Consider the following 72089-nt stretch of genomic DNA (forward strand, 5'->3'; position numbering starts at 1 on the left):
AAAGACTCTTAGGTCTGGTCAATGCCCACCCTCCACTGACACTCAGGAACAGAGGAGCCCTGGAGCCCCCGCAACCCTCCTTCTCCTAGCCAGTGTCTCTTCTGCACCATCCCGTCTCAGAAAGGGATCTTGGGAAGTCCTCTTCCTCCTGGGACGCCCGGCCCATCATCACCAACAGACCGCATAGACGGAGTTGCCACTTGGGACTCTGTGTCAACTTCTAGCTCTACCTCTGGGGTCAGAGAACTGCCAAGTCTTCTAACCAACATACATTTGGTGATCAGAAAACACCCTGTGGTGAGAGGAGGTGGGGATCAGTGGCAGAGAGGGACCTGACCTTGTGCACATTTAAGCCAACACGAGCTTTCCAGCTGCTGAGCCGGCAGTGTGATCACGCCCCATTCCACTTTTCTTCCATCAGCAAAACAATGCCAGGCCTGAAGGGAAATGGAGAGTTGTCCTGCCCAGGACGAGCGCAGCCCCTGCTCAGTTTCCTGTTGTTCTCACAATGGCGACCGCAGCCAAGTGGCCCCTTTGGATGCTCCGGGGGAAGCTTGCTCTGGGCTCCGCCAGCTGCCTGAAAAGTACTCGCTCTGTACGGCACCTGCAGAGCCTTGTCATCGGAGAATTTTCTTCGGCCTCAGCCTTGGTGGGTGGGCGAGCATCTGCCTGTAGGGAAGAAGAATTTATTTTCTAAATTCTAGATTTACGAAAGAAAACATTTTGCCTTCAAAGCCCCTGGTGAGCCCTATTGGGTACAGAGCGTGTTGAATTTCATCCACTTCTTACCAGCTCAAGACCAAAAGAGAGAACCAAAGTTGTAAAAATAACCACATCACAGGCTGGAAAAGCCCATAAGCGAGAGACAAGGTCAGTGGTTTTTGAACTGGGTTCCAAGAAACCTAAAGGTGCCTCAAAAAGCCCATGGGGAGAGGGGACTGTGGGGTCTACTGAATATTAGCAGGGCAACTTTGGACAAATGAAGTCCCTTCTGGAAACCTTACTTTCCTCATCTGTGAAATGGAGGTAATGTGCCTACCTTCCTTATGTCATAGAGTTATTGAGAGGATGAAATGGGACACTGTTCTAGGCACATGGTGACAGCTTGATGCACTTGGACGTAGTTTCAACCTGCAGGATGATTTGGTGGAAAGGACAAAGGGCATTTCAGGATAAAGGCTGGCAAAGCAAAGGCCAGCTGGCAGGTGTGTGTGCCATGTGTGGGGAAGGAGGAGACGACCCCAAGTGGCCGGGCAGGGGGTGCTCCCTGGCTTCCAAGTGCTGGCCTCTCTCACTGCTCTCCTCTGCTAAGTCTCTGTTCCAGGACAACAGACTTCTCTTTCCATCTGCCTCAGGGCATTTCCTTCCTGGACCCAAACTGATCAGAGTCAGACAATGAGCTTCTTTATAACATCTTCCACAATTTAGGGTGAAGACATATAGAAAAGAAGTGGTCTTCTTGCTGCTGGAAATATTCAGAAACCCTTGTGACTACAGATTAATTTGCTTCATTAGTTCTAGTAATGGTCATGATAATAAAAAAGAAAAACTTATCACCATCATCATCATCATTACCGCCATCATCATCACCATCACCATCATTATCTTCATCACCATCATCGCCACCATCACCATCATCATCACCATCACCATCATCACCACCATCAACATCATTACCGTCACCACCATCACCATCACCATCATCACCACCATCACCATCATCACCATCACCATCACCACCATCACCATCATCACCATCACCATCATCACCATCATCCTATCACCATCACCATCATCACCACCATCACCATAACCATCATCAACACCATCATCACCATCATCATCATCACCATCACTATCATTGCCATCACCGTCATCACTGTCATTACCACCATCACCATCATCATCATCACCACCAAGGAGAAGTGAGGCCATTGGATGGTTGTAGACAGTAATTTCCCCACATGGATTTAGTGAGTCAGGCTGATGATGTGTCACAGAATGAGACAGTGAAAGGCCCTGCCCTCAGGCAGCTAATTTTCCAGGGGAGGAAGGGACTTGATCCATGTGCATTAGCTTGGTACTTTCACTGTGGGGCCAGTGGAAGTGAAGGGATGAAGTTGGAAGAGGGAAGCCTGGCATTGTTTTGGCTACACCATCTCCAGGAATCACAGATGAGCTTGATCTCACTGACTTCCAGCACTGGGATGACAGCCTGTGTTCAGAGGAAATGTGAAGCTGCCTCCAGACTGTGTACTTGAGACTTGCCTGACCTGGGCCTGGAGAAAAGAAGCGTAGCCAGAATGTAGATGGAGGTCCCAACTCTAACCCACCCCCAGACCTCAAAATATTTGCAAAATTGTTTCAAAACTCTATCTGTAAAAGCTTACGCCCGTAATCCCAGCACTTTGGGAGGCCGAGGTGGGCAGATCGTGAGATAAACAGATTGAGACCATCCTGGCCAACATGGTGAAACCCTGTCTCTATTAAAAATACAGAAATTAGCTGGGCATGGTGGTGCGCACATGTAGTCCCAGCTACTTGGGAGGTTGAGGCAGAAGAACCACTTGAACCCAGGAGGCAGAGGTTGCAGTGAGCCAAGATCGCGCCCCAGCACTCCAGCCTGATGACAGAGCGAGACTCCGTCTCAAAAAATAAAAAATAAATTAAAAAATAACTGAAATGTTAAGTATCGAGTGAGGTGCATATCACACAACCCCATAGGGAGAGGAAGAGGTAGGATGTTGTCAGGCACTAAAAATATCCCGCAGACCCTCCTGACACATCACAATTTTCCAAAGGGTGGACCTGCTGCGCTGATTAGAGCCAGGAAGAGGCATGGGGATGGCGAATGTATATGTTCCATTTCTAGAATTCTGATGCCAGTTTCCTTGTTTAGGGGGGTAAAAGTGTTTAAAATACATAAATCACAAAGAAAAAATGAAAACTGTTAAATTTTGTTGTCAAGGTTGCAACTCCTGCAGCATTAACACCGCAAGGCTTTGGCCAGGCTCAGTGGCTCACGCCTGTAATCCCAACATTTAGGAGGCTGAGGCGAGAGAATCACTTGAGCCTAGGAGTTTGAGACCAGCCTGGGCAACATAGTGAGACCCTTTCCCCTAAAAAAATTTTTTTTAATTAGCTAGACATGGTGATCCATACCAGAGCCTGAGGCAGGAGGACTGCTTGAGCCAAGGAGGTCAAGGCAGCCGTGAGCTATGATGGCACCTCTGCACTCTAGCCTGGAAGACAGAGCCAGGCCCTGCCTCGAAGAAAAAAATAGGTTTCAAGGCTTTGCTATAGAGATTTTCCTGGTGCTTTGCGGAGCCTGTTTGGAGTTTCTGACTGCTGCCATTATGCTCATCACCACCATCACCATCATCATCTTCATCACCATCATTATCCTCTTCATCTTCATCATCACTGGAATCATCACCATCATCATCAGGATCATGGGTGCCATCATTATAATTACTGTGACTCATGTCAACAGGCAGCCCAGAGTGGCTGTGTGGTTCTGAAGCTGCCAGGTGCAGGCCGGCAGCAGCAGACTCTTCTGGGAGGAGCTTCCTAAGACTTGGAAGCTTTTCTCTTCGGCTCCTCTTTACACAATTATGGGTAACCAGGAGCCCAGTATTTTATGCACCAGCTGTAGCGTCACCTCTGTCCCCTAGTTTTACCCAGAGCCTGACCTCACAAGTCAATTACAGCTGTTTTCATTGTGCTCATCAGCTTCCAGCATCCACCCTGGCCCGGCTTTCAACAGAGGGTGGATTCCCATGAACCCTATTCTTTATGACCAGCTGGTTCCGATTAGAGATGAACCAATAAAGCAGGGGGTAATACAGTCGCAGCGTGTTCCTGAATGTATCACTTCTCCATGTGCTTTCATTTACCGGCTGACCAATAAAATCCAGCCCTTCAACAAGGTGGATTCCATACCTCACTTATTTTGCTCATTTTGGTACATGCAGCTTTTTAGAGACTGAAAAAAAAAAAAAAAAAAAAAACAGGGGGGATGACATAGGCTTGGTGAGTGTGTGTGTGAGTTTTGTGGGGGTGTGAGAATGTGTGTGTGCGAATATGTGAGAGTGTGTGCATGTGTGTGAATATGTGTTTGTAAAAGTGTATGAGTGTGAGAGTGTGTGATGTATTGGGTCAGATGAAGCATTGACTTCAGAGCATCTAAGATTTCTATACAAATGCTCCTCGTCAACACCCTTGGTTAAAAGGATTATGAACATAAGAAGAAATATGCAATAAGGCATTTTCCTCTCTCATTTTTATGAGAATGAGAACTATTCCTTTCCTTCCTAAATATTTGTTTTCCACCTGTTTTTTCGTTTCCCTTTAAAGATGGCCATGACTCATCAGTTTCTCTTGCCTTTGTGCTGGATGGAATTGTTGACTATGAAAACGGCAGTAACATTTTAAGTAAGGAAAGTCCCACATTGTAGCTTTGTGGCCTGGGAGGAATTCTGTAGGAGTTCCAAAAAGAAGGAAGACAACCTTCCCATTAGGCCAGCCTGTCAAAAGAGAGCACTTTATTTTTTTAAGGTAGTTCACAGGTGAGTAGAAAGAAATCCTTGCAAAACAGTCAGGAGTTTATCACAACCCTGCAGGGTACAAAGGTGCACACTTGGTGCTTCTGTCTCAGGCTTGGTTCCTCAGTTAATTTCTTCTTCGTCCACATGGACAGCTTGCACTGGGTGCAAACACCAGGCAGATAGAGGCAGCAAAAGTTCATCTTAAACAAGAAAACGGCCAGGCATGGTGGCTCAGGCCTGCCATCCCAGCACTTTGGGAGGCTGAGGTGGGCGGATCACGAGGTCAGGAGTTCGAGACTAACCTGGCCAGATGGTGAAACCCCGTCTCTACTGAAAATACAAAAATTAGCTGGATACAGTGGCAGGCCCCTGTAATCCCAGCTACTCGGGGAGCTGAGGCAGGAGAATCGCTTGAACGCGGGAGGCAGAGGTTGCAGAACCGAGATTGCGCCACTGCACTCCAGCCTGGGTGAGGGTACAAGACTGTCTCAAAAACAAAAAAACAAAAACAGAAACAAAAAAACACACACACAAGAAAATGGTTGGAGAACAGGAGCCCTAGGATGCTTCGGGTACCACTCAGCAGCCCAAGTCCATCTAGATCAGGAGATGGGTGATGGGAGGGATGGTCCCTGGCCCTGCCAATCTCCGGTGCTGTGGCTCCTTGCCTCTGTGGTTCTGTACCACAGGTCTGGCTTGCTCTGCAATGATGCTGTTCACAGCTGAATCCCCACCTAAGCGCTGCGGCTGGCATTCAGCTGGTGCACAATAAATGTGTGTGCCTGAACGTGTCATCAGGGAACGTGCGAGGAGGGTCCTGGGGAGGCTTGCTGAAGGAGGCAGGTTTGAGCCTGGTGGCGTGGATTCCGTTCAGAAGAGAGAAGATGGTTTTAGATGAGTCTTGGAATTGAGTATTGGAATCACAAAAACAGAAGAGTGGAGGCCACCATCCTGGCCTCCTACAAAGCAACTGGCATGGTGCCCTGAAGAGCAGGAGCACTATAAGCCGGAATTTGCCATCCATTCATTCATTCATTCAGAAAATCAGGCCACAATGGTGAGTGACATCCATCCCTGCCCTCCTGGAACTCACCTTCCAGGTGGGAAAGACAGAAAATCAACAAGCAGACAAGACTGTGAGACTGTGGCCAGTGCTTGATGAAACAGAGCACTGCTGGGGTGATCAGAGAAGGCTCTTCTCAAAAATTCATGATGGAGTTAAACCTGAAGGGAAAAATGAAGGAACACCATCCCCATGGAAGAGACAGGAACAGCATTCTGGGGAGAGGCAGCAATGTGTGCGGAGGCCCAGCGTGGGCTCTACTGGCCATGCCCACAGATCAGAGAGGAGCTTGTGTGGCTAGAGCTCAGTGAGGTGAGATTCTAGTGCTGGTTTCTCAGCCTGGGATGTGCACTAGAAATCCAGAAATCCAGGCTGCACCCCCAGAAAGCAGAATCTGGGGGACAGGACTGAGGGGGTCAATGTTTTTTCAAGGGCTGCCAGGGATGCCCATGGGCTGCCAGGGTTGAGCACCCCGGTGCTGGGCTGGGAGCAGGTGAAGTGTGTTAGAACAGGAGAGCAGTGAGCTGGACTGGACACAGATGGTGTCTGTGGAGACAGAGAGAAATGGTGGCATCAAGGGAAGAAGGTCTGGGCAGATGCTCTAATGCTGAGAAACCAAAAGGATAGGCAGGGGGACTGAGGAAGGCTGTCCTACAGAGGGGCATTACTTGAGGTCCGAGGATGTGTAGGATTTAGACGGTTAAGGGAAGGGGAAGGACAGGAACAGTGTTCGAAGCTGAGCACTGCATCCAGAGGCGCAGATGAAGCTGGACACTCAAGGCAGACACAGGAAGCTTGGGTGGCCAAGGGGAGGGTACTGAGGAGGGGACACCATGTGACCAGATTGTGCAGTGCTACAGGCTCATTGGAAACTGTCGAGTTTTCTTCTAGGGACTGTCCACAGACCCAAGACGAGCACTGAGTGCCAGGAGATTATTTAGGTGGATCCCAAGAAGCTTAGTAGGAGTATGAGGACATGTGACAGAGAAGGGAAGGAAGCCACGGTGGGGAGTGCTGACACTCAGGCTTCACCGGGGGCACCTGGACTCAGACCCATCAGAGGCTTCCTAGAGACAGTGGGGAGCACCCCTCAGGTGGTCTGCATGAGTGGTGAGGGAGCTGGGGTATTGATCCTTCAACCCGAGTTGGCGGAGGCTGTTCCTGGGCCATCCACCCCACAGCAAACCTTTCTGCCCCTGAGTGGGTTAGGCATGCTCCCTCAGCCAGAGACACCCATGGGATGGGATCACTGGTGCTGGCAGCAAGAAGCCACCTGCAAATGGACTGAGGCCAGCAGCTGTGATACGAGCCTGGCTGCATGTTAGAGTCACTTGGTGACCTTAAAAAAATAATAACAAAAACATATTAGAGTCACTTGATGAATTTTTCAAAGAATCAAAGCACACACACACACACACACACACACAACACACAACATATATCATGCTCATACATCACATACACACAAACCCCACACACACATAAACATGCATGGACACATACCACACATATCACACACACCACACACATCACACACATCCATCACACACACATATAAACACACATACACACACATAAACACCACACATATCACACCCATACACCATACACACATCACACACACATAAACACACACCACCCACACATCACATACCACACACATACACACACCACACACAAACCACACACACATAAACACCACACACACACACCACACCTGGAGGTTCAGGTTGGTCTGCGAGGCCCAGGCTCAGTATTTTTATGCGTATCCCACGTGATTTCCAGGTAAAAGCAGACAGAGATCCCCTGCCCAAGTAACAGGGAGCACTAAAGGGTTGTAAGCATGACAGTCAACTTGACCTGAAATCTATGTCCCAAAACTGTGCTCAGGCCTCTTGGTCTGGGGTGGTTATGGGTGCTGGGCAGAGGTAGCTCTTCCTGGGGAAGTCAGCACGCACTTTCCTTGGCTTGAACATGATTGTCCGCTAAAATTTAATAACCCAGGCTTTTTCTCCGTTTCTCCTAAACTGAGCAAGTTTTTGCTGGCATGCAACGAAAGAAAAACAATCAAGTACAAATATTCCTCACTTGGAACTTTTCAAAAGAGACAATGTGTAGAGGAAATGTCCAGTTGCTTCCTTTTGCAGAGGGTCACTGCAGCCGCGTGAACTCCTACCTCTGAACTGGTCACACAACGTCCCTCCTTGGCCCGGCAGCTGCATTGTCACTTTTCGGTAGGAGAGTGGAAATCAGGTCAACCTTCCCATTAGGCCAGCCTGTCAAAAGAGAACACTTTATTGTTTCAAGGTAGTTCAAAGGTGGGTGGAAAAAAATCCCTGGAAAAACAGACAGGAGTGCATTGCAGCTCTGCACAGTACAAAGGTGGACACTCGGTGCTTCTGTCTCAGGCTTGGTTCCTGGGTCAATTTCTTCCTCTCCCACATGGAGGGCCCTCACTGGGGGCAAACACCAGCTAAATGGAGCCAGGAAAATATCCCCCACAGAGGGAGTGGGCGGCCCTGCCGACCAGCAGGTGGAACGGAATCCTTGGAGGAGGCATGTTTTCTGTGTCTGCATGAGGAGTGTTTTAATTTCTTCCCATTGCTAGCAGGACAGCGTCATCCACGTGGCTAGGGGTGGGCTTTGGGCTTTCCTTTTTTCTTTTTTTTTCGATATAGGGTCTCACTCCAGTTGCCCAGGCTGGAGTGCAGTGGCACCATCTCACCTCACTGTAGCCTCAAACTCCCAGGCTCAGGTGATTCTCCCAGCTCAGCCTCTCGAGTAGCTGGGACTACCTGAGCACGCCACCACAGCCAGCTAATTTTTTGTATTTTTAGTGGAGACAGAGAGGCAGTCTGCTATGTTGCCCAGACTGATCTCAAACTCCTGGGCTCAAGTGACCCACTCGCCTAGGCCTCCCAAATTGCTGGGTTTACAGGCATGAGCCACCACACCTGGCCCTAGTTTCTTTGAATACCATCACCTGCCATGTGCCAGACAAGAAGTGACACTGGGGACTCAGCCCTGAGTGTCTCATGCAGGAGGATCGGGGAACTCTTTCTGAGGAAGGTGGTGCTTTGGTTGAGGCATTCCGCACTTTTCTGGTTTTATTCTCTTGATGACAAACGCTTAGAAAACAGAGATGGGCAAAAACACCGTAAGAATCTCTCAGAACTATGGTGACCACGTAATTTATTAGCCAAATTGGGACACTTCAGAAGTGAGAGAAGACACTGTGATTAACTGATTAATTACATCAGGAAAAACCGGGCAGGAAGCGGTGCTATTTGGTGCCAAATGGGCCATCTGGGAGCTCTGCTCCTAACACCGCTCCCGGCGGCAATCACCACCAATGTCTGGAGCATGTTCTTCTGGTCATTTTTTTTTTTTTTTTTTTTTGAGACGGAGTCTCACTCTGTCACCCAGGCTGGAGTGCAGTGGCGCGATCTCGGCTCACTGCAAGCTCCGCCTCCCGGGTTCACGCCATTCTCCCGCCTCAGCCTCCGAGTAGCTGGGACTACAGGCGCCCGCCACCGCGCCCGGCTAGTTTTTTGTATTTTTAGTAGAGACGGGGTTTCACCGTGTTAGCCAGGATGGTCTCGATCGCCTGACCTCGTGATCCGCCCGTCTCGGCCTCCCAAAGTGCTGGGATTACAGGCTTGAGCCACCGCGCCCGGCTCTTCTGGTCATTTTTCTACGAAGAAGTACAGGCAATGTTTTCCATGAAGACGGGACCTTGCTCTGCATTCTAACTTTAAGGTGACCAGGGACTTCATGGTCCTAACTGGGAGTGTGAAGAGTGAGAGGGGACAACAGGATGTAAGGCCACCCTCGCTATTTTGAATGTTGTCTTTTTTCCACTTGAAACATCATAGCATCTTTCCATTTTACTAAGTGTTTTCTTTTCCCATAAAAACATTTCTGATAGCTGCCTAGTATTCCAGCATGCAAGCATACCATCTGAGTGGAACATGTTGGTGGTCTCCCATTATTCTGCTGTTCAAACGGTGCTGGGGTGATCATCCCTTGAGCCAGTGCCTGCTGCCAATCCATGATTAGTTCTCCAGGACAAATGCTTAGAATGTAAAGTTTTTAAAATGTAAATTTTAAAATTAAATTGCTAGGCAGAAAGGTATGGGCTCCTTTTTAATACTTCAGCTCTGCTTTGCCCAACCATCCCTTGTGAAAATTAATCCCCCCACCCCGACTGCTGGGTGTAAAGGGACAATGATGGGGTGATCATGTTTTAGATTATTGGACTATTTGATAAGTGAAAAGCGACTGTGTTGAGCATGGAGGGCAAGTGGGAACTCTCAGAAGAAGAGGGGAGGGGCGTTACTCCAAGTAGGTGGAAAGACTCAACCAAGGCCAGGGATAATGGAAAACTGCCCAGTTTGGAGGTTCTGTTTATCATCAGTGTTTTGCATTTTAGAGAACTAGACCACCTTCATTTCTGGGTCCATAAATAGATTGAGAACAAATACAGATTATAAACATATTAACTAATCCTACTTTGACCCTCTTTTCCAAAATAAACATTACTATTAACAATAATGGATCTAACACCTTCCTGTCTGCAGCCATGGAAATAGTAACTGCATTGCCGTAGCTCAAACTCTCTTAAGCTGGTAGCACGAGCTTTTGCTGTCTCCATTTCTACAGTTGGGGGAACTAAGGCCTAGAGGAAATTCTGTACTCTGCCTGTAGTCAACTTTGGGTTTCCAGTTTCCCTCTGCTAGGTTGCACACCTGATTTCTAATCACACCAGATTCCCAGGTTCCTGAATATGGTGATGATGATGATGATGATAATGATGGTATGATGATGATGGCGGTGGTGGTGATGGTGATGATAATGGTGGTGGTGGTGATGGTGGTGGTGACGGTGATGATGACAATGGTGGTAATGATGATGGTGGTAATGATGGTGGTGGTGGTGGTGGTGGTGATGGTGGTGATGGTGATGATAATGGTGGTGGTGGTGATGGTGGTGATGGTGGTGGTGATGGTGATGATGACAATGGTGGTAATGATGGTGGTGATGATGACAATGGTGGTGATGATGATGATAAGGGTGGTGGTAATGGTGATGATGGTGGTGGTGATGATGATGGTGATGGTGGTGATGGTGATCATGGTGGTGATGATGGTAATGATGATGGTGGTGGTGATGACAGTGGTGGTGATGGTGATGGTGGTGATCATGGTGGAGATGAAGGTGATGATAATGACAATGGTGGTGGTGATGATGGTGGTGATGGTGATGATGACAGTGGGGATGGTGATGATGGTGGTGATGATGATCATGGTGGTGATGGTGATGATGGTGGTGACAGTGATGATGACTGGTGGTAATGATGATGGTGGTGGTGATGATGACACTGGTGGTGATGTGATGATGACAATGGTGGTGAGGAGGGTGATGGTGATGATGGTGGTGGTGATGATGACACTGGTGGTGATGATGAAGATGGTGGTGATCATGGTGGAGATGAAGGTGATGATAATGACAGTGGTGATGGTGATGATGGTGGTGATGGTGATCGTGGTGATGATGACTGGTGGTAATGATGATGGTGATGGTGATGATGACAATGGTGGTAATGATGATGGTGGTGGTGATGATGGTGGTGCTGGTGATGGTGATAATGGTGGTGATGGTGATGATCATGGTGGTGATGACAATGGTGGTGATGATGGTGGTGATGATGACACTGGTGGTGATGATGAAGATGATGGTGGTGATCACGGTGGAGATGAAGGTGATGATAATGACAGTGGTGATGGTGATGATGCTGATGATCATGGTGGTGATTGTGGTGATGACAGTGATGATGATGATGGTGATGATGAAGACAGTGATGACTAACAATTATATGGAACTTACCACACGCTGGCCCCGATCTATATCTTTGTATAACAATTCATTTCATTCTCATAATTACCCAGGGAGTGAGGAATTATCAGTATTCCTATTTTACAGATGAGTAACTTGTGGCTTAAAGACTGAAGCCCTTTGTTCAATCTCAAAAATGACATTTTAGAAATACTCGTTCTGGGAGTAGCGACACACAGAAATACTTATTCTGAGAATACTGAAAATACGAAGTTTTGTTTCTTTGGAAGCAGAAAATGTTACTATAAAAACTTGTTTTTAGCTCATTTGGAAACTAAGGTCAGCAGGGTCTCCTTGCCTTTCCTTTTCTTTCTTCTTTTTTATATATTTATTTTTAAATATTTGAGTCTCCATTTCACCCACAGTCTGTGAAAAACATTTGTCCCTTTGGAGGTGTTTATTCCCCCTGGAAACCTGGCTGCCATCCAAGCGTCATTTTCCAGCTCTCAGTGTAAACCAGGGATGCACGTGCTCAAAACAGAACACAGCGAGGTAGCATTCATTTGTTGAAACCTCCTCAAACCCCACATTGTTGACTTCCTTGCTTTCACCTTGTTTATCGTACCAAAAAAAACAGCACAACATAAAATGAAAACCAGACAGAACAGGCGGAGTGTGTTCAGGGTTTTCCATAGGTGCTCAGCATTTTCTGATGACTTGGCAGAGGGAGGAGATGGATGAAGAAATGATCCATCACAGCCGTGCCCCACCAGGGGAGTCGGCTCCGTGGAGGCGTGGAGGTGCTCTATGGCCGGGCAGGTCGTGTGATCGACTCTTCCTGAAACTTCACAGGCCTTCAAGGAGGGCACTGTGCTAGCTGCCAAGAGTCAAATGGAGGAGAAGCCTGAAATTTGTGAACCGAAGGAACTTCAGTCTAGGGTGTGGGGTGGGCAGAGAAGTAAATAGGCAACTACAATTTCACATGGGACAGTCCATGGTGGGGTACAGCTGAGACCGTTCCACTTTATATCCACTTTCTTGAGGATACACAAGGAGTTCGTGCTTCCCTGCCTCTCTTGCAGGCAGCTGGGACCGGGTAATTAGTTCTGGACAACAGACTGTGAGCAACAGCGACACGGGCCACTTTGGGTCCTGGGCAGTTGAGGCAGGAATGAGTTCTCTCCACTCTCTCTGCTCCCTGCTGTGCCCAGGAGTGGTGGTGCCTCCTTCAGCCTGAGTCCCTAACAATGGTGTGGAACGGGGACCTGGGCTTTCTGGAACATGCTGTGTGAGCGAGAAGCAGATGAAGTTCCTAAGGTTTCAGGGTTTATTTGTGACTGCAGCCCAACCTTGCTGGTCCTGGCTGGTACAAGGGAGCAGCTGCACAGTGTTCTGGGCAAGAGGCAGATGGCAGGATAGATGGGGCTCAGCAAAGGCTTCCCTCGGACAGGAGAGGTAAACTGAGCTCTGATGGAGCTGGCCAGGTGACCAGCAGAGGAAGAGCATTGCAGACAGAGGGAACAGCACATGCAGGTGCTGGGGGGAGGGCTCTGCATGTCCAGGACCAGGCAGGAGTGCCCAGAGCAGATGGAGCGGAGCGTGCAGGTGCAGCCTACAGGGAAGGGAGCTGGAGCCCTGGGTCACACCCTATGGGGTTGCTCTTCATCACGGTGACCAAGGAGAGTCACTCAGGCATATATATTTTAAACCAGTTCAGCAATTCTTTAATAGTCAATGGGCAGTTAGTTTTACACAGATGCCTAGTGTCTTTGTCAGGCTTATAGAATGATATCGAAATTTCATTTACATTTGCCTGAGGTTGCCTTTTTGCTTTTCTTTCTTAACTTTTAGGTCCAGGGGTACAGGTACAGGTTTGTTATATAGATGAGTTGTGTGTCATGGGGGGTTGGTTGTGCAGATTATTTTATTTAGTCACCCAGGTGATAAGCATAGTACCAGATAGGTAGTTTTCTTTTGTTTTTTGAGACAGTCTCACTCTGTAGCCCAGTCTGGAGTGCAGTGGCATGATCTCGGCTCACTGCAAACTCCCCTTCCCGGGTTCAAGCAATTCTGCCTCAACCTCCCAAGTAGCTGGGATTAAAGGTGCCCCACCACGCCCAACTAATTTTTTGTATTTTTAATAGAGAGGGGGTTTCGCCATGTTGGCCAGGCTGGTTCCAACTCCTGACCTCAGGTGATCCACCCCCATCGCCCTCCCAGAGTACGGGGATAGATAGGTGTGAGCCACCACACCCCGCCCCAGGTTTTTGATCCTCACCCTCCTTCCTCCCTCCACCCTCCAGGAGGCCGTGGTGTCTGTTGTCCCTCTCTGTGTCCATGTGTACTCAATGTTTATCTCCCACTCAAAAGTGAGAACACGTAGTATTTGGTTTTCTGTTCCTGTGTTCGTTTGCTTAGGATACTGACCTCCAGCTCCATCCATGTTGCTGCAAAGGACATGATCTCATTCTTTTTTCTGGCTGTGTAGTATTCCATGGTATTACATGTACCACATTTTCTTTATCCAATCTACTGGTGGGCATTTAGGTTAATGCCACGTCTTTGCTGTTGTGAATTCACTTGGGCATCTTCACCAGGGAGATGATACAATCACATTGCATGATAAAGGGTTACTTTGGCTCCAGAGTGGACTGGAGATTAGAAAGGAACAAGGCTGGAGGCAGAGACCCCACTGAGTCTCCACTCACTCACACATTTATTCAACCAGCGTGTATTGAAAACCTGCAGCACGCTGGGCACTGTTCTGGCCTTGAGGAGGCAGCAGTGAGCAAAACGTGGAACTCACGTGTGTAACATGCATAGAGAGGAATGAGACTGGGCGTGGGGTTATGGGGCCAGGCTGTAGTTTGTGCCCTTTCCGTGTGTGCATTTTATGTCAACACGATGTCTAAAACCTTTCAAGCAATTCATGTTCCAAGTAAAAGTCTGACAAGGCACCATGGGCTACTTCCCTGAGGAGGTGGATGTGATCGATAACCCATCCTCAAAGCCTGAGCACTGCCTTCCACTCAACCTGCAGGGGCTGGGAGGGCACAGAGGGCTCCAAGGGTGGGGGATGGAGGTGCATGGGCAGTGACCCCCAGACAAGGATCACACAGATACAGGGGCGGCTTCCCATGGGGTGTGCAAGAAATGTTTTCACATTTTCAATTATCTTGTATTTATAATACTGTGTTTTAAGAAAAAGATCCACAACCAACACAAATTGTGTTGTTCAGAATAAAGTTGAGTAAAAAGACAAAGAAGAGGGTGTCATGTCAATTCAAAGTTTGATTCCAAGAAAATATTCATCAAAATGGTAACCAAAGGCGGTCACAGGACACCCAGACTGTGGGGAAGAGTGCCCAAGGAGGCGAGGCCAGCAACAGCCGTGCAGGGAAAAGGTAAGATTCCCCAGTACCCTTTCCTCATCTGTGGAATTAGGAGAGAGCAAACTCTCCTCTAGTCACCAAGGTAACCGTACGCCATCAGCATTGCTGTGACTTTCTGTTGTCCAGACAAAGCCATTTTCAAAACTCACCCCACAGGGGCACTGGCACCTCTCAGATGGCAAGAAAAATACCAGGGAGGAAAATCAAAATCTGAGGATTCAGGCTGCCCCAGGCAGTGGTTCTCTGGCAAGCAGACAAAGGCAGGAGGCCTGAGTGCCTGGCATCACAGTACCTGGGCGTGAAGGTCCCTGGTGCCTGAGGGACGCTGGTGGCCGTAGCAGAGCACTGCACCCTCATGGTCAGCTGGGGCCCGAGACTGCCTTAGGAAGCCCCGATGGGTTGTACACTGTTCCCTCGCTTTGGCCCCAGCCTGGGCCCTGTGCCCATGGATGGTACGGATGTCATCAACTTACAGTGTTTATTTTTGGCTTTTTCCATTGCACTCAGAGCCAGCTATCAAGTCAGACACATTTTGCTTTTTTTAACTTAGCCTGGCTTATGAGTTCAACATTGAACCAGGATCTGAGGGGAGGGCGCGTATCTGCGTTGACACAGAAGTCCCAATTGTGTCTTTTGGATGGCAAAATAAAAACAGTTTGCAAAAAACGGGGAAAGAGCACAGGCAGAGCAGATGTGGTTCCCGCAGAGGAGGCTCTGGTGGTGGCCTGGCTGAGCCCGTGTCTGCATGAGATGGGAGGACACTGGCATGACCTGACAGACGCTGGACTAGCTGTCCTTCCTTCCCACCAATGTGCGTGACGGGCCACTGAGCCTCCCGGTGTGCAGGGGCTGAGACTTGCAGCCTACAGAATGCACGTGCTACTTCCTCACCAGCCACAGACCTTGATGGGCGGTCATTGTCTTGTTACCTCGATCAGCCACATTGGTGTGTATTCATCTGACAAGGTCTGCTACAACCCTTCTGGGCCAGGTCCTGCGCTCAGTTATGGGGACCTAACAGAGGACTTGATGGACCCACCCCTGTCCTCATGGAGCTTCTGGACTAGGGAAAAGAGAGGAAGATGTGAGCCACAGAAGGTCTCAGAGTGAGAATGGCCTTGTTCCGTCACTCAGCTCCTGGTTGGTTCCTGCCTCTGTAGCTCGCCCCACGGGGTCACGTTGCCAATCCTTAAATATGAAGGTTTCCTGGGGCTTGGTCCCTGGCCCTCTTCTTCCTCCTTGTACTACTTCAGGCCCACCCCACAGCTCCCAGACATTCACCTACTGTCTGACTGTTTCCAAGTCCAGAACTCAGGTCTCTGGCCTAACCTCCTAGCAGGCACCTCCACTGGCATCTATCCCCCCCACACATCCACTGCCTGGTTCTGTACACCCAATGCTGCAGCCTGGCCCAGGCGGGTCCACTTCTTCCACCTGCAAATCCACAGCCACCTAGCCCAGGCTGCTAGCACCTCCAGCCTGGATCTCCCTGGAGCATTGTGTTGGCCTCCTTTCTGTCTTCCTGTTCCCCTGCCTTTTCCACCTGCACACTACCCTTAGCCCAGTAATCACAGTGGCCCTTGTAAATCCTGAGCAGAAGGGGCCGTCCCTCTGCTGAGAATCCTGCCACAGCCCCTTGTCCCTCAGAGTCAAAGCTAAAGTCTTTACAGGCTCCCAGGGCTCTCTGCTGTCCCCACTCCCCCTTATCCCTTTGAAACTCCCTCCTCTCCACTGCTCCCACTCACCACATCACAGTCAGGCTCATCTCTTATTCCTCCACAAGCAACCTGCCTCAAGACCCTTGCTCCTTCTGCTCCCTCTCCTGGCATGCTCTTCTCCTGATATCTGTATGGCTCCCACCTTCCCTTCCACAGGCTTTTACTTTTATAATGCCGCCCTCTCTGCAGCCTTCAGTGACATCTCTATTGACAATGCAGATCCCACACCCATCCCCTCTACACCATTTTCTCCCCATGTGCTCCTGTTTGTGTACTTCACTTACTGATTTTATTGTCTGAGTCCTCCCTCCAGAACATAAGTCCCTGAGGGCAGGAGTCTGTGCGGTTTTGTCCCCTGCTGTGCTCCCGGAGAGAATGCCCTCAACCTAACATGCCTGGTTAGTTCTGCTTGCTTTGAACTTCATGGAAAACAACACGTACTTTCGATGTCTGGCTTGTTCAGCTCAGCCGCTCTGCGGTTGTGGATTATTCATCTCCAGGCTGTAGCAGGCTCCGTGCTGGGAACAGGCACATTTAATCACCCATTCTGCTGTGGTGTGCGTTTGAGTTGCTTTCACCTGGGGTTCCTACGGGTAGTGCTGCTATGTGCACCCCAATCCTTAATTGCAGGAATGGATATCCTTCAAAATGGCAACTTGGACACAGGTTTGCCCCAATGTGGGTGTGGTCTCAGCCTCTCCTCCACCTGGGCAGGTCCTGCTCGCCCAGTTGCCATTTTTGTTAGCTAGAAGAAATGGCCATTCTTTCAAATGACATCGATTGCCAAAAATAATAACGCAGCCAATCTAAGGGGTAATTTAAAAATCCCCATGCCAAGACTTCTCAAATCCAAACTCAGGGTGATCCCCTTTGGATGGTGGAAAGGGGACTGCACCTTCGATGACACTTTTCCCAGACCACTGCCCCCCAGGTCCAGCCGCTCACAGTGGCCACTGCCCGCAGCTGGCAATGGTAATGGCATCTGGAGACAGGGGGGCCGACACCCTCTGCCGTTTGTGTGAGGGGCGAGGGGGCAGAGGAGGTAAGGAAGGAACCAGGGCTGGCTGAGTTTCGGGGGAACCACGGCCCCTCCCTGGAAGGATCAGCTTCCCAGAAGCCCTCCCGGGGAGAGCCCATCCCACGGAGGTCACGCTCGGGACCTCGGAGCAGCTTCTGCTGCTCTCCTTTGTGTAGTTTTATGTTTTATTTTTAATTTGAGCCACATTTTTCTAAACACGGGAGATGTCGCCAACCATTTCAAACTTCTGGCTTCTCTTGAAATGCAGGAAGATATGGCCAGCCCAGGCCAGCATTCGGCTGTGGCCGCAACGGGTTGTAGCTGAGTATTGGACTCTCTACTGAAGCGGGAGGGGGGGTAAATTCCAAACATGAAATTATTTTATGCTGGCATCGTGTCCTATGTGCATGTGAATTCGCTTCTAGGTATTGAGGAGAGAGACGGGAAAGAAAGAGGAAGACAAAGAGGGGTAAGACAGAGACAAAGACAGAGAGACAAGGAGAGGGAAAGGAAGACAGAGGGGGGTTGAGACACAGAGAGAAGGTAAGGCAGAGAGGTAGAGGGGGAAAATGATTCTAAAAGCCTGGGGGCTTTGCCCTCTGCTTCACCCAGTGGACTTAACGCCTGGAGATGAAACTGGAGATCTGTCCTTTCCCATATCCCGTGGCCACCCAGAAAGCACAGCCTGAAGCCCTGAAGGCGAATGTGAATTCCCGGTTTGTAGACGTATCCTTACGGTGTGCTATGAGCCTCTGTGGAAGCCGCTGCTTCTGCTGGTTCAACAGCGGAAGCAGCATGATTTATAGATGATTTAACTGTTCTTTCAAGGATTATTTTTTCTATACAGTTCTTAATTGGGAGCTTACGTGCTGACATTAGAGCTTAATTCCCCTTGAAGTGGCAACTCAGTTAAATGATATCAAATGTCTTTTTAGCTGAGCTGCATCCAGCCCCCAGCCCTGACCCCGGGGGGATGTCTCCTCCAGGTAGCACTGGCTGAAACCTGAAATGTGCCCACCTCTCCCAAGAGTGGCATGAGCAGGGGCCACACAGCTCCTTCCTCACAGGTACCAGGACCCAGGCTGAGAGGAGCTGAGGGGACCAACACCCCAAGGACAGCAGCGCCAGCCCAGCCAGCCTGTCCCCAGCCAAGTCCCCAGGAGGCCAGGCCAGCTGCCCGCGGGGAGGAGGAAAGCCATGGAACCACAGGTGGAGAGGTCAGCCTCCCACTGCACCTGGGGGCGCCGGGTCCTCTCCCAGAGTGGGCGGGGGAGCAGCAGGCCCCCCGCAGCTGTCACTCACAGCCAAATGCATCCAGCAAACAAAATGTCACTCACTGTCCCGACAAGAACAAATAAACGGCCAGGGAGAGGCAGGAATAAGAGCAGGGCTGACAGCTTTACCTTAAGGGCCTGTGTGGCTGCTCGGCAAACCCCTCGGGCTAGCACATGCATGCCCGAGACACACCCACATGTCCACAGACACGCACACCCACGCGTCCTCCACTCCCTGAACATACAGGGCACAGGCGCAGTTTGGAACTGCGTAGAGGTGATGGCCGCACAACATCGTGATGCACTCAACGCCACTGAGTTGTTCACTTTAAAATGGTTACTTTTCTGCTACGTGAATTTCATCTGAATTTTTAAAAGGCAACAGCAATAATACATATGCACCCCATCCATGCGAACACTGCACATCTTCACAGATACACACACATGTGTGCCACACCTAACTTCCCAGCACCAGGGAGGAGGCTCCAATTGTGGGGGGCCTGGTTTGGGGACCTAGACTCACCTGATTTCCCAGACCCGCCCCCATCGAAGGCTCAGAGATGGGTGGGGGGATATTTTCATCTTAGATCCTCCCAACCACTGTGGTGGGTTAAGGTCAGTCCGTGTGACAGCTGAGACAAGCCAGTTTGAGCAGAGATACTTGTCTTCGCTGTTCCATCGTCAAGGTCCCGGGAACCCTGTCCTACCCTCTGCACATCCCTCTGGCAAGCCTTAGATCCTCTTCTCAGGACTCACTAAGCTGCTGCCTTCTCCATTTCAGTGCCCTGGTTAGCGAGGGACATTCGCTGGACTACACTGAAAGATATCATTCCAATAGGCCACAGACAGCGCAGCTTAACGGTGACATTGTTTCAATAGATAGCTCACGGTCCTGTGTTTTGAAACAGAAGCTTTCTAAGTTCCGGTGGGATTTAAAGACTGGATTGCTCAGGGGCGATGCTCTCATTTGGGGCAGGTGGGAAGGAGCACTGTGGAGAGATGATTCAGTCTCGGAGCCACATGGCCACCTTGCTGATCACACACACCTGGTGGCATTTCTCTGCCTGTTGGTGCGTTTTGCAGCTGACTGTATGAAGACACAGGATGTGGCTGTGGCCCGCGTCATACACCCACCTTCTCACGCCGCAGCCCAGAAGGAGAAGCAGAGCCTGTGCAGACATGGGAGACTCAGACCAAGGTTCTTCCTCAGGCTGTTGCGCGGGTTTAAGCTCAGGGGTACCCCAGCATGTGGACATGGAAGGGATAAGAACCATGAATGGCACTAGTCCCGTCAAGGACAGCCTGGATGTCGATGATCACCATGTAGCTACTGGACAAAGGGCCACTCCTCTGCAAAGCTTGGGGCCAGTGTGGAAACCGAGACATGGTCTCCACTCTCCATTGGGGGTATCTGTGGGTCCACAGCTGGGGCGTTGACCTCAGGACTGTCTGCTGCAGGCCGTGGCTATGTCCACCCAGGGGGTGCTGGGGCAGGTGGCTGGGTCCCAGCTGCTGAGCCGAAAGGTTAGGCCAGTGCCTAATTAAAATGACTCACGGTCAACAGGAAAAAGCACTTGGGGGTGATACAGTTTGGTCGTGTCCCCACCCGAATCTCATCTCGGATTGTAATCCCGATAATCCCCACGTGTGGAGGGAAGGACCTGGTGGGATGTGATTGGATCACAGGGGCGGTTCCCCCAGGCTGTTCTTGTGATAGTGAGAGAGTTCTCATGAGATCCAATGGTTTTAAATCTCTGATAGTGAGTGAGTTCTCATGAGATCCGATGGTTTAAAAGTGTTTGGCGGTTTCCCCTGGGCTCTTCTCTTTCCTGCTGTCTTGTGAAGAAGGTCCTTGCTGCTTCTTCGCCTTCCACCACGATTGTCAGTTTCCTGAGGCCTCCCCAGCCCTGGGAACTGTGAGTCAATCAAACCTCTTTCCTTTATAAATTACCCGGTCTTGGGTAGCATCTTTAAAGCAGTGTGAAAACGGACTAATACAGGGGTTTGCTTCTTCCTCCCTCCCTCCCTTCTCTCCTTCCCTCCTCCCCTCCCTCCTCCTTCCCCCTTTCTTCCCTCCTTGCCTTTCTATTTCTTTTATTCACTCAGTCAGCAAACATCCAACGTGCAGGAGTTCCCTTATGCTAAGCGTTGAGAGAAACTTAGAGATGAATAAAAGATGAGCTATGGCTCTGCTCTCTGGGGGCTTACAGAAGTATGTATGGTGAGGATCCTATCTCTACATCATCTCCTCGTCCCTCCCTCCCTCACTCATCTTGGTGCCAGGACCCACCTGCCCAGCTGCCTGCCGGGCCATTCCAGGTGGGGCACAGCCAAGCCCAAATGCGGCTGCCCTGAGCCCTGAGGCCACACCCTCAGCATCAGCCCGTGTGCAGACCCTGATTCCAGGTGACCTAGCTCAGTCCCAAGCTAGCTGGGCAGGAAAGAGGCCTCCAGGAATATTTCCGAGGGCTCCTTTCACATTTAGCACATGGCCCTTTCAAGTCCAATGTTCTCCCTGGCTCAGCAGAATTCCGATTTTCTTGATTTATGCTGACAATCGCACATTCTTTTATTGCTGTTTAAGCCCCTGAAAGCGCAGGAGGGGAAAACGTGATGAGAATCTGTGGCCTACTGTCTCCCTCCTCACCTCCCTCACCCCCTCTGCTCCTCTGATAAGTGCTTCTCTCTGAGTTCTGGTCCCTGCTTGGCTGACCACAGAGGAGTGGGAGCTGGCACTGGCATCTGTGCATAGCCCGTATTGACGCAGGAATGGCTGCATGGGAAGAAATTGGCCAGGCTTTCCAAAAACTGGGATGCAATTTCCCCAACACATTTTAGGGAACTTTGAACCCTGTCCCTGAGAAGGGTTGGAAAGCAGGAGAGGTAATCCAGGCCACACATGTCTGCTCCAGGCTTGGTTTTGGCCGGCAGTGGGGACAATCAAGGTCAGCTGGTATCTGAGATTGAGGGAGCACTTGGGTGTGGCCTGGTTCTGCCACCCGAGTGTGTGGCCTCAGGCAAGTGGCTTGCCCTCTCTGGGCATCAGATTTCCCATTATAAAGTGAGAGATTTGGATAAGCTTGGGAGCTCAGAAACCACTTAGCCATAGACCCCTGCTCACCGAGTCCCATCAGAAGCCCATCCTCACACATTGTCAGTGGGTGTCAGCAGGTCCTCGGGAAGGAATGCCACGATGCAGTCAGGAATGTGAGCTATGTATTAGGGAGGTGGTGCCAGTGCACTGCATAAAACGAAGTGGGAGCTGGAGGGCATGGGGGAGCCTTCAGATTGCGATGCTGGTCCAACACCCGTGAGAGGAGAAGGGCAGGAAGGAGCATGCGGTAGCAAGAGCCTCAGCCTGCAGTGCATCTCAGAGGATGTCTCAGCCATGCTGACTGATAGCCCCAGACTGAACGTGCCCCCAAGAGGACGCCCCTGCTAGGCAGAAATGGAGGGGCCCTGTGCTTCTGCCATGCTAGGCATTAGCTGCCCCGGAGACATGGGGCCTTGGCTGGAGAGCTGAGGCAGAGCCAGAGGGCACTGGAAGCTGGAGGCACCAGCCACCCTCACCCCACAGCAAGGGTTTCTCCTGACATGAGGGACATCTGAGCCATGCACCCCGTGGGCTCCTGCCACAGGAACGTCAAATCAGTCAACTTCTTTCAAAAGTGTTTGGACAGTATTTGCCAAAAACTTAAAAACATAAGATTCTACCAAATAAATTCCACTTCTAGGGATTTATCCAATGGGTCAATTCATGCCTCTGTACAGAGATAAACATTTTGTTACACCCTTGTGTGTAGTAACAAAAGATTGGAAACCACCAAAATGCCCAGTAGTAGAAGACAGATTAAATAAGTCATGATATGTCCACATAGTGGAATACCATGTCCCCACACTGGGGTACCATGTCCACACACTGGAGTGCCATGTCCACACACTGGAGAACCATGTTCACGCACTGGAGAACCATGTCCACACACTGGAGAACCATGTCCACACACTGGGGTACCATGTCCGCACACTGGAGTACCATGTCCCCACACTGGAGTACCATGTCCCCACACTGGGGTACCATGTCCACACACTGGGGTACCATGTCCACACACTGGGGTACCATGTCCGCACACTGGAATACCATGTCCCCACACTGGAGTACCATGTCCGCACACTGGGGTACCATGTTCGCACACTGGAATACCATGTCCCCACACTGGGGTACCATGTCCACACACTGGGGTACCATATCCGCACACTGGAGTACCATGTCCGCACATTGGAGTACCATGTCCGCACACTGGAGTACCATGTCCGCACACTGGAGTACCATGTTCGCACACTGGAGTGCCATGTCCACACACTGGAGAGTCATGTCCGCACACTGGAGTACCATGTCCGCACACTGGAGTACCATGTTCGCACACTGGAGTACCATGTTCACACACTGGAATACCATGTCCCCACACTGGAGTACCATGTCCCCACACTGGGGTACCATGTCCGCACACTGGGGTACCATGTGCGCACACTGGAGTACTATGTCCTATGCTGCCATGGTAAATAAAAAGGATGAGGCATCACCATGCCTATGGACAGGAATGAATTCCAAGGTAATTGCTGAGTGAAAAGGGCAAAACATTGGAGGCATCAACAGCAGGCTACCACTGAGTAAGGAAAGCGGGTCTTTTCTTTGCATCTGCTCAGATACAGAAAGAAGACATGAGGAGGGCTCCTGAGACACTCACCCAGCGCTCTGGGGAGGGACTGGGAACTGGACTCCAGGGAAGAATTACTTTCCATTCATTGCCCTTCTGCTCCACTGACACTGCTGTTATGTTTAACACACCTGTAGATTGTTTTTTCAAATCCTCATGCAGATGATCAGCCTTTAAATCAACATCTAAATCTGAAACCTTGGTGACCCCTTATAATTGTTGGTGCCCCCTCTTCATCCCCTGATGTGCCTCAAGAAAGATCATTTACCGTGAATCTCTGTGGCTCTAACAGAATCAGCCCACTGCCAACAGTGGACAAGGGATTTGGTGTATAAATACCCCAGCTCCCTCACTCCTTCCCTGGGATAACTCTGAGGCCAGCTCTATGCTGATGCCCAGAAGTCCCCAGTGGGACTGAACCCCAGGTGCCCCAGGCAGTCGCTACCTATGAACCAAAGCTCTGCTGCTGTTCCCCTACCCTGTCCTGCCTCCCTGCTCCCTTGGGGGTTTCCTTGGGTCACCTCCAAAGTAAACAGCTTGCCCATGACTCTTTGTCTCTAGGTATGCTTCTGAGGAGCCCAAACTAAGACCCAATAGAGGCCACCAAACTCCTAGGAATTCTGCAGTAGCACAAAGCCCAGCCTGAAGAACACTGGGCTGGAAATTGATTTCCTCTGAGGCCTTTTCCAGCTCCGACCTCCTGGGCTGCAAGGCAGATTGTCTCTTTTCTGGATAGTTTCTAACTAACACCAGGATTATGGTTAAGTGCAAAGAGAAGTGCATGAGACACAGATGAGTCTCTTACATAAAATAAATGAAATAGAAGGACTTCCAGGGCCCAGTAGCCCCAGGTAAGCCTGTTCTCTGGAGAACTCGATGTAGAAAGTGGGGGGTCCCCACATTATTGGCACTCTGAGCCCTGCAGGGGCTGCTTGGTCAGCAGCCAGGCTTAGGAGCAGGAGGCAGCAGAGTCCTATGCACGTTGAAAGGTAAAGGTGCCAACAATATTCAGACCCACAGAAGATTCATCCTCTCTGTTGTGGGGTAAATTATGTCCCCTCAAAAAGATATGATGGTATCCTGACTCCGAGTCCTCAGAATGTGACCTAATTTGACAACAATCTTTGCAGAGGTGATAAGTTAAAATGAGATCAACAGAGTGGCCCTATTGAATATGGGGCCCTTTTGACTTAATTGGATCAGCATCTTCCCAGTTGTGGTGCTGAGGCAGAGGCAGGTGCTGAGGCAGAGGCAGGACTTGAAGAGATACGCAGAGAGAATCTCCACCCCGCTCTCCTTTCTACCTTACCCTATCCCATCCCTATCTCTCCTTTTCTGTTTCTCTTCTTCTCCACCACCCATTCCCATTCCCACCCCACCCTAATTGTATACCATGAGGATTTGAGCAGTAGAACTGCTGGAACCCTAACAGAAGAGCCTGGAACTATTGGACACTCAGCAGAGGCTGAGGAAGAAGCCCATGCCCTGGAAGGCGGAGTGAGGAGACTCAGCAATGACGTTCTGTGGCTTTTTGGAACCCCTGGATCAAGCCTTGCCTGAAGTCAGCCCCTCCAAACTGTCCAGTTAGATAAGGTAATAATTTATTTTACTTCAGGAGCCAATTCAGGGCTTGTTTTCTATCATCTGAAATGGAATGACTCCCAAGTGAAATAACATTCCCTCTTAGGAAAAAATGAAATAGTCAAACAGAGGGATCGTGGTCATGTTTGATGTTTTCTTCATCCCTCTAGAGGCCAGGTCTATAGGCACTTTTAAGACCACATCAGAGGACAATGACTCTCTCCCCACCTCATGAGGGCTTCTTTGGTCAAGGTTAAGAAGGAATCTCATGGGGATGCAAGATGGTGCAGTTGCTGTGAGTAACAGTCTGACGGTTCCTTAAACACTTCTACGTAGTTACCCTATGACCCAGCAATTCCACTGCAAGGGATATACCCAAGAGAAATGAAAACATATGTCCACACAAACACTTAAACACAAATGTCCACAGTAGCATTATTCATAATAGCTAAAAGGTGAAAACAACCCAAAATGTCCCTCAAGATGAATGGATACACACGATGTGATCTGTCCATATAATAGAGCATTATTTGGCCATAAAAAGGAGTGCTGCAACAGAGATGAGATGCAACAGTGTTGCGCGTGCTGCAACAGAGATGAGCCCGGAGGACGTGATGCTGAGCAACAGGGGCCAGTCACAAAGGAACCAATATTCTATGGTCGTATATAGGAAAGATCAGATGACAGTTCATATGCTTCCATTTCTATGAGATCTTCAGAAAAGACAAATCCGTAGAGACAGAAAGCAGGCTCGTGGTTGACAGGGGCTAGAGGAAAGAGGAATGGAGCTGACTACTGATGGGTACAGGGTTTCTGTTTAGGGTGATGAAAATGTTCTCAGGCTGGCTGGGCACAGTGGCTCACGCCTGTAATCCCAGCACTCTGGAAGGCCAAGGCAGAAGGATTGCTTGAGCCTAGGAGGTGGATACTGGCCTGGGCAACATAGTGAGCCCTCATCTCTAAAATAAAATATAATAAAAAGAAAATATTCTAAAGCTGACTGTGGTGATGGTTGCCTACCTGAGATTATGCTAGAAACCACTGAATTGTACACATTAAATGGGTGAATTGTACGGTATGTGAATTACAGCTCAATAAATCTATTGAAAAATAGACAGAGATGAGGTGTAATTCATACCTCTGGTCACCCCTGTGAAGCCCCCGTGTCCGCTGTCCCCGTGATGGTTCACTCAGCCCCGAGGACCCCCTGCTGAGGGGCCTCTTCTGACCATCGCATCCAGCAGCAGCCCCTGGACCTTTTATCCTCTCACCCTTCTCGGGGTTTCTTCCTGACCCTTGTCACTCCTCACTCCTGGACACCATGACACCTTGTCATTGCCTAGTTGCTGAGTTTAAGCCTCTACCCCTTCAGTGTGAGCCAAGCCCCAGGCTGTGCCCACATGGTCACGGAGGTAGCCACAGTGTCAACACGCAACGCATGTCAATCTTGTGTGGAACGGAAGAGGAGCTGCACGCCCACTTCACAGCTCAGAACCTCGAGGCTTAGCGACGTGAAGTAACTCAGCCAAGGTCCCTTGGCCCGTGGCAGTGGCAGGCCAGGGCTGGAGCTCAGAGCTGCCAGATGCCAGTCTAACCTGGGAGCTGGTACCTCTGTCACCCAGGGCAGGTGTCTGGGAAGCTCGGCGCTGTGTTCCCTGTGGAATCACTTGACAACAATGTGGAATGTTACACGGACAGGGAAAAAGTATCAACAACATGATTTTACTCAAAAGCCTTATGACTCTGAAACAACTTTTATGTCTCAGTTGAGCCTGTGCAGGGCTTTTCTTTACACGAATCAATGGCCAGAAAGTTTGGTTAAGGAAAAGCCCATTACACTTCAAATGAACACATTTGGTTTTCAAGAAACTCCAAAGGACAGTAAAGCAAATTTATTCTGGTCAGACTTATTTCCATTTTATCTTCAGCATCTCAGCATTTCTTCTTTTTCTTCTTCTTTTTACCCCAGTTACATCACATGGAAGAAACAGATTACAGTGTTTATGGCGCACAAGCCTCTGTTTATTTCTCAATGTAGTTTTGGTTTAATATACATTTACACATGCTTGCAAAAAGTTTGCTTCCCCTGGTGTCCAAATGCCTGACAAGAGAGGGACAAACTGTTTATTCAAAGCTGAGAATGTCGAAGAATGAATCATTGTCATGAGTGGGGTCCAGAACGCCCAAAAGATGAACCTTTGCAAAACGGTCCTGGCCTCAATGCCAGAGAACAAGTCCCGAAGACGGGGCACTCGCTCGCTCTGGCTCTGGCTCTCTCTGGTCTCTGTCTTTCTCTGTTTCTCTGTCTCTCTGTTTGCTGTCTCTCTCACCTCTGTCTCTCTGTGGTCTCTCTCTCTGTGATTCTGGTATCTCTGTCTCTCTTTCTGGTTTGTCTCTCTATCTCTCTGGTCTCTCTCTGGTCTCTTTCTGTCTGTCTCTGTCTCGCTCTGATCTGTCTCTGTCCCTCTCTCTCTCTGGTCTCTTGCTCTGTCTCTCTGGTCTCTTTTTGTCTCTCTCTCTCTCTCTCTCTGTGTCTCTATCTCTCTTTCTCTGTCTTTCTCTGTCTCTCTCTCTCTCTCTCTCTCTGTTTTTGTGTCTCTGTTTTCTCTGGGTTTCTCTTCCTGTTTGTCTGTATCTGGTCTCTGTCTCTGTCTCTGTCTCTCTCTCTCTATGCCCATCTCTCCATGTCTCTGTCTCTCTCTCTGTTTTTCTGTCTCTGTTTTCTCTCAGTTTCTCTCTCTCTGTCTGTCTCTGGTCTCTCTCTATCTCTGCCTGTCTCTCTCTGTGTCCATCTCTCTCTGTCTCTCTCTCTCTGTTTTTCTGTCTCTGTTTTCTCCCGGTTTCTCTCTCTGTCTGTCTCTGGTCTCTCTCTGTCTCCGTATCTCTGCCTCTGTGTCCATCTCTCTCTGTCTCTGTCTCTCTGTTTTTCTGTCTCTGTTTTCTCCCTGTTTCTCTGTCTGTCTGTCTCTGGTCTCTCTCTGTCTCCGTTTCTCTGCTCTGTGTCCGTCTCTCCCTGTCTCTGTCTCTCTCACACACCCTCATTCTCTCACACACTCTCATTCTCTCACACTCACACACACATAGACAACAAAGACCACTGTCTTAACTTGCAACGGGTTTTCCCCTAATTTCATAGAATGTTCCCATTTATTTCCTGTCCTTGGGAAAGGGAAACCTCTAAATCCTTTTGGGGTTTCTCATTAAGATCCTGACAAATGAGAGAGAAAGAAGAACTTGAAGCCCACCACACCACCAAATATGGGATAAAAATGTGCCCTTTCCCCGCCTGCGTTCCCCATAAGTCACGACCACAGAACTACCTAAGGGCCCCCAGGGGGCTGTTCCTCATGGCCCGTCTCACCCAGTTTCCAACAAATGCTAAATTGGCCGGTGTGACCACACAGACTTCCCGATGAAACCCAAGATGCAAACGGGTTAACCTTTAAAAACAATACCGGGCTTTCTTAAACGCCGGCCTGACCCGTCCCCACTGCTCCTGCATGGGCCGTGATTGACAGGGCCCCTGGGACCCTCAGGGTGAGGCCTCTGGCAGGCCCTGGCCTTTCCTGGGGTTTAGAGGCCCCTGGCAGATTATCTGTATGGTCCAGTGGGGACCTATCTTTCAGCTTTTCCTGTCAAGAATTTCTGCCTCCTGCTTGGGACACAGCAAAGGGGGTTGACAAGCGAGACAGCCTGTCCCCTTTACAGCCGCCTGAAAGTCACTCGTTCTGAGCCAGCTTCCATCTGTCCAACAGGCACACAGAGTGCCACCAGGCACGGCCCTCATTCTTCACCCCGAGCTCCTGCGCAGTCGGCGAGGAGGCTGGAGCAGTGCGTAGGGAGCTGGCTGCGGCTTCCCTGACCCTGGGCCGTGACTGTCATCACAGATCCCTGAAAAACGAGCTCTGTAATCTTTGCCGTCAGCGGGCGCACAATTGCAGCCTTATGTTTCCTGCAGCTGTTTACCTTCCCGAGCGGCGCCCAGAGATGCACACATGCTGCCCTGAAGCGGGACGTGACCACTGGGCACCTGTGAGGTCCTAGGTGAGACTTCATGGGACACTCATGGACATAGGGAGCAGCTCTTACTGCCACCCTACAGATGGGGAAACCGAGGCCCGAGAGGCCAAGCAGCAGGTCAGAGTCCCAGAGGCAGTGAGTGGCTTCCCTGAGACTCCAATCTAAGCAACTCGGCTCCCGATTCCAGGTTCTGTCCCAGTCTCGTGTCCCCGAAGGAGCCCCATTGTTCTCTTGAGATGTTTTCATGGCAATAACAAAGTGTGTGGGGATAGCCTGACATCTGCGGAAAGGCCTGGAAGTGGACAGGCTCTCCTGCCTGTGCACGACCTGCTGGACCCAGGCCCGCTGGCCACATTCCTATCTTACACGTGCACTTGCCACAGGGCCTTTGCACAAGCTAGGCCACCTGCCTGGAGTGCGGCCCAGCTCATCCCTTTCACTCAGGTCCTTAGAGAGGACTTCCTACCTTGCTGAGCTTCTCCAAGCACTAAGGACTGTTCAGTCATCTGTTTACTTCTTTATGTAGCCTTTCCTCTGCTTAGTTATAAGTTTAATAAAGGTAGGAGTGTCCATATATTTCATCCACCAATGAAGACCCAGACCCTAGAACAGCCAGTAGCCACTCACTGTCCTAGGCACGAGGTAGGAGCCCAAGAGGTATTTGATGGACAAGTGGACAAATGAGGAAATGGGGATGTGTAGCCTGTGTCCCCTTTACCTTCGTGTGGTGAGCAGCTTTTGCAAATGCTTCCCAGCTCACGATGGAGTTCCTTAACTGCGAGGCTCACCCCTCTGTCCGCCAACTCCCACCCTACAGCCTTCTTCTACAATGTGTCTGACACCCTCACACACAGCTGATGGGCTCGAGGGAGCAGCCTGACCCAAATGGAGATCAGAATCCCCCGCCAGGGAACTTGGACTTGGGACCAAGAGAGAGAGAATGCACGCTGTGTTTGGTTGCTAGATACGTGCACTGCTGGGAAAATGTTTCCCAGACACAGATGACATGGGTGGAGGGGAGAGGAACCATGAAGTAAAGCACGAGGAGACTGAGAGAAGAGAGACCGAGAGAGAGGAGAGAGAGAAAGAAGGAGAAAGAGAAGAAGAGAGAGAAACTTAGAGAAGAAAAAGAGAAGAAGGGAGGGACAGTGGGAGGAAAAAGAAAGAGGATTCCTGCACCTTCCCGGGGCCTTGTCCCATCCCTGCCCAAGGTTCAGCTCCATCCCTGGATCCTTATAAATTCCCCATTTGTCACCTGAGCCAGAACCAGGGTGTCTGTGCTGCTTGCCAACAAGAGCCGACCTCACCCCACACCGGCCTGGCTTCTTGCACACCCCTCACAACGCGGGCGCCCTGGGCCACGTGCAGGGAAGGAGACAAGGATGTCGCGAGGAAGACCCTGACCTCCAGGAAACTTGCCTTGCACATGTGTCATTCAAGATGCCTACATCATGTGGAGCCGACGGCCTGTCCATCGATCCAACAGCGTCTTTTGAATGGCTCCCTGCACCGGCCTCATGCTCAGCTCTGCTAAACAGGCCCGACACAACTCAGCCCTTGTTGTGCTCATTCTGTTGGTAAGAAAGTGACTTCATAAAGCTGAAAAGTCAATTCTTATGCTGTGAGTGACAGGAGTTACGTGGCAGGAGTGCCCAGGGTAGGGAAGGGGTTGTAACTTTCAGTAGGGCACTCAGGGCACGTGTCACTGAAAGGTGGTGTTTGAATAGAAGTGTGAAGGAGGTGAGGGAGGGCACATTCCAGGTGGCTGCAGCACGTGCAAAGGCCCCGGGGCAGGAACTGCCTGTGTGAGGCACTGAGCCCCAGCCATGTGGCTGGTGGGGGGCTGGGGCACGAGGGAGACAGGAAGGAAGGAACCAGGCCAGACAGGCTGCAGGGGACACCTGGGGAGGCCCTCGCCAGCCATACATGTGATTTATTTTGGCCTCACAGAATCTTGGGAGGTAAAAGATGAAGAACAAAGACTCACAGAGGTCGACTAAGTTCCTGAAGGTCACACGGCTACTACGCGGGAGGTCTGGGGCTCCAACAGGCACAAAACCCCCACCGGCTCCTTCTCCTTTAGCTGGAGTGAGCCCAGCCAGCGGCTAAGTCGTAAGTGATTGTTAGGAAGTGGTGGCTGTCCACAGCGGTGGCACCATTTGGCCCTCACCAGCTGTGAACCCGGGCTCCGGTTCCACCACATCCTCACCAACGCTGGTGATTTTCCCTTCCCGGATGACAGCCATCCTGGTGGGTGTGAGGTAGCATCTCCTTGTGGTTTTGATTTGCATTTTCACCCACAGTTTGTGACAGTGAGCATCTTTTCCTGTGTTCGTTGGACACAAAAGGCCACATAGTGCACGATTCCATTTCCATGAAACGTCCAGAAGAGGCAAATCCACAGAGAGAGGAGGTGGATGTGCGGTTGACAGGGGCTGGGGTGAGGGGCCGTGGGGAGGGACTGTGAATGGGTGCAGGGCTTCCTCTGCAGGTGGTAAAAATGCTCTGGAGTTGGCGGTGATGGTTGCCCTGCATTGTGAATGCACTAAATGCCACTGCATTGCACACTTCGAAATGGTTAAAACGACGACTTGTATGTGAGGTGTACTTTACCAACATAAGAAAAGAAGCAATGGATTGCTATGGGCTCTTTTGGAAGGAGGTTGCCTAATTATAATTTTATCATCTTCTAGCCTGCTCCTTTTTTCTAGATTTTGGCATCTCTATGAGCAGGCTTGGACTCTTGCCGAGGATTTTAGGAATTTACCTTAAGGAGAATGTCTTGAAAAGGCCAGCGGGCCTTTCCACATGTGTCCTGGTCAGATGTCAGAGCCAGCGGGGAGAACCTGCTGATTGTCAGCTTCTCTCTGCTAACAGAGCCCAATGTGTCCACGTCGGCATCTGAGGTCACCCCCAGACTCGTCTGGCACCCAATTAAATCAACGCCCAGCCCCATGTGGAAGCTCGAAGAACATGAACTAATAACAATAAATAGCTATTTGGTTACTTTTTACAGACACATTTGGACTGCATTTCAGGCGATTTTATGGGCAAATGCTATTTTGAGCGTTCCCAAATTCCCAAATTGCACGTGAAACATCTGCAGGGCGAACATGAGGAGTTTTAAGCTCACAGACCTTAGACATAAATCTCAGGCTGTCTCAAGACACAGGCAAGACTGGTGCAGCCACGGAAGTGCCCTCCCGGAAGGCTGGACGGTGCCCAGCCGACACTTGCCCTCAGGCACAACTAGGGGAGAGGCCAGGTCTAAGACAAGGGCCCTGTGGGAAGAGAGGGTTGGAGAATAGAGAGGTGGCGAGGTGGTGGGGAGGCGGGGGGGAGCCGCAGGCTTCACCTGCTCTAGAGAACCCCCTCCATCTTCTTGGGAGGTGGGGGCTGTTGTTGATCATAACTCTTCCCCACCCTAATTTAGGGTTGGCTTGTCCCAAGTGGTCACAGGTGGGCTTCCCACTGTCACCTTCCCTCCAGATCTGCAGCCCACCTGAGCCTCATCCAGGGCTACCAGGTGCCCCTACCTCCAGGGCACTTTCTCTAGTTCCCCCTCCTGCCCCAGGATGTTGACATCACGTGCTGTCCCTCCACCTGGAAAGCTCTGCCGGCCTTTGCTCTCCCCTCCTCACCCATCAGCTTCCTCTTCCTCCAGTGCCAACTCACTGTCACCTCCCCAGGGAAGTGCTCCTGACCTCCAGGCCAGGCCAGTTCTCCAGGTGACTTGTCCCCCAACACCACAAGTGTCTCCTTCATTTGCATGATTCACTGACTATCTAACAGGGGTCCTCATGTGTCCCACTCACCATTCCCAGCACCTAAGCGGGACCTGGCTCCTGGCAGGCTCCTGGAAATAATTCATGCCTAAGCAAATACCTCCACCCCTGCTCCTAGCTGACAGAGAGTCCAGGTAGACCCACGTGGCAGCTGGGGAGTTGGGCTGAAGCCAGGAGGAGATGAGTCTGCAGTTTAAGCCTGGGACACTCTGAATCACTCATTCATTTATCCATTTGTTCAAAACACACTATGTGCCCAGCACTGTGCTGGACCTGAAGATACAGAGACGAACAAGGCAACCTCTCAGTCTAGCTGGGGAAACTTGTATATCACCCAGATGGAAGTAAGTTTGTGATGAATATGGGAGGAGTCAATTCCTTATCCTAGGAATACAGAATTGATCCCAGGTCCACCTCAGATACCAGAATCTGTGGATGCTCAAGTCCCTGTGTAGTACGGCATAGTGTTTGCATATAACCAATGCACAGCTTCCCATATACTTCAAATCATCTGTAGGTTACTTAAAATACCTAATACAACATAAATGGTAGTTGCATAGTTGTTATAGTGTATTTTTGTTTGTATTAATTTTATTGTTGCACTGTTACTTGTATTGGGTTTGATTTTAGAGTATTTTCAATCTGAGGTTGGTTGAAGCTACGGATATGAACCTGTGGATGCCATGCTGGAAGCACAGCTCTCCTGCTAGTTCTCAGCTTCACTCCTCCTTGACACAATCCACATCCCATAACAGGCACCAATAGTGCTAGAGGCACTCACTTTCCCAGCATGCCTTGCAGCTAAGAATGGCCTCATAGATCCAGTTCTGAACTCAGGGGGAGCTCCGCAGGGGGTCTCCGGGAGAGAGCTTCTTCTGGGAAAGCATTTTCTCCCCAGTGAAGAGATTCCTGGGACGAGAGTCCCCCCGCAACCCCGTCTTTGGGTCTTACTGGGCGAGAAGGCAGGGCCTGAGGTTGGAGCCCCCATCTCATAAGGTTAGTCACCAGCCTGCACCGAGGCCAGGGGGTCCGAAGGCAGGAGGTGCTGCCTCACGATGACGCTGCTGAGCCACACCTGGAATCCGCCTGCCTGCAGAATCCGCCTGCCTGGAGAATCCGCCTGCCTGGAGAATCCGCCTGCCTGGAGAATCCCCCTGCCTGGAGAATCCGCCTGCCTGGAGAATCCCCCTGCCTGGAGAATCCGCCTGCCTGGAGAATCCCCCTGTTTGCAGAATCCCCCTGCCTGGAGAATCCGCCTGCCTGGAGAATCCCCCTGCCTGGAGAATCCGCCTGCCTGCAGAATCCCCCTGTCTAGAGAATCTCCCTGCCTGGAGAATCCGCCTGCCTGCAGAATCTGCCTGCCTGCAGACTTCTGTGGAGCCACTCAAGACCATCAGTGCTTACACCACTCTTGCTCAGGCATTTTATTATTTACAGCCAGGAGCAGCTGAGCCACTGCAACTTTACTGTTTCATCCCATTCTCTTGGAATCTTGCCCCCAGGAATGTGGGGTTGCCAAATGAGGCTTTACTGGGAATGCCAGCGGGCCCAGGGGGCCTCCCGGAGAGCTGCCCATGGGCAAACCTTCTCAAAACTTCCAGGATTCTCCACAACCCTCTGGGAGTCCCCAGAGCTTCCCGGAGCTCTACTGCTTATTAGCTGCCCAGCACTGAGTAACTTAGCTGACTCACTGTGACTCAGTTTCCTCTGTAGAAAAGAGGAAGAAAATACCCTAGTCTGGATAAAATAAACAAGGAAATGTGAGTGCCTGCCCTCCCTTCGCCCCTCGCAGGTCTTTTTCTGTGCCCTCACCCCACTTAGTATCGCCAGTTCTCCCTCCTCCAGACACCCAGTGACTTCACCCTCAATGCCCTTCTCAGACCCTGGACTGTCAGATCCGCCATGGAAGCGCCTATTTCAACTGTCTTTACTCCAAGTGTGCACTTCACAGAGGTAAGTACATATCTAACCAACGAACGACCATTATCTCCCAGGAAAAGAGCCTCCTCATCTTATGGGGACTTCCGAACACCAAAGCCCCGAAGATCTAATGAGCTGCTGGGGTAGAGCATGAAGGGCCGTGTTGGCCATGATTATAAGGAGTCCAGATTTAGTCTATTTCAATATACACTCTCTTGTACAATGTCATACCCAGGGGAGAGATTTCCTTTGTCTTATACCTGGAGGTACAGGGCCAGTGAGTGCCACACAGAGTAGAGGCCGGGCGGAGGACCAGGGGGCTGACTGACACTTGACAATGATGACACTTGCTATCCCGGATGCCCGCACTAGAACGTTTGTTGTCCCAGCTCATTAGAACTCCCTTGGTGGGGGGGGGGGGGGGCTTTGAAAAAATATGGAATTTTACCTGGGGTGGGGGGTCCTACTCCATGTAGTGTGGAGTCACTGATCTGGTGTGACTCCCAAAGGAGACTGTAACCTGCAGCCAGGGCTGAGCACCTCTAGCCCCTGCTTGACTCCCCAGCTTCTTGTCTTGGCATCTTCACCCCCTTCACACCCTTCGCCTTTCCTGCCGCAATCCTCCAGCCACTCTGAGTTCTTGCAGATGCCCCAGGGGCCTCATGTTTCCTTTTATCTTATTTACGTGTGTAGGGCTGCTCCAACTGCAATGCTCTCTCCAGCCCTTTTCCACCAATCAAGTCTGACTCACCCATGAGAACAAACATCAAACGGGACCACAGATGCAAGAGTAGATTAAACATTGCCCAAGTTTCAGAGGCTGCATACCTGGGTTCTCATCTTGACTGTAGGACTTAATGGCTGTCAGATTCAAGGCAAACTTTGAACCCTCTCAACCCACTTTCTCCTCCATAGAATGGAAATAATAATGCTGAATTGGCCGGATTGTTGTGATGGCTGCAGGTGATATCTGTGAGTCATGGTGGCCCAAATATGAGCAATACACCCCAATAAATACTAGGTTTTAAAGAAAGCATTATTGTTATTGCTAAAACATTTGCCCTTTACAGGGAATCTAGTCCAACATGCTTCTAGAAAGGGTCTTTGAATACTGCCTGCTTTTTGTCTCTTTAAAGACATTTATGTGCGACTCCTATCTTTGAACATCTTTAGGGACAGCAAACCTTTATCTTCAGAAGCAGGTTTGGATTTTAAAATAGTCTTTCGGAGCCAGCCCTGATGATTCATTGACATAACAAGCATGGCTTGTTTCCCCAGCAAATAAACGAAACCAATTTCACCATTTGATTCTGTAAACCCTGGATGTATCTGAAAGTCTCCAATGTCAAAGACCAATCAAATATTGAGAGTGCCTTTGTGGATTGGGGTTTTCTATCTATCTGTTTATTTAACAAGTGTCTGCTAATCTTTTGCAGGAGGCTGGGGATGGATGAATGGATGGATGGGTGGATGGATAGATGGATGGATGGAGAGAGAGATAGAAATAGATTAACAGAGATAGACATATGATAGAGATGGATAAATAGATGATATAGATAGACGATAGATAGATATTAAATACATAATGCAGAACCACTTGATGTTATTAGGGACATTCATTACAATCAAAGAGCATCATAACACTAATGACTAAAGACTTATGATGTAAATTGTGTTAAGAGCTATTGTTGAGGACAATAGCCTCACTTAAGTATAAATGAGTACAATTATTGTGTCAATTAAAAGAAGAAATTAGAGTTAAAAAGTAAATAAAGCTTTACCTAAGACTGGAAATGATAACTGAAACCTGGTCTTCTCATTGACAAATTAAGTAGTCATTAGTAGATAGACTTCAATTAGGGCACAGACATGCGGAGTTGGTCACCCTCACATGTGGACACATCCCACTGGTGAGGTCCTCAATCTCATGCCTGAACACAGTTGAAAGTTGGAGATATGACTCTCCTATATGGGCCCACCTGTGGGCTGGTGACTCATTTCTGGACCCAGTTCACAGGCACTATTGAGAGGTGACAATGGCTAGCAGCCCTCACTCTCGGTGCCTCCTCGGCCTCGGCGTCCACTCTGGCAGTGCTTGAGGAACCCTTCAGCCCGCCACTGCACTGTGGGAGCCCCTCTCTGGGATGGCCGAGGCTGGAGCTGGCTCCCTCCACTTGCGGGGAGGTGTGGAGGGAGAGGTGTGTGCAGGCACTGGGGCTGTCAGTGGTGCTCACAGTCCGGCGCCAGTTCCAGCGGGCGCAGGCGCGGGCTCGGCAGGCCCCACACGCAGCGTGGCTAGCCAGTGCCGCCGGCCCAGGGAGTGAGGGGCTTAGCACCCGGGCCAGCAGCTGCAGTGGGTGAGCCGGGTCCCCCAGCAGGGCCAGCCCGCCTGCGCTGTGCTCCAGTACTCGCGGGGCCTCAGCTGCCTCCCCGCGGGGCAGGGCTCAGGACCTGCAGCCCGCCATTCCCAGACCCTCTCCCCTGCGGTGGGCTGCCGACTCACCCGAGCCTACCCGATGAGCGCCACCCCGTTCTGTGGTCCCATCAACCACCCAAGGGCTGAGGAGTACAGGCGCAGCTCGGGACTGGTGGGCAGCTCTGCCTGCAGCCCCGGTGCAGGATACACTACGTGAAGCCAGCTGGGCTCCTGAGTCTAGTGGGGACTTGGAGAACCTTTATGTCTAGCTAAGGGATTGTAAATACACCAATCAGCACTCTGTGTCTAGCTCAGGGTTTGTAACTACGCCAATCAGTACTCTGTATCTAGCTAACCTAGTGGGGACTTGGAGAACTTCTCTAGCACTCTGTGTCTAGCTAGAGGATTGTAAATGCACCAATCAGTACTCTGTCAAAACGGACCAATCAGCTCTCTGTAAAATGGACCAATCAGCAGGATGTGGGTGGGGCCAAATAAGGGAAAAAAAGCAGGCTGCCCGAACCAGCCAGCTGCAACCCGCTGGGGTACCTTTCACACCGTGGGAGCTGTGTTCTTTTGCTCTTTGCAATAAATCTTGCTGCTTCTGAGTCTTTGGGTCCATGCCACTTTTATGAGCTGCAACACTCACCACGAAGGTCTGTAGCTTTACTCCTGAAGCTAGCGAGACCGCGAACCCACCGGGAAGAACCAACAACTCCAGACGCACCAGCTTTAAGAGCTGTAACACTCACGGGGAAGGTCTGCAGCTTCACTCCTGTCAGCGACACCACGAACCCACCAAAAGGAAGAAACTGGGAACACATCTGAACAGCTGAAGGAACAAACTCCGGACTACCGCCTTTAAGAACTGTAACTTAATGAGGGTCCACGGCTTCATTCCTGAAGTTAGCGAGACCAGGAACCCACCAATTCTGGACACACTATGATGACTCTCATGCCTGGAACCAACCACCAGGCCAATTAAAGCCTCTTTAATTGCATGAATGTAAGAGTGTCTGTTCCCACCATGGGACAGGGTGTCTGTGGGTTCAAATGATGATGCCTGCTATCTCGGATGCCAGCACTAGAACGTTGTCTTATGATCATCTGTACCCTTTTGCCTTTTGGGGGGATCATGAGCCCCTAGAGTCACTGGTCACATCCTGTCCATCTCTATCTCAACACTGGCCATGAGAAGCCTCAGTCCATCCCAACAGACCTGGGTCCAACCCTACTCCAGTCCCCTAACTTCCCTAGACCTCATCTATTCTGATCAAAAGATAGGGACAACAATGATTCTGGGAGAACTAATTGAACCTGTGTGTGTTTCACACTTGTATGGCACCTATGAGTGCAAAGAGCTCAGTGTACATTAAGGAAATACCATTCTTCTCCACCCCTTCATCTCTAGCTTCTGCTACATACTTTCCATGTGTTGGAAACTAAGCGATTTTGTGAAAATCAAAATTCCACGGAGCCTCCTATGCACAGTGAGGGAACTATGAGCCTTACTCCCTTTGTTCCAAGAAGCAGACGGAGGCACAGAGAGAGGAATTTGTTAGAGGCTGATCCAGGCAGGAAGTGGCAAAGGCAAGATTTGAACCCAAGTATCTGGCCCCAGAGCCCAGGTTCTGAACCATAGTAATATGGGCCTCTCTGAACGTAGGCTGGGTGCCTATTGAAAACTAGTTGAAAACATGCCATTGGATGTACTTAGGCACAGAAATGTTATTTACATGCCTGAATAAAATTAGAAGATTTCACAGTTAATTTAGCACATCGGACCATTACGTTGGATAATTCGAATCAGCTATTCTACTTGATCTTTTCTCAAGTTGGCTGATGCTATTATTACTACGGCTAAAAATGAAGAGGAAACCTTTCCTGTGCTGTCTCGTAGCCAAGTCAGCTAACAATTTTCTAATATCTGTCATTGTGAACTGGAAAATGTGTCCTAATCTCTGTGAAAGTTTCCAAGTAAGATCTTTATCACCAAACACACAGAAGGGATGGAGATAAACAGCCCAGTTCACCCCAAACGCCTTTTTGTGCTGTGTTTTGAGAACATGCATGATTTATTTCATTTGCAGTTGAGCCTTTTAGGTTGTCCCTGTTTTTTCCCTTTCCATGGCTTGGCATTTATTCTATGTGGGAGAGGCATGGGGTGCAGAGTGGCGGCACTGGGGCTGCGTGCCAATCCTCGAGGCCAGTTCTCATGAGTAGACCAGCTCTTTTGGCCCTAGAGCCCAGCTTCCTGGGGAAGATCCCAGAACAGTGACTGTAATGTTCAATGATGCACCAAAGTCAGCCACCTGCACAAGGAGGCCATGGGCGGGTTCCCCCATCCTAATGCTTTAGGAGGCCATGGGCGGGTTCCCCCATCCTAATGCTTTAGGAGGCATGGGCAGGTTCCCCATCCTAAAGCTTTAGGAGGCCGTGGGTGGGTTCCCCCATCCTAATGCTTTAGGAGGCCGTGGGCGGGTTCCCCATCCTAAAGCTTTAGGAGACCATGGGTGGGTTCCCCATCCTAAAGCTTTAGGCCTGAGGTGTTCACCGGGGAGGGGCCATGCACTCCCCCACCTTCAGGGTAGGCAATTTGAACCTCTAGAGTGGAGATGTAGGACAGATAGCAATGCAGTTAGATTTAAAGTCTAAAATGTTTCAAACATTCTATTTTATGATATTATATAATGTATGGGAAAATAACTTTTCTCTATATAAACTTGAAAACACAGAGTAACATAGTGTTTTTGGCAGGTGGAGATTTTTAGGTGGGATCACAAAGGTTAGTGAGGACGTATTCTCCATAGCCCTTTAGGGGAGTGGATGTATGAATCACATATAAAATGGGGTCTGTTTCTGCATTTCTCAGAGGGGATATCTGTTTAAGAAGGTTAAGAAACATTTATTTGGAGAATGAGCCAAAGAGTGAGTTAAGAAACCAGCTGCTTTACACTTATCCAATCATTCATGTATTTATTCAAAATAGATGAACATCACACCAGCTGATTGCTCAGCACAGAGCCCAACCACATCTAAACTCGGGAAATTTCAGCTCTGATTGGGGGTAGGTAGGTTCTAACAAAGCATGGTTGGGGTGGGGCTTGTCCTAGCCAAGACCCTTCATGACCCGCATGGGCACAACCTTCCTTGTCTTTGGGACTGATACTCTCATTGCCGGGAGCTGTCAGTCTCCGAGTTCTTGAAAAAGATCAATGTGGCTGGTAAGCCCTTCCTGGATGAGTGACAGAGCCACTTCTCGGCGTCATCGTGTTATCACCCGTGCCTTCTGTGATGCACAAATCCTCGCAACCTCCCAGCTGCTCATGCTCATGGGCATCATCGTTCTTCACAACGCCCCTCTCTCTGGCAGTGGGAGCATCTATTTATAGACTTCTATGGATTTTGAGTGAAAGGATCATATTTTCTGGGCTCTGCCACTAGAGAGATGTACTCTCATCAAATGTTTTCTCTGTTACTGTTCTCTGAGGCCCACAGAAGTGAGGGCCATGCCCAGGACCACTTGGTGAGTTAGGAGGGGACCCTGCCCAGGACACCATCCTCCTGTCCCCCTCCAGGGCTCCCTCTTACCATGACATCAGGGCTCACACACTCATAGCCCTGGGTCAGGGGGCTGGCAGGGGGGCATTGTGGATAACACGCCAAGTGGGAATTGGGGCTCAATGTTGCCAAGTTTATGAATTTGTAAAAGACGAAAATGTTTTACCTAATAAATAATTCCCCCATTTTTTAAAACACCAGGTTTCCAAAAATGCAAAACCTTAGTTGAATCCAATCAAACAAACTCAAATAGATGTACAACTGCAAAATGCAAGTCCCTGCACTCTTCCAAAATGCCAATGAAATAAAGACAAAGAAAGATGGAGGAATGTTTCAGATTAAAGAAGACAAAGGAGATAGCCAAATGCAAGGTGTGCTTCCAGGTTGAAGCCTGGATGGGAAGGTGAAAGTTTCCCTGAAGCACAGCATTGGGACAAATGGTGATGTTTGAGTAGGAAGATCAGCTAAGAGCATCCTGGTGCTGTGAATGTGCAGGAGAACGTCCTTGTCCTCAGAAGAACATGGATGTGTTCACAGCCGAGGGACACATCCTCCACAAGTTCCTGTCAAAGAGTTCACCAAAAATAAACAAATGATGACAATGATGATGCTGATGGTGACAGAGAAGGAGCAAAGAGCAAGTGCAGTAAATGCCAGCCACAGGTGAGCCCAGTCACAGGTGAGCCCAGCCATAGGTGAGCCCAGCCACAGGTGAGCCCAATTGCAGGTGAACCCAGCTACAGGAGTAAAGCCAGCCACAGGAGTAAAGCCAGCCATAGGTGAGCCCAGCTACAGGAGTCATGCCAACCACAGGTAAGCCCAGCCACAGGTGAGTTCAGCCAAAGGAGTAATGCCAGTCACAGGTGAGCTCAGCCAAAGGAATACAGCAGGTCATTGTAATATTTCACCATTTTTCTACAAGTCCAATTTTTTTGAAAATAAAAAATTTAATAAAAGCAAATAAAACAGGGAAAAATACAGCCAGGGGAGCCACGTCAAGCCTCCCTGCCCGTCCGCCCCCCTCGTGGGCTGCCCCCAGGATGGAGGCTGCCCCTGTAACACAGTGCCCGTCGGTGAAAGGGGCTCAGGTGACCGATCAAGCAGTCCAATATCATCCACAGGCACGGGTACCAAGACTACTTCGAGCTCCCATCTGCCAGGGCATGCGGAGAAGAACAAATGAGACACAGCTCCTGTCCTCATGGGACTCACAGTCTAGAGGCATTCAGATCAGAGCACAAGCAAACTCTGCCCTGCGCAAAGGCACCTAACGCGCATGTGCTGAAGGGAACAGTGGGCAGCAGCCACAGCCAGGGCAAGAGGCGCATGGGAGTAAAGCCAGGACAGGGAAGCCCACCCTGATGGCGCGGTCAGGGAAGGGAGCAAAATCCCCACCATCCAAGAACTCAGGACAACGGTTCCAGACAGCAGCCACCACCCCTGCGACATGAGGAGGACCAGAGGCCCACGTGCCAGGCACCGTGAGGTAGAGCTAGACGGTGCACGGTGAGGTCCAGGAGCTACGTGGCGCCGGCCTGGAAGGTCACGCTACAGGTATGGATTTTATTCTGATGGAGTAGGGCCTGTGTTCACCCCCGACCGTCTCGCTCTGTGCTGTCCAAAGCCTGCAGCTGGTGATGAGATCAAGAGCAGAGCCCTCTGACATCCTGCTTGCTGCATGTCCAGCACAGCTCTAAGCACGCCATGTCTCTGAGCCAATTCAGTCCCCACATTCGCCCAGTCAGGAAGGTGTGACTATTATCCCCAGTTTGCAGATGAAAAAAACTGAGACATCAGTGTGAAAAGGGCCCTTGTGGTAAACGGCTCTGTACAGGGTTGAATTGTGTCACCGAAATAGTTATGCTCAAGTCCTCGCCTTGGGCACGTGTGAGTGAGATCTTATTTGAAAGTAGTGTCTTTGCAGGTATAATTGGGTCAAGATGCACTTGAATGGGGTGAGAGTGGACCCTAATCCAACAGGACTGGTGCCTTCACAGGAAGAGGGAAATCTGGACATAGACACACACAGAGTAAAGACGACAGAGGTCACAGTAATGCACCTCGGAGCCAAGTAATCCCGAAGCGAGCCAGCGACATTGGAAACTGGAAGAGGCAGGAAGCGCCCTCCCCTGGAGCCCTCAGAGGGAGCACAGCCCTGCCCACATCTCGATTTCAGATGCCCCATTCTGCTGCTGTAAGCCCCACCGTTTGTGGTCATTCATTAGTGGCCCCGGACACGAACATCAGCTCTACACAGGGTTGTCAGATGTGCATAATAGGGGCCAGTCCCACCGGCTACAAGAAGCTGGTGGCATGGGGGGGCTTCTACAGGTTGTTGTTGGCATCGATTAGGGAACAATTTTGCCTCTGGTCAGCCACCCCAGCTCCAAAACCGTATCAGAATGGAGGTCCTGTAGACCCCACAGGAAAGAAAAATGAAAGTCAAGCATTCACTACTTCTTTCCCTTCCTTTTCCCTTGGGGCATCATTGACTACATTATAAGTCGGACCACACTGGAGTTCTCCCACATTCAGGCCGGAGCTGTTTTGATGGACAGCTGTCTGCAGAAGGGCGGATACCTCCAGGGGCTGTGCCTGCAGGACAGGACAGGGCAGCCACCATGGCCTCCCTGGGACCCCAAATCAGATACCTGATCAAATTAGCATGTGCAGCTGTCCAAATCGTGGTCCTGAAACCCGATGACTGGTTCTGCGAGGGGCCAGGGACAACATACAGAAGAGATCCAGCTTTCTAACGAAAACATTTGTGGGAGAAACAAAGGAGACTTTCTCTCAGAGCCCGCCCTGCCTGCGGACCTTCCCTGGGAAGAGCGAGAGAAGAGGGAGGAAACAGGGAGGTCAGGACGGCGGGATGGGCACGGTGGGAGCCCCAGACCTTCCCTCACCGCACAGTGCCTGTCCCCAGCTGGTGGACTCCAGCCCCTGCCTGCCCTGGTGTTTCAGAATATCTGATTCCTGACCGGGGAGCCATCTCAGTAAACAAACACTTAGGCTTACCGTGAGCTGTTCAGCATGCATTTTCCTCACAGTGAAATAAGCCAATCCTGCAGGATTTGGAATTTTGGAAGTTTTCATTTGGGAGTAAACAAGCCCCTTTGATTTCTTTCTCAAGGTACGCCGGGAATAGGATATTTTGGTCTGACATCCAAGCAGGGAGATCGTCTGTTTTTTGTATAACAGTAGTGGCTGTTTAGAGAAAGGATCGGTAGTTAAACTTTCAAGTCTCAGCCAGAAATTACACATAAACAAACTGTCGTGACGGCACCAATGAGTGCCAGATGAGGCCAGGTAGAGGGCTGGCGGCTTCTCCAGGCTGCCCTAGATCCAAGGATGAAAAGACACTGCAAGCCGCCCGACCGTGCACACAGCGGGCACACGGTAAACACACACCTGGACAGCAGAAATCCACACTGCAGCATTTGCACTCAGGCCCAGCCCTCCGTGTGTCTGTGAATTCCCTGGAAAGACATTTCTGCGGCTTGCTTGCTCGTGGAAGTCCCATACCTGGAGCAGCATTTTGGTGGCTGCCTGGGGGCAGGGACAGCGAAGGAGCAGAGGGTTTCACTGCACAGGAGTGATGGAAGCCACACTGCTGGCAGAACTATACGGCAGACTAAATACACCGCAGCGGACTAGGGTTCTGCAGAGGTGGAGGATGTGAAGACCCTCTACCCTGACTCCTAAGTCAGATGATGATACAGAGAGCAAGGCTGGTTATCACAAGAGGGACGAGATGCTGCTCCCACAAACGCACTCGTTTTCCTGGGGGTGATGTGGTACCATTGAGCTATCGTGGTAAACTGCAGTGGACATGGCCACCCCCACTCATGGCCCAGGCTTCTGTTAAAAGCCATCATTACTTTTAATTCTCCCAACATCTTGCCAGGTAGACACTGTTATTTTCTCATTCTGCTGGTGGGCTAGCTGAGGCTTCAGGAAGTTCAGTAACTTGAGTGAGTCCCGTAGCTGGGTCACGGAGGGACGGGCCACAGCACCCATGTTGGCCTGACCTCTGGGCACCCTGTGCTTTTGTATTGGGAGGCTGTTCTTTCTCAGTGGCCTTTTCTGCCTCAAGTAATGATAGTCGGCTCAGTAATTTCACAGAGTATCACTAATTTATCCACTAATCCATTCAACAAATACTTGTTGGGTTGCTGTTGTGTCGGGTACTAGGAGGTATCTGCACAAAGGATGCGTCTAGGCAGTGAAGATAAACCAGTGAACAGAAAAGACAAAAGTCCCTGCTCTGCCAATGCTGGCATTGTAGTGGGGAGAGACAGATAAACATAGCAAAGAAGTAAATTGTAGAACATACTGGGAAAAAAAATGAGGCCTGGGTGGGATTTGGGAGACCTCTGTTAGAGTGTGCATGGATTTACTACCAGCCAGCTCTATGCTGGAAGCCAAGGGTTAAGACAGGAGCAAGGCCAGGCTTCTGTGCACAGGAAGCCCATGGCCCATCACAAGAGACCAATATGGGAACCATCATCGCCACACCATGGGAGAAGGGCTATGTGAAGGCAAGAAGAAGGCGATGTGGGAACAGGAGGGAAAGTGTCTACATCTCTCCCAGGTAACCCCAGGGAGCTGCACAGAGGCACATCCGTGCATGTACATTACATCCCCTGCCAGGTCACTGCCACAGCTGCAGCTGCTGTTGCCATTTCTGACCCAGTAAGTGTTAACCCACACTAAAATCCTCATTGCATTCTCAGAACGGCTCCATGAGAAAGAAACTGAGGCTCAGAGAGAAAAAATAGCCTGCCTTGGGTCCCACAGAGTTGATGGCAGATTCAGAATCCTACCAGATCTGTGTCTGTCTCTAAAACCCCACTGACATCCAGAATCTTCTACTGCAATACTTTTGAAGGAAAGAACTATTTCTTGTCTTCCCTCTATCTGCTGTAGACCCAGCACAGTTTCCTGAATAGATGAGATGCTCAGTAAACAGCTGCTGAATAAATGAATGTATTTTGTAGTTATATATGGTCTGTGCTTCGTTCCCTGTATATAGCCATTCCCTCTGTCTCTTTCTCTCTCTCTCAATCTCTCTCCCTCTTCCTCCATCCTTCCCTCCTTCCCTCCCTCTCACTCTTCCTCTCCCTCTCCCCCTCTTCCTCTGCCTCTCTTCCTGCATTCCTTCCTTCCCCTCCATGAGCAGGAGGGGAGACAGAAACATTTAGAGACACACTTCCCCAGGATGACATGTGTGTACCCAGCTCATCTGCTGGCTGAAGGATTCGCTGTCTTTTCTCCCGGTGACTTTACTCTGTGCTACCTGACAAGAGGCTGTTTGGAAGACCCTAGTTTCTGGAGCAACATGGCACTTTGGCTTCCTTCTCCTCCCTGTCCACGTGACTCAGGATGCCAGGGTACTGGGTTATTGACATGCCCAACCTGTGGCCTGGTGAAAGGCTAGGAGGCCTCTCTTCACAGTCCTCAGCAGCCCATAGGAGGGGAGCCAAGCTCAAATCCAATTAGTGGCTCCTCACAAGTCCCTCCTGAGGGGGAAGGCACAGAAAGGTGAGGCTGCACATCAAAGGCTTCGCCTCCTCCCTGCACTGAGGTTCAGCCCAGGTCCATGGAGCAGGCTGCAGAGGAACTCCATCCAAGATGCCCTGTGAGCTTGGAAAAGTCCTCCTGGAGCGGGGTGGGCCGTGGTTTTAGGTGGAGTCAGGCTCTGAGTCCAGGACATCAGAGGTTTGTCTGAAGCCTTTCCAAACCTTTCACACTGGAGAAACTGCAGTGGGAGGCTGCCACCCTCCAGCCCTGCAGTGAGACTTCTGGCACCTCTGCCCTCCATCCTGGCCAGAAACAGCGAGGCCAGCTTCTTCACTCCCATACCCCACACACTTTCAGCTGCACACAGAGCCCCCATTGACTTCAAAGGGAAGAACGGAGAAGAAACAGGGGCCGCCTGTCAGCAGAGGTTCCTTGTGGGAGTTCAGCACTCACAGGACTGACCCCAACAACACAGCCAAATATACATCCGGGGTAGAAGGGGGTGGGGGAAGGAGAGGTGGAAGGAGACCCCCTGAAAACTAGGCAGGCCCAGCCATGCTTGCACAGAGGTGCAGCTCCCAAAGTGCCTGGAAGCCCCACATGGGGACCAGCGTTGGTCCAGGAATTATCTTCCAGAAATGAAGCCTAAGGGATGTGTACCAGCCCCACCTCCCTCAGATCTGCTCAGCCACAGTGGCCACCAAGCCCAGCGTGGCTCCACTTGCTGTCAGAGTCAAAGGAAATGCAGGAGGAGGCTGCCAGCACACCCACACCCCGTGCAACGCGTCCATGGCAGCAGCCGATGCTGCAGAGAAGTGGGCATGACCGGAACTAAGTGGGCCTGCAGAATCACAGGCCCCTCGGAGATCTGCAGGGCGGCCAGCAAAGAAAAGGAGAGCAGAGCCCTGTGGCAGCCTGTCCCCAAGCCACACAGCCAGGAAATGGCAGGACTGGGACCAGCAGATGAGTCTTTTCTTCTGCTTGTCTTTTTCACATGCTATTTCCAAGGGAAGAGCTAACTGGAGGTAGATAGGACCCATCATTCATTCATTCATTCATTCATTCATTCATTCATTTGGACCCATCATTCATTCATTCATTCATTCAATTACTCATTTATCCATTTAATGAATATTACCAAAGGCCTTCTCAGGGCTAGATCTAGATCAACCCTAGGAGACACAACGGGTAAGTCAGAATTTATAGTCTGGTGGAGGATACAGGGAGGGGGAAGGAGAGCTAATACATGCTAATACAAGAATTCTACCTCTGTGTATCTACCCAAAAGAAATGCAACAGGTATTTAAGCAAATGCTTTTACACAAATGTTCACAGCTGCATGATTCATAACAACCAAAATATGGAAAGAGTCCAAATGTCTGTCAACAGATGATGGACAAAGAAAAACATGCCACACGATGGAATATGATTCAGCCATAAAAAGGAATGAAGTGCTGATTCATGCCACAATGTGGATGAAGCTCAAAAATATGACAGTACGTGAAAGAAGCCAGACACAAAAAGCCACATATTACATAGTTTTTATGAATGTCCAGAATAGGTCAGTTCATGGAGGCAGAAACAGGCTCACTGCTGCTGGGGGATGGGGGATGTGAGGAGTGACTGTCCATGGGGACAGGGTTTCTTATGGGGGGCGGTGAACATCTCATCAAACTACACAGAGGTATTGATGACGTGATGACACAGCACTGTGAATACACTGAAGGCCACTGAACTGTACTTTTTAAAGTGGTTCCTTGTATGTTATGTGAATTTTATCTGTGAAACAAAATATAAAAATAAAGGATGATAAAAGGGAAATGAAATTAAGGACAAAGGAAGGACAGAGTTTTTCATTATCTTTTTGCTTTTGTTTGTTTGTTTGTTTGTTTGTTTGAAACAGAGTTTCACTCTGTCGCCCAGGCTGGAGTGCAATGGCACTATCTCAGCTCACTGCAACCTCTGCCTTCCGGGTTCAAGCAATTCTCATGCCTCAGCCTCCCGAGTAGTTGGGATTACAAGCGTGCACCATCACACCTAGCTAATTTTGTATTTTTAGCAGAGACAGGGTTTCGCCATGTTGGCCAGGCTGGTCTCGAACTCCTGACCTCAGGTGATCCACTCACCTTGGCCACTCAAAGTGCTGGGATTACACGCGTGAGCCATCATGTCCGGCCCATTACTTGTCTTAGAAGCGTGATGCACACACAGAAAGTGCACGCAGTATGAGCTCACAGCTCTCTGCAAACTGTGACAGGGACCTAGGCCAAGAAACAGAGCCAGAGCGGCCCCCAGAAGCCCTCTCTGCCCCTCCAAGGGCCACAATTCTCCCAGATTTTTTTGACCTTGGCATAGATGGAGACACAGTAGATACTTGTTTTGTGTGAGGCTTCTTTGGTCAATAATGTTTTTGTGACTTTCCTCCAGGTTATTGGGTGTAGCTGTGCTTCTAGAGTATCTATTGCATGAACGTATAATTGATTACCTTGCTATTGATGGGTATTTGGGCAGTCAGGTTGAGGCTGTCACAAACAGCGCTGCTGCTATGGATAATCCTTCAGTGCACTTTTCTTGGTGCACACATTTCTTTTGAGTCCATACCTGGGAGTGGATTTGGTGAGTCATGGCATATGTGCGTGTTCAGCATTAATAAGTAAAATGGCATTTTGTGTGAGCAGAAGGCATCTTGGAAGTGATGATGTTGGAGCCTGGGCACACGCATGTTGGGTGGAGAGGAGCTGAGGCAGCACGTATGTGGTTCCGGACAGAGAGAGCGGCCTGGGAAAGGCAGTAGATGACGAGCACAGGGTGTGTGTGGAGAACACAGAAGTCGGCGTCCTGTAGCCCCACAGAGTGAGTGTGAAAATGAGGGTGGTGGGGCTGAGGCAAGAGGCAAAGAACAAGCCCCATTGCTCAGGGTTTGATAGCCACCTGGCAATCCAGTCTCGACCCAGGAGTACTGGGGAGCCTTAGAGGATGGAGCAGGGAGGCTGGTGATTGGGACTGGGCAGTCCACTGGAGAGGACCTCAGGACAGGTGTGTGTGTGCCGGGGCCTGGCCCTACTCTTGCTTGGCACGGAAAGTATTATCAGGAAATGTGTGGGGACTAACTCAACCACCTGACATCAGTACTGTGCTTTCCAACTTCAGGCATCTGTAGAAGCTTCCAGTGGCTCGCCACAACCTACTGTTGTCTTTAAAGCCTTTAATTTGTACCTTGGAGACTTGCTTGACATTTGCATGCTGCCTCATCGCATTTCTGCATTTATTTGACGGCATTCCTTATCTGAGTGGGGGACTCACTGGATGCGCACCAATTCCCTCTCTTCTGCCTGGGCACACGGGAGACCACATCTCCCATCCTCCTTTGCAGGTGGGTGGGCTCCTTTATTAGGGTCCCAACCAATACATTGTGAGTGGAAGGGACCTGAGCTACTCATTGCTTTTCATGCAGAGATCATGGAGGCTGTGAAGAAGGATTCCGAGCAGGACCTCAGCGAGGCCACTGTCACAGCGAGGCCACTGTCACAGGACAGAAGCACCAGGGAGCCTGAGTCATTCCTTGAAGGGAAGCTGTCCAGGAGAGCCACTTGAGGGCATCAGTCTGTGACATGAGTCAGAAGCGAAGTCACTGCTTTACACCTCCAAGGATCTGGGAGTTACCACAGCAGTACATGATAACTACCTTGGCAAACACATTCCCCAATCCTTTAGGAAAACTCACACTCCAGAAAAATGAGCCATTCTTGTTTGTTTGTTTGTTTGTTTGAGATGGAGTCTCGTGCTGTCGCCCAGGCTGGAGTGCAGTGATGTGATCTCGGCTCACTGCAACCCCCGCCTCCTGAGTTCAAGCGATTCTCCTGCCTCAGCCTCCCAAGTAGCTGGGACTACAGGTGCCCGCCATCACGCTCGGCTAATTTTGTGTATTTTTTAGTAGAGATGAGGTTTCACTTTGTTGGCCAGGCTGGTCTCAAACTCCTGACCTTGTTATCCGCCCACCTCGGCCTCCCAAGGTGCTGGGATTACAGGCATGTGCCACTGCGCCCGGCCAGTGAGCCATTCTTACACACTGCATTGGAGTCCCTTCCTAGTGCACCTCTTCACCCCTGCCTTTCCCACATGAAGCCAGAGCACTGCCAAGTACCAGGGCAATTATCTCCAGAGACTCCAGGATAAGAATTTGTAAGGCAAAGAAAGGCATGGAAGCAACCACACATTAGCACCTGTATTGTGGCTCTCTCAGTGACTGGGCACCCCACATCCTTCATCCTTGCATTAATGCGGGCACTCAAAATCGGCTGTGCTTGCATTCTCATTAGCAAGGACTTCCCTGCCTCTAAAGTTACTGTGATTGTATTCAACTCTCAGTCTCCCTTTACATAAGTCACTATTCTCACGTTCAGGGGAATTTGCATTCTTCCAATTGCATATATCAATGTCTACACCAGACTATTTCTCTCTCTTCCTCTGGTTCTTCAAAATACAATTCCAAGAGGGCAATGATATGAGTAATTACTTGCACGTGCTCTGCTTTTTAGAGTCCATTGAACACTTTCACAGGTATCCAGTGAGTTCTTCCTTCTAGGGCAGAATTACTATCTTCATCTCCATCTTGGAGAGGGGAGGAATGGTAAAATGGTACACAGTCACTACCTGCTACTCCCCTGGGCTTTGGAGACGCTAACCCTCTTTGAGTCCCAGCCTTGCCTTTTACTAGCTGTGTGACCTTGGCCAAATTGCTCAACCTCCCTGTTCTCCATTTTCTTCATCTGTTAAATGGGAATAATATCTTTCTCATGGGGTTGTTGACCCATTATTGGGGTACTCCTTGCATAGGATCACCACCCTCTCTTCTGACCCTGTCTTTACGGAAACATACTGATATGGTTTGGCTCTGAGTCCCAGTTAAAATCCCATGTCGAATTGTCATCCCCAGCATTGGAGGAGGGTCCTGGTGGGAGGTGATTGGATCACGGGGGCAGATCTCCCCCTTGCTGTTCTTGTGATAGTGAGTGAGTTCTCATGAGATCTGGTTGTTTAAACGCGTGTGGCACCTTCCCTATCTCTCTCTTCCTCCTGGTCTTGCCATGTGAGACGTGCCTCCTTCCTTTTCACCGTCCATCATGATTGTAAGTTTCCTGAGGCCTCCCTAGCCATGCTTTCTGTACAGCCTATGGAACTGTGAGCCAACTAAACCTCTTTCCTTTATAAATTACCCAGTCTCGGGTAGTTATTTATAACAATGCAAGAACTCACTAGATGGGCACCAATTCTGTCTCTTCTGCCTGGGCACACAGGAGACCACTTCTAACCACTCAGTGCTAGGTTCATAGGAGGTCTTCAGGTAATCCTCGTTGACTGGAGGAAACAGGGCGCTCTATGTTGAGTGCAGGGGACAGAGTTGCTGTATGTTGACTGGAGGGGACAGGGTTATTCTGTGCTGAGTGGCAGTGACCAGGTTATTCTGAGCTGAAGGCTGATACCATGTCTGTGAGCCATGTCTCTTCCCATCAACAACCACAACTGCAGGCTTTGTGCTGGGATTTCCTGGTTTGGCTCTTACGTGACCACCCAGCACACAGGTGTCTCTGGGAATATATTAGATTTTTTTTTAGGTAGAAACATTTTATTTACTGTGGAGATAATGTTTTATAAAGGCCGACACTGGGCCAAGTCTAACATGTCCATGACTCTGTCTTTCCATAACAGCTCTTACAAGATGAGTATCACTACCCTCATCCAACAGATAAAGAAACCAGAAACAAGATAGGTGAAAACCCTGCCTGGATCACCCAGCCGGGAGGTGAGGAATCTGGAGTTAAACTCCCAGTGAGACCATCCCGGCTTCCCTGCTCCGGCTCTCCCCACCGCCCACGCTCCAGGCTGAACTCTCCAAGTCACATTCCAAGGCTGTGGGGCACACTTCTGTTTTATAGTCAGAGAAGCCTTCTCAGGCCCCCTGGACAGAGGGGGTAGGCTTCTCTAAGGACTGCAGAGTCTCGGGGGGTGTCAGAAAGAGAAGCCCCCTCAGATGCTGCCTATTTCAAACCAGCAAACCCAGGCCTAGACAGGCTCAGAGGCTTGTTCTGAGCCCTTATTTCGTTCCCAAAATAAGGGCTCCTTTTCTAAAGGCTACAACCGTACAGGCTCTTCTAACCACTCAGTGCTGGGCTCATAGGAGGTCTTCAGGTAATCCTTGTTGAGTGGAGGGGATAGGGCTTCACCAGACATGGGTGCCTCCAGGTGGGTTTTCCTTCCATCACTTTCTATTGGCTTGAGTTTCCCCACTCTGAGAGGGAAGTGGAGGACAGAGATCTCCAAGCATCGTAGGAGGAGGAGTTGGATATTGCAGGAATCTTGGAATCGCTCTGCTCTGCTCATGCTCACATATGGAAGACACCGAGAATCACGTGGGCCAGTGTCACGTGGGACAGCATCATGTGGTGCTCAGTGTCTCGCCTGTGTGAGCACCAGCAGAGTAAAGCGTGCCAGGTCCTCCTGACGGAACGCAGCATCAGCAGCAGAGCCCAGACGCAAATCCAGAACATTGGACTTCTTCAATATTCCACTTCTTCCACGCTTCCAGTTCCTAGCAGCTTCTCACCTCATGATCTTTCCTTTGTGACTCGATTTGGAAGCCTTGAGGATAAATTTAGAAATTTATTATAAGACTAAAAATTAGAACTGACTTCAATCTCTTTTCTCCTCTTGAGGATATTTAAAGAGTAAGATGAGAGACTGCCATACAGGCTCCCAGATTCAAATGCCTACAGAAGCCAGACCTGTGGTTTAAACAAACGAAGTGCACCAGATGTGAGATAACAGGGTGTGGTGGGGACTGTGGCACACTGGAAAGCACAGCTTCGTCCAAAGGGGACGGCCACTGCTCGCCTCCAGCCAGTGTCTGCCAAGCAAAAGGCCCAGCTTCAGCCAGATCTTCTGATTTATCAAGAAAAGCTGGAGATCTAGGGTTTGCTTTTTTAAGAGCAAAAATATACTTTATTGTAAGCAATACCATGTATCTGCTCAGGTGGGGTCTCCTTACGTCACTCCCATCCACTCTCTGAAAGTTTGGGAGACTTTTCCAAAGTATTTCAGAAACTCTGTTAGGATCTTTTCTCAACCGGTCTTCCACTTTGGGCAGAGATCTGTGGATGTCCTTGGATTTTATCATTTGTCCTTTGTCCACCTGAATCTGAACCTAGTGATTTTCTTGTCTCTTTCTCCAATGGTATATTTGTTGAATCTTCACCTTTCACTTTTGTTTGACTATTACTACTTCTGTTGTTGTCTCGGTCTTCCCCTCACTTTTAAGTAACTTCTCTCGATTTAGGAAATAGTTAGGTTGATGCTGAGCTTTTTCAGCTTCCTTAAAGCCCCTGAAGGACTTTGTTTTTAAGTGCTGTGAGATGAGTTTTTAAAATTTAAACACATCTATGGACTGATTCGGTTCCCAACCCACCAGGTACACCGTCTGCTGTAGAGTTTAGAATATCTGAGGCAGGGACATCACTGAGCCTCTAAGCTGTAAGCCATCCCCACACGGCCCGCTTTGCTATGACCAGGAAAAGGAGAAGTCTCCTGGCAGAAATGACAGCTGACATCAATTGTTTGAAATCAGACGTGTCTGTATAACCTGCCACCCAACTTTACGTAAGTAGTCGACACTGCTATTAGCAGCTGGACTTCAAAGTGTGATGCAGACAGCAGGCGGGAGGCCTGTGCAGTGTCTCTGTTTTCATCCTGTTATTAATGAGAGTTGGTTTACACGAGCCTCAAGTGCTGATAAGGGCGTCTGAGGATCGTCACTGTAAATGCTCCGTAGACAATTTATTAGACAGTCAAGCCCAGCCCATTAGTCATGGACTATTAGAAGACTTTTTAGATGTTGTTTTTAAATCATGTTTTGAACTCCATTAGCCTTGAACTTCATGCAGGTAATATCAGGGAGGATGGGAGCTGAGGGTCGCCTGGTAGCCATTGCAGCAATTTCCATCCAGACGTTCGCATAGGATTGTCAAGGCTTGATGCCGTGGCGGGTGGGAGAGCCGGGGGGGTACTTTACCCTCTAACCAGCTGCAGAGCCCTGGAGAAGTCACCGGGCACGTCCAGTCCTCAGCACCTTCAGCTGTACGATTGGAGCATTAGACCTGGGGGCCCCACAGGCGTCTTCTGTCCAGGGTGGCCGAAGTCCCTGTTTGCCTTGAACTTTCCTAGTTTTCTCACTGGAACTCCCACATCCCAGGAAAACCAGAGTAGTCACCCTCCCTCCAGCCCTAAATTTTATAAAATCAATCAAACTAGGAGCCATGAAGGCAATCTCTCACTGTCAAAAGTTGGCAGTGAATGCAGAGGTGGTGTGGACATGTCAGGTTAGCCCCATCATCTGAGAGCCTCACAAGAAACTGTCCTCTGCTTCACAAGCCTCTGCCTGAGGATCTGGAGTTCTCACAACGTCTGAAGAGGGTTGCAAAGAATTGCTTGGGTCTAAGGTCCTCGTGGGTTCCTTCATGGAAGAAAGAACTCTCAGCTGATTTTATTTCAACATGCACGTATCAAGGGGCTTTTTGTGAGCCACATGTTAGGCTGGATGGGGATAGCCCTGCCCTCGATGCTGATCCAGTCAATGCTGATCCAGTTCAGTCAGGGACAGCCATAGTGTCATCCTGCCGCACTCATTAGCACACACTTCCTTTGTGTTGTGTTTTGTAGGAGGCAGAAAAGGGACAGAGAAATCTGACTTGAGGTCTCAGGGTGAAAACCTCCAGCTGGCACTCAAGCTCCACTTGTGCGAGAGAAATGACTGGATTGAGTTAAAGTGCAGGTTCTGATCCCATGGGTCTGGGTGGGTCTGAGATTATGAATCCCCGGATCTTATTAAAGTGCAGATTCTGATCCCATGGGTCTCGGCAGGCCTGAGATCCTGCATCTCTAACAAGCACCAGGTGATATCACTGCTGCTGGCTCAGTGACCAACTTGGGGCAGCCAGGAGCTGGGTAACTGGCTCCCTGGGGCAGTAACTCAATTGATCTCACTCATCTTTTGTCTATAGGAATGAGCAGACCCTCAGAAGGAGCCAACTGGACACATAAACAGAAGGGATGAACGAATAGACCACCACTTAACATGGGCTTGCCCACCACAGCTCCTGACCTGGCGTTTCTCTTCTCCTCAGCATTTCTGTGCATTTCCAGTCTTTCCCCATTTGGTGCAGTCTACGTTTCTGACAATATTCTGGATCACTTGTTGGGTAATCAACCAATGGCACTGCCCAGGGGAGAACATGATTATGCCTAGTAAAGACCAAATCTAGCCCCAATCCTCCTTCTTCCAAGCCCACACGGCCACAGCTGGAAATCCATTTGCTTCTTAAATGAGCCAAAAGATGGCAATTCTCTTCTTCTTTCATCCTTTCTGCACTTACTCCATCCTCTCCAATGATTTGAGAACTTCATTTATATTTATGTTTCTTGTATTCCAATTATAAAAGTATTAAAATAACCACAGACATCATCTGAGATTTGAACAGGATGTGCAATTCAGTGTAGTTTATATATACGAAAAATTAGAAATAGCCTAAATGTCAAAAGAAGGGATTAATTGAATAATGGAAGGTGTATCCTTAGGCATAGGTATTTGCTGCCATTAAAAACCATATTTTTGCAGGTGAACAACAGGAAGTAATCACCATATAATAATTATAAGTGCAAGTTTGAAAAACTATAGAGAGCATACTATTGATTTTCTAGGAAAAAATATTCCACACAGAAAAGCACAAGGGAAACTGAATCAAAATCATAACAGGTTGGTGCTGGGTGGCAGTCTTCTTGTCCTGGGGCAAAACGATCAAACATAAGGCTAGTTGGGAGTCAGATTTCGGGGTAAAATCTCAGCTCTACTACCAACTGCTTCTCTGGCCATGGGCAGGGTTCCTATCTGGTTGGTGCCTTGTTTTCTGTGAAAATGGAGATGATTCTACCCCCGCCCTCCTAGGATGGAGGAATGAATCTGGTAAAGCACTTAGACAAAATGAAGGGGCTAATGAGCAAACGCTGCCAACACCCACCAGGAGGATAAACCTGGGGGAGCTGAGACACCTCTGCCCCACCTCCACCCAGGTACAACACACACATGCAAATGCACACACACACACACAAATACACACACACAAATGCACACACATAGAAACACACACAAACACAAATACACACATGCACACATATACAAACACACAAACACGAATACACACAAACACAAATGCACACACATACACACACAAACACAAATACACATAAAAACAACACAGACACACGCAAACACACACATACACAAACGTACACACACACACACAAACGTACACACACACACACAAATGTGCACGAATACACCCACACACAAACACACATACAAACACAGACACAGAGACACACAAATGCACATCCAAACACACATATAACCACACAAACACCCCCACACACAGACACACACACCCACACATAAGCACCCTTCCCTCTCTGCTTCAGCCTCCATTTGGCTCCTTGCCCCGTCCCATGAGCCCTCTGCCATCGAAGGCCCCTAGGCCATTGTCTGCTTCCTGCCTGCCCCTCACCTGCTGAGAGAACAGGTGGGTGAGCAGAGCTGCAGGTGGGGAGGCACCTTCTTAGAGAACTGGACGCTCCTGCCTCAGATGGGGCTACAAGCGCCGCTCGCTCTCTGAGTACCAGGCCCAGAAATCTCCGAGACAGCCTTCTTGGAGGCATAGGAGGCGGCGGCATAAACACGCAGGCCCGGCTTAGCAACGGTGAGATCCATGTGCCAGGCAGGCTAACACTTGAAACCACTCTAGAGTTTTATTCTACCCAGTCCCCTGTTGGGTCCCACCCCATAATATGCACACACACAGTTTGGGATTTTCTAAATGACAGCACCCGTTAATTGTCTGGTTAGGTATGACCTATTAAACATTTACCGCCCATTTCCTGTACACGTCTGGTGAGGCCGGCAGGAAATTTAGAACAAATTAAACAGCAGCTGCAGTCCCTCATGCTTTAATGGTCCCTCCACGATCCTGTGCGGGATTGTAAAATATGAGGGCAGATCTATTAGGGACAGGCTGGTTTCGTCAAGGAAGCATCCACCTCCCCGTCCTCCTGCCAACCAGACCCCATAAAGTTAAATTGGCCAGTGAGCATCTTCCCCTCCCCGGCTTCCACCCACACTGCCGTAGACGTGAGGAGGTTTTCCATCCCCACACCCCACTCACCTCTTCTCCAGGCCCCCATCCCTCCCAACCGTTCCCACACGATTTCACATGTGGTCCGAGAGGGGCACTTCCTGCCGTTATAAAAAGCAAAACCAAGACCCCAGCAAAAACAGCCTGTGTGCAGAACACCCAAGTTGACAGTGTGAGAGCGAAGGCCTAATCCATTCCATATGACAAACAGCAGTGGCCCGCCGGGGCCGGCCAAACCCTGAGGAGAATTCAGAACAGTTCCTCCACCCCCCTCCCCTGCCCTGGGTTCCTTGCTGCACCCCCCACTCCCCACTCCCTTCTCAAGTGGACCCTTCAAACAGGAGAAAAATATTCTTAGGAGCATGCCCCTAACTTTAAACTGATTATGTTTGGGTTTAATAGCCTACTATGCATTGTTCTTTCTTCACTTTGAAAATAAACTCTAGGAAGCATTAATGCAAATACAATATAAACACGCTCGTTCCTAAATTTTCAAATGTCCCTGGTGTGTTTGGGCTTGCTCCTTAAGGTTACGGGTTAGGTTGATGTAAGAACCAGATGGATCTTTAAGTTGGAAGCTTTGCAGCCCTCGCCGTGTAAACAGACAGCTGTCCAGATGATGGGAGGTATAACAGAGCCCCAGGAACAAGGCCTTGGATAACTGCTTCCATTGTCTTTCCTGTCCTGAACCAGCAAAATGCACAGGCTCTGTGAGGGCTCCTTCCTTATTGCTCTGAAGCAAAATGACAAACATCACCTTAGTTACAGAAGGAGGTGCAATTACAGAGGTGTTGATTTCGGGAGTGAATGAAAATAATAGCTTTCTATAGTGACCGCACTTTATTCCATCTCTTTATGTTTCTGTAGCTAGCCTTTTCATGCTGAATGACCTTGTTTCCATCGACAAATGCCCTTTGTTCTTTGAGTCACCACTGAGAGCCAGAAAATAGAACAATCCCTGTCACCATTACCCTCCAAGGGTAACTTCATGTGCTTATCAGTGACCACATCCGAAGGAGAACCTTTCTACTTCCTGTTTCCTAGTTCCTGCTTCCTGCTCCCAAGTTCCATAAACCATTCTCCTTGAGAGGTGCTAAAAATGGAAAGGACAAGATGAAAGAGTTGGCCAAGAGATTTATACCAGCCCATAAAAGTCTCTGCAGTGCTCTGAAGACTAAATTGTCACTTCTACTTTAACTTAACCTTTCACTGAGTGGTGATCTGAATGTTGTCTATGATTCCATTAAAACCTGCGAGGCTAACCATTTGTGGTTTGGTTGTTCTGGATGACTTGACAAATTAGTCTAGTAAATTTTGGGTGTCTTAAGCACTAAATTAGGTCATTTGTTTAATGAGCCAATCCACTGCCCAGAGTTTGACCCCAGCCCAGTGGGGTGAGTTCACATGGAGTTCCACCGCGGAGGCCGGTGGCCCCTCATTTGTCTTAGGCTTCTAGAGAAACAGCTCCAGAGTTAGGGCTGGAATCCGAATTCCAACCTTAACATTGATTCATTAGTGAACATCAACAAAGTGAATTCTTTGGCCTCAGTTTCTCTCCCTCCCACTCTCTTTCTCCAGTATCACTGTCATCATCATCATCATCATTCTCATCATCACCCTGCCCCCCAAATGGTGCACAAGCACAATCTCACCCAGCTCTCACAATAACCCCATGAGACAATACCATCACTATCCTCATTTTCCAAATCTTGAAAATGCTGGCTTTCCCAAGAGCACACTCAGTCACTCACACTCACTCACTTATTAAATTTTTCAATAAATATTTATTAAGCATCTGCCAGGTGCCAGTCGCTGGGGATACACAGCTGATTAAGCCATAGTTATTGCTTTCAAGGGTTTTATCATTCCGTTGAACAGTCATGCATATTAATAAATTTAATGTAATTTTATCATTACCATAATTCAGGCAGAAGTACACCCGAGGCACAACCAACTTTGTCTAAAACATTCCCTGAATTATGCATATGGATTCCAATCTTTTCAAACTATGTCCATTCACTAACATGATGTCCATCCACAAGTCGACATCTGTGTGTGCCTTCTACAGGCAGTACTGTCTACTCACAGCACATTTCACGGGTACTGCTGACACATCTACTACAAAGAGAACTGACGTTACTTTTGAAATAAATTGATGCTTCTTTTGAAAGACAGAGTAAAGGCGATCTTCTCATTATTACTTTATTCACCTCCCCCACACTTCATAACTTCCCATTTCTCATCTGACTTGCTCTGAACCGTTAAGAAGGATGGATCATTCCAAGTTTGGCCAATAATCAACCCACAATCTGCCCTCCTTCATGGCAATATTTTGTTTTATTATTTTACGAAGGACTCCTGAGACAACTAGCCAGGAAGAGTTACTTCTGAGAGATGACAAGCCCAGGACCTTTCCAAAGGCTCTCACTGCCCACATATGTGACAAGGGCAGTGTGAATGTCACAGCTGTGCCATCCCATGGTTGCCTTCACAGACCTGCCCTATGCCAGGAGGAAGTTCCTTTTTTTCCCCTCTGCCTAAATATACACTGACATGGTCAGAGATCTAATGGTAGATTTAACTATTTAGGAAAAACAAAGACCATGGAACAATTGCCTTGCATACTTAGACCACGGGTGGTAACAATGCCAACGAAATTGGTAGTTTAAACTTTTTGTGTTTGGTGAAAGTATATAAAACTTCAAATCCCCGACCCCCAACACACAGAGAGAGGAGATGGAAGGAGAGAGAGAGAGACAGCCATACACATGCACACACATTGACGGGTAACTTGGAAATAGTGTAGGAGGTTAGAGATGCCCTCACGAACCAACAGCAGCCTGAAGGTGACTCTGGAGCCTCCCAACTTAGGTTTTGACAGCACCCTCCTGTCCAATCCCAGTTTCTATTGACAGATTCCTTGTCTGAACTCCCTAGAGTGTGCCAATCACCCCAACTAAGCTGTAACGCAGTTGAGGGCAGTACCTGTGTCATTTCCCTAATTTTAGTTGGAACATTCTAAATATATAGTAAACCACACAACTATTAAGTATACAGCATACATAATTTTCACACGTGTGCAGGCTGGTGTAACCACCACCCACATGAAATAGAGTGTTTTCCAGTACCCTAGAAGGCCCCCTTGCACCTTTTCCCAACCAACATCTCCCAAGGGTGACCACTGTCCTGATCTCCATCACCAAAGACTGGTGTTGTCCACCCTCCCTCTTCATATAAAGGGACATCTGGTGTGTGCTCTTGTCTTTAGTGTGTGAGATTCCTTCCCTCGTCGTTAGCGTGTGACATTCACCCACATCATGTGAGGCAGTGCTCCATTCCTCTTCACTGCTGTGAGTGTGGTCCGTTATGTGGAGACGGTTCAATTATTTCTACATTCTACATGGATGGACACGTGGTGTTTTCTGGCTTGGGGTGATGATGAACGAAGCAGTTATGAACATTCTTGTCTGTCATACGTGGTTGGTGCGTATGTTGAGTCATACAATAGGAGGACGTGGAGCTGTAGTAGATATTTATTAAGCATCCAGTAAGCACCAGGCACTGGAGATACAGAGCTGATGAAACCATAGCTCTTATCACACCGTTATCCAAAGTATGCCAGTTCACACCCCACAGGCCAGGTGTGAACTCCAGTAACTCACACCCTCACCAACACAGGGCATTCCCAGTCTCTTCAATTTCAATCATTACACTGGGCAGGTAGCGGTTACCTTGCTGTGGTTTTAAGGTTGATTTCCCCGGTGAGTAATGATTTGGGGCACCTGTTCATACACACGCTGCCCATTTATGACTCCGGTGAAAATTACTTGTTCAAGTCTTCAAGGATCATGCTGTTCATACTCAGTGACCAACTATTGTTTTTAACCATCAAGCTCCAAGGGTTCAAGCCCAGCGCCTTTCTCCTTCTGCCATGAGAAGAGCACTAGCTCAAAGCGTGGGCCTGGACATGCCGTGGCCCTGTGGCTATGATATTTCCAAGCCCTCCCTCCATAACAGGGCAGCAGCCATCCTTTCTTCTACCTCCTAAGAGTCTTTTGTGGATTAACTGAGGTGATGCCTGCAGAGTGCTGAACGCCACGCCCGCTGCACAGCCAATGCGCAATACAAGTTAGCTATGATGAGGTCAACAAAGTGTTGGCCAATTTCACCATTCTTAGGGGCAGGGGGTGGCCCTCCGTCAATGCTTGCTCCCCTCCAGAACGCCTGCGCTGGCTTTTCTGAGCTTGGCGCCCTTGCTGATGGTCAGCTTACTCCCATTTAGCCCCATGAGGGTGACGAGGGCTTCCTGAATCGACCTGCTCCTTTGCTGCTGCCTGCCCTGGTAAGAGTGTGTTGGGGGACAGTCACTTCTCTCCAAGGGCTCTGATGGTTCCTCCAAGCTGAGGAGGAGAACAGGGACCCCTCAAAAAGTGGCCCATCTCTCGGCGCTGCCACCCCAGTACTATCCGCCGCCTCAGGGGTGGAGTCCAATGCTACGTGTAGGACGTTTGCCTCCTGGCCCTTCTCTTTGCTTTTAGATTTCAGTGGGGGAAGCCCCCTCTCGGTCACCTCTTCCCACTCCCCTGAACAAAAACACCATTCTCCACGCTGAACTCTGCCCTGGTGCAGGGGCGTCTGGCTTCCTCCACACGGCGGCCTGTCAGGTTTCGATTAGGCCAGGGAAACACCACAGGAAATGAGTCCAGGAGAGGAAGCCTGTGATTTTTTTTAATTTCAAATACCAGATTTATTAATTTTTTAAGGGACAGTGTCCTGGCTGTGCCAAGTCAAGGAGGAATGTGAAAAATCTGCTGCTGTAAGCACAGTGGCAGCCTCTGGGTCCTCTGTTGTCTCCAATAAAAGCCCCTGGGAAGCTCCTGCTGTCCTGGGGAAGACGAGGTGCACCAACTGCGAGGACCTGAGCACCGGGGGTCCCGCCCAGGGCCGAGTGGGCAGCTGACCAGGCACAGCCTGCCATGGCCAACCACGGCCGGGCTCCTCTGGCTCCATCTCCTGCCTGGCCCTGTGGAGCCCAGTGACCCTGACCTTCCTGTACCGGGGTCCAAGGGGCAGTCCTGACTATTTCATGAGCTGACAACTTTCCTGAGCCTCAGCTTTCTCTGTTGCAGGACGTGGACTCTGAACTGAAAACATACGTCATTTGAGACCCCTTCTAGCTACAAATGCCATTAGTACTGCCTGCAAGTGGAAGCAGTGTGAGCAGGATTAGGGCCGCAGGTGCCATGTCAGATCTCAGCATCCCACGCTGACCCTGCCACTTCTGTGCCATGACGCAAGTTCCACATCTTTCCTTAGCCTCGGTTTCTTCCTCGGTAAAGCAGGAATTCCAACAGTTACATCCACTCTGTGCCAGTCATTCTCACTGCCTGACGTGGGGTAAGTCACTTTGTCCCCGATAGTTTGGCTCTGTGTCCTAAGCCAAATCTCACCTTGAATTGTAGTAATCCCCACATGTCAAGGGAGAGAACCATTGGGAAGTAACTGAATCATGGGGGCAAGTTTTTCCTGTGCTGTTCTTGTGACAGGGAAGGAATACGTCTCACAAGATCTGATGGTTTTATAAGGGGAGCTCCCCCTCTCACGTTCTCTTGCCTGCCGCCATGTAAGGCATTACTTTGCTCTTCCTTCACCTTCTGCCATCATCGTGAGGCCTCCCCAGCCATGAGGAACTGTGAGTCCATTAAACCTCTTTTCTTTATCAATTACCCCATCCCGGGTATGTCTTTATTAGCAGTGTGAGAATGGACTAATACAGTCCCCATCTAGAGGACTGTATTAACGTCCTAGAGAGCACGGAGGTAAGCACTATTATTAACCCCATTCTACAGATAAAGAAACTGAGGCAAGGAGGGTAAATCACTTGCCCTAGATCACACAGCTGTTATGTGGCTGAATCAGTTAGGTTCCTAGCAGAGATGCAGAAATCAGTGGGAGACACATATCGAGCACTTTACTGCCAGGGTAGCCTTCACAGTGGTGGGGCCAGCTGGGCAGGTCTGGCACCTGCAGGGTGCTCACCTCGAGAGGCGGGCAGGGGAGCTGCTGACACAGGTGGGTTTCTCCGTCCTCGGGTAAGCAAAGCCTCAGCCTGGCTCTCAAGGCCTCCCAGCTGACCCACTCAGGCCCACCCAGGTCATCTAGAGCAATATCCCTTACTGAGGGGCAACTGATCGTGGACGTTAATCACATCTGCAAAATCCCCTCCCAGCAGCACCCAGAGGTATCAGATTGAATCACCGGGGACTGAAGCCTCACCAAGTGGACACACAAACTGGCCCCCACGGTGGTGAAGGCAGGGCTCGCACTCGGGCGTCTGGCTCCAGGGTCCACAGACGGTTTGTGTTCTTCTTATTTTTTAAAGTCATGGAATTTTTAGAGCAGTTTTAGGCTGACAGAAATTGAGTGGAAAGTACTGAGAGTTTCCATTGTCTCCCATGTACACACAGTTTCCACTGCTAGTAACATCGTGTGCTACATTTGTTACAAGTGATTAACCAATATTGATGGATTATTATTAAGTCCGTAGTTTACATTAGGGCTCACTCTTGGCGTTGGACATTCTATGAGTTTGGACAATTGCATAATGACCTGACCCCACGATTACAGGATCATACCCAGAGTTTCTCTGCCCTAAATATGCCCTGTGCTTGACCTACTTCTCTCTCTCCCATCATCCCTGGCAACCACAAATGCTCTACCTCCATAGTTTTGCCTTTTCCAGAACGTCATCCAGATGGATCCTACAGCGTGTGGCCTTTAACTGATGGACTTCTTCCCCTGAGCAATGGGCATTGAAGGCTTCTCCGTGTCCTCCCAAGGCCTGGCAGCTAATTTCCTTTTACTCAGTGTGGGACAGGCAGGCGCACAGGTGGCACTCAGTGTGGGACAGGCAGGCGCGCGGGTGGCGCTCAGTGCGGGACTGGCAGGCGCGCGGGTGGCGCTCAGTGTGGGACAGGCGGGAGGGCGGGTGGCCCTCAGTGTGGGACGCGCAGGCGCACGGATGGCCCTCAGTGTGGGATGGGCAGGCGCGCAGGTGGTGCTTACAGCAGGTGAGCTCCTTTCGTGCTTCCATGGCCTCTATGTGAGTCTTTCCACACACCCTTCTCATCCTGGGGGCCCATGAGGGTGATGTCAGGCCCACCTCAGAGCTCTGCTGTCTCTTCGGGTTGGCAGGGCCTGGTGAAGGGCTTCCCCTTTAGATGGAGCCAGCCCAGCACACCCTCGGAGTCTAAGCTCAGGTCACAGCCAGTTCAGCTGTGTGAACCTCTGTAGACCCTGGCATCCTGCCGGTCTCCTGGCGGGGGCTTCAGCAGGCACTGGGGATGAAACCATGCTGGGCTGCCTGGGCCAGCGTTTCTTACTTCTCGTTTCCAAACAAAAGTACGCAGGCCATCCAGGCCAGCAAAGGCTGCTGCAGCTCACGTGGGCCCTCGGGCCCCAGAGCACAGCCATGGTGTGATCTGGCCCACGGGAGCATCTGCAGATCAGGAAGGGAACAGCCCACTCCAGGTGAGGCCTGGACTCTGGCAGCCGTTTTCCAGGGATGCAGGTGGAGACCTGGGAAAGGGCAGCGATGACGCCCTGCTGGCTCTCCTCATGGGGCAAACATCTAGTGAGCCCTTACTGCACATCTCACCAAGCATGTTCCCTGCAGCCTCTTGTGAGAGCGACCCTGAGGGGGGTGCTGTGTCTCCCGATTGGAGAGATGTGAGCCGGAGGCTCAGAGAGGTGAGTTGAGGCTCGGCGGGTGACTGGACTTGCCCGAGGTCACTCAGCTGTTAGAGGCCAAACCAGGGCTTCCAGCCCAGGTCCTTTGACTCCAGGGCTCACAACCAACTGAAGTCCGTAAACAACTATTGAGTGCCCACTGCATACGGAACATGTTTATCAATATGTCAACTCTAATTTGAGACTGAAAACCCTGGGAGGTAGATTTCATGAACCCAATGTACAGATGTGGCCATTGAAAGACACCAGGGCAATCGAAGATCTTGTTATCAGCAGGCCCGAACTGTTTCCTCCTGGGAACGAGGGTGGCATCAGTTGGGTTCGCACCGCAACCCTGCTATAGACCATCTGTTTTACACTGAGTAAGTCAGTGGCACAACGGCCTCATCAGCAAAATGAGAATCACAAAGTCCCTCCTGCACCAGCTTCTGGAAATGATGAGCCCAGGCCTGGGCAGCGCGAGCTGCCAGCAATATCGACGGCTGTTCTTATTCCTCACCCCACACACACTCCTTTCCCACCCTGGTCTCAGAGCGCAGCAGCCTGCGTCACCCTCTGCTTCAGCGGGAAGCAACCTTCCGGGGTGCCGCCCCTTCTACCCACCCAAGAGAAGTCCTTTTCAGCCTCCTTTTCTGAATATCAAACATCTCTCAGCTTCCCCATCCCAGAGCCAGGATTCAGGCTGAAAAAGAAGGGAGCACACCAAGTAAACAGAAAGAAACCCTGCCCCTTTAATAAAATAAAACCCATCCCAGCTCCGCACCCAGGGCGGACACGCAGCAGGGGAAACAGTGTTGGACTAGGCAGAACTCACAGCAAGGCCGAGAGCTTCCAATTTCCTGACGGGTTCCATTTCATGTAAACACGACTTAACTCTTTAACTAAATCATTAGAAGAGCTGACCCAGTGTCCTGGACACCCGCCCCCCCCCCCCCCGCCCCGGTCCCTTCCTACATTGCCAAACAGCAATTCCCCAGCAGCCTCAGGATGTGGTGACCTCGTTTTTAAAGAGGCTCCAAATGGTCCCCATACCACGTTTCTCTCGAGACACAGGCAATCGGGGTGTGGTGGGGCCTTTGTAGAGATGGGAACGGATTATTTCACGGTTTTTGCCATGAAGATGAAAGAGTAAGAGGCAGGTTGGAAAGACAATTCATGGGGCTGTCACAGCTCGATTTGAATTTCATTCACACCAGGCTGAGCCGGGGCAGGGGGAGCAGGGCTTGAGGTCTTTCTCCAAGGGGAAGGGGCCGAGTGCTCGGTGCTGAAGTGATAATCCAGCCCGCGGGGCCTGGCCCAGGCTGGACATTTTGTCCTCCCTGTCAAAATGCTGCAAGCCCAGGAGCAGATGGAGTGGTGTCGGCAGTCGTAAAATGCCCCGCCCCACTGGGGACAAATAGGTCAACAGGAGGGATTGGCGCCGTGCATGTCATAAAACCCCTCCAGGCCTGTCATGTTCCGATAAATCTTGATTTTGTAACAGAATAGCACCATGGTTCCCAGCCTTGGGTTTCACAGGTGAGCTGTGGGCTGATGGATGGTCTGGGAGCCGGGGGGTAGGGATGAGGACAGAGGAAACCCTAGCCGACACCCACTCCAGGCTCTCAGCACTGGCAGGAAACCTGGCCTGCAGGAGGACCTCAGGCAAGTGTCCCTGCTGGCAGGTGACCAGGCTCTGTGCACATCGAATTGGAAGAGCTGAGTCACGGCAGGCGATGTCCTTGCCGTTGGGCTCCCGGACTCCCCCATGGCCGCACAAACGGGGTTGCTGAGGAGAATGAGGCCAAGCACAGCACAGCCCTGGGGAATTCACTGCCCATAGGGGCACCTGTGAACTGTCTGCTCCCCCAGGGCGCCCTTTTTTCTTTCGCACCAAGGCACCATCTTGCCAGCAAGAGCTCTGTGGCTCGATATCCACCAGGAACCCTTCACAGGAAGGATGAGACTCCAACTCCAAGGTCTTCCAGGGCGGCAGGTGACGGCATACTGCATACATTTATATATAAACACATCAACTCTTATTTCAGTGAGGGAAGCAGGCCAGGTGGGAGAAGATGAAGCATGAGTGACCCTTGGCCTCCTGCCTTGAGGAAAAAGAAAACAGAGCCTCTCAAGGACTTGCCCATAGAGAATATGGGCTCCGGTCATTGCCAGGAGGGAATCAGGGCCAGGTGTGATCAGATCTTCTGGTATTTAGAAGGAAAAATCTGGATTCCAGGTAGATTCTCCCTAGTAGCAGGCATTGAGGAGTCATTCAAATGTAAAATAGGCACCAGCCAACATGGCAGAGCAAGAGAAAGCTGGTGACTCTACCTAAGGGCCTCCAGGCTTGACTTGGGCAGTAAGACCAGAAGGAATGCAGAAGATTCTTCCTATTAACTGCAGAGCTTGTAGACTATGGGCAAGTCTTCCAGCCTGACCCTCGCGAGCAGCCCATGCAGGTGCAGGGGTGGTTACATGTGATTTTCACATGGCAAGCCGTGGGTTTGGCTCTGTTTCCCAATCAAGCAGACAATCTGGAATGCGAGTGAGTGAGAGTGATTTTATAGTAGGGCTAACCTTGAAGACCCCTGATTTAGGAACATAAAAGTCAATGGTGTCTGAACTCCTGAATTTTCTCAGGGGCGACGTGTCTTGTACTCCCCTTGCACCTCATGGGACATTCCATTTGGTGGAGGCTCCGGAACTCAGAATCTGGTGAACTGGAACTGACTGACCAGGTTCTAATGGAGGAGGAGGGAGTTATCTCAACCAGCACAGTGGCGGAGACGATCCCAGCCCTGAGTGGGACCCAGGTCATTGTTTACTATCACGTCTGATCTCAGTGTGTTATGGTGCCACCCTCTGCCCTGTCACTCCTTTGTGAGCCATGTCATTTAAAAATAAAAGGTGACAACCAGCAGACTGCTGCTCCCCTACTCTCACATCCTGGGGTTTGAAAGCAGAAGGACTGGGTGAGTCCCAGTTCCACCACGCACTAGCTGTAACATTGGGCCAACAGCAACTGACCATGTCTGTGTTCTCTGTCTTCTTATCTTTGAAAGAGGAACACAGTATTCCCATGTGAAAGCTGGTAATGAGACTCTGAATGAGGCTGCGCTCTGCATGGTGGTTATTCAGTAACTGGTGGTCCTTACTGCTGTGGCTGCTAAGATTTGCGTTATTCTGAGTGCACTGAGACTTATCCAGCCACTCCCCTCTCACTCGCCTGGGATGGGTCCTGTCCTGCACGTTCTGCTGAGCCTTGTTGAGCTTTTGTCCCCTCAAATCTCAGTTGTGTTCAGATATCTCTGGCCCCAAACAGAGGGCAACTCAGAAAAGCAGGGAGACCACCCCACTTTGATTTCTAAGGCCTTCCCCCTGGGGACCTATGTGCATTTTAATAGACTTCTAAAGCTATTCAGATGATGCATGCTGAAGTCATTAAGAACAACTTAGATCTGTCCACAGTAACACAAACAGCTTCTGAAAAAACTTAAATTTTAGGTTGATACATATAGTATGATATGATTTATATAAACACACATACAAACCATCAATTATTTCCTATGGAAATGTATGCCCTGATGCGTAAAATATATATACATATCCATGAGAGCGTGTGTGTGTGAGAGAGAGAGATAATTAGTTACTGCAATAAAGAGCTAGAAGAAGACATTAGCAATCTCCCAATTCTGGGGAAGGAGAAAGACAACTAAGAGTTAAGATGGTAAATTCTAAATGTTTTAAGAGAATAGTGAGTGTCTTTTCACCTTTATAACTGATTTTTAAGCTAAGGAAATCAACCCAGATTATTTTCAAGCTTCAAGTCATGGCATGGGAGGTCACCAAAGGACTGGTCTTGAATATTCCTCGAGTCACTGAAAGCAATTCTGGTCACTTCCTGTTCTAGGACATTCAGGGGTTACTGGGGTGCCGTCATACCCTGCAGGGTTCCCGGACACTCTTTCTCTCGGTGACCCCGGGGGTGCCTGGGAGGGGAAGACAGACTTCCTCTGCCCTGACTGAGACCTTCTCTCTCTAGTGTTGCTTTCATGCTGGTGAAACACAGCATCTAACTTTAAAGACCAAGATCCGGGGCTTGCCAAAACCTTAGAAAATCTATTCAATAGGAAGCAGTGTCTGCAAAACAACACTGATAAGAAATAAGGCTGAAGGACTTCAAAATGCAAAATGTTCCCGAGAAGCCCAGTTGCTTTTCAAAAACAGAGAACCTAAGTGTCGAACAATAAGAGATTGGCTATGTAAATTCTGACATGCATGTTAAAACTGAACATGATGTAGACATGGAAAATAATGTTGGAAAATGGCTCATAACATGGGAAACTGAGATATACATTGTTGATTCATTATTTCAAAGTTGAAGGCTATTCCTTGTAGCAAAAACCTTCTGGACAAACATAGAGGGAACAATCAACCAGTAGTTTGAAAGAATGCAGACACAGTCTACTAAGGACTGAACTGCATCCCCCCGGTTCATATGTTGAAGCCCTCACCCACAGTGTAATGGTATTTGGGAGGTGATTCAGTATAGATGAAGTCATGGGGATGGGACCCTCATGCTGGGATTAGTGTCCATGTAAGAAGAGATGCCAGGAAGCTCTGTGCCCTTCTCTCTGCCACATGAAGACCGGGCAAGAAGGCAGCCCTCCACAAGCCGGGAAGAGCACCATCACCAGTCCCAATCATGCTGGCACAGCCTCCAAAACTCTAAGAAATAAATATCTGTTGTTGAAGCCACCCAGGCTATGTATTTTGTTAGGGCAACCCAAGCAGATTGAGACACAGCCCACCTCTACCTGAGCCCAACAGAATGTGGCCCTGACTCAGCCACACACATGTGTGATCTCAGGCAAATCACACACCCCTCCTGGGTCTGGATTTCCACTTTCTATAATCTCCTGGGCCAGCAGTTCCCATCGTGGGTGCCCCAAACCTTAACAGTTGATGAAGACAGTTGTGAAAGCTATTATAAAGTCTTTATAGCTATTCAAAAAAAAAAAAAAAAAAAAAGCCTACTAACCTTGAAGTTACATATGTGTGTAATTGATACAATGGAAAAAAGAATTCATTTTTAATTCTTCGGTTCGGTTTTCTGGGAGACAAAATCTTTCAAATAGAGAGGTGTATTAGGGTAATGCTAGATGCTGTAACAACCCCCCAAATAAAAGTGGCTTAGCATAATCGATGTTTATAACTCCAAACCAATGTTCCTGACTTAACTAACAGGCAGATCTCCCCCTGGTGGGAATTCTGTCTCATGGTCTTCCAGGACCTCAGAATCTTCTGCATTTCACTGGAAAATAGGGGAAGAAGAGAGAGTCTTGGAAGGGAGATGTTCCTGGGCCATTGGCTAGATTCAGTCACATTACCACAGCTAATTGCAAGGGAGGATAGGAAACAGAAAGTCCAGCTGTATTTCCAGGGGATAAAAAAAAAAGAGGAAACTGGCTTGATGAGCCACTGATTGGTCTCCGCCAGAGGAGGCAAAAGAGGTCACACAGAAAACAGCGCATTCACACAAGGCATTTGAACAAAACATGGAGCTGTCGCCGTGGCTGCGGTGCTTTCTGTGATGTCCTGTCAGTCTGTGATTTGGGGCTCATATCTCACCTCCCAAATGATGGGCAAGGATGGTATTAAAATGATGGCATCTGCAAAAGCCAGCTATGCCATCCCTATGGCACCAGTACCCTCAAAAATGCCTCACAGTGCAACCCACCAGCAGCAAATGTGCCCAGATCTCCTACTTCAGGCGGCCAGACCCAGCCTATGGCATGAGCTTGAATGTCTGCCTAGGCGAGGTGCTGGAGAGGCTGCGTCCAGGTGGTCACTGCCACTGGGCCTCCAGTGGGTCCCAGGCGCCATCATCGTGCTCTGTGGCCAAGCCAGCTCCTCCTCTTTGAGATCCTGGGTTGCCGGCCTGGGAGCTGGGAACATGGAGACCTCTGAAACATCTCTGCTTTCCAGGGGTCTACGCCCAGGGGAGGGTGAGGCCAGAGCCTGTGTGGTCTGAGCCCCGGCAAGTCCCTTCCCCTGGGAGCCTGCGTGCCCTCATCTGCTGGACTGTCTCCTGCCTGTCCCTCCTCTCCCTCACCCCACTGGTGGTCTTCAGCTTCAGGTCAAGTTTTCTGCAGCTCCACAGGGACCCTGAGTTCTTCCCTCCACATCTCTGCAGGTGCCGTTTCCCCACCCCGAGTACCTGTCCCGTGTCCCCTCCTCATTTGGCCCTGACTCCTACCTGTGCCTCCTGTGTCAACACAACTCAGGGCTCCTCTCTACTCACTGCCCTGAGTCATAATCCCTGGTGATTCCTCTGCCCCTCTCCCACTGGGCCTTAAGCCCACCTCTCCCCATCTCACTCACCTCCTTCAGCCAGAATCCCAGCTGGGGTGGCTCTGCGGGCTGAGCCACACACCCCACCCCAGGTTCACTAGCACACCAGCAAGAAGCTTTGGAGGCTGCAGAGACTTGGGGTGGGGGAACCAGGACCCAGGAAAGGCTGGGGGCATAGGTTGGCATTTAGGCAATTACTGTCTGTTAACTGAATATGCACCAAGAGACAGGGCCATTTGGGGCTGGAGAATAGGAAGATTCGTGATCATGGCTAAAGGATACAGAGGTTTCTTTCCGGGGTGATGAGAAAGTTCTAGAATTGATTGGGGTGGTGGTTGTGCATATCTGTGAATATACTAAATGCCATTGAATTGGACACTTAGAATGGATGAATTGCATGGC

Source organism: Theropithecus gelada, chromosome 20, assembly GCF_003255815.1.
Source record: "Theropithecus gelada isolate Dixy chromosome 20, Tgel_1.0, whole genome shotgun sequence".
NCBI lineage: Eukaryota > Metazoa > Chordata > Mammalia > Primates > Cercopithecidae > Theropithecus > Theropithecus gelada.